At 38.4% G+C, this 72,089-nt stretch overlaps 5 protein-coding genes across 5 annotated transcripts; all 5 read left to right on the top strand.

Moving 5' to 3' along the window:
* The first annotated feature begins 5,280 nt into the window (after positions 1-5,280).
* On the top strand, positions 5,281-6,749 carry LOC111988759 (WUSCHEL-related homeobox 4). Its single transcript, XM_065770157.1, has 3 exons — positions 5,281-5,594; positions 5,848-6,129; positions 6,390-6,749. The coding sequence occupies exons 1-3, from the start codon at positions 5,376-5,378 to the stop codon at positions 6,543-6,545; spliced, it is 657 nt and encodes a 218-aa protein (XP_065626229.1). The 5' UTR covers positions 5,281-5,375; the 3' UTR covers positions 6,546-6,749.
* Positions 6,750-16,910: 10,161 nt separating this feature from the next.
* Positions 16,911-17,645, top strand: LOC111988727 (uncharacterized). Its single transcript, XM_024020515.1, has one exon. The coding sequence runs from the start codon at positions 16,911-16,913 to the stop codon at positions 17,643-17,645; it is 735 nt and encodes a 244-aa protein (XP_023876283.1).
* Positions 17,646-18,662: 1,017 nt separating this feature from the next.
* LOC111988726 (uncharacterized) lies at positions 18,663-20,384 on the top strand. Its single transcript, XM_024020513.1, has 3 exons — positions 18,663-18,959; positions 19,086-19,724; positions 19,917-20,384. The coding sequence occupies exons 1-3, from the start codon at positions 18,663-18,665 to the stop codon at positions 20,382-20,384; spliced, it is 1,404 nt and encodes a 467-aa protein (XP_023876281.1).
* A 14,294-nt stretch (positions 20,385-34,678) lies between these two features.
* On the top strand, positions 34,679-50,526 carry LOC112026428 (polyadenylate-binding protein 2). Its single transcript, XM_024059110.2, has 9 exons — positions 34,679-35,237; positions 38,394-38,512; positions 39,026-39,682; positions 39,769-39,846; positions 39,925-40,014; positions 40,722-40,859; positions 45,128-45,304; positions 49,743-49,946; positions 50,067-50,526. The coding sequence occupies exons 1-9, from the start codon at positions 34,994-34,996 to the stop codon at positions 50,307-50,309; spliced, it is 1,950 nt and encodes a 649-aa protein (XP_023914878.1). The 5' UTR covers positions 34,679-34,993; the 3' UTR covers positions 50,310-50,526.
* LOC136066185 (polyadenylate-binding protein 8-like) lies at positions 45,485-49,511 on the top strand. Its single transcript, XM_065770074.1, has 4 exons — positions 45,485-45,666; positions 45,903-46,105; positions 46,221-46,314; positions 49,326-49,511. The coding sequence occupies exons 1-4, from the start codon at positions 45,526-45,528 to the stop codon at positions 49,509-49,511; spliced, it is 624 nt and encodes a 207-aa protein (XP_065626146.1). The 5' UTR covers positions 45,485-45,525.
* Positions 50,527-72,089: the final 21,563 nt, after the last annotated feature.

The following is a 72,089-nucleotide window of genomic DNA, read 5'->3' as shown; positions in this document are numbered from 1 at the left end:
TAACTGAATATTTGGACTTAAAACTTGGCTAATAGGGATCCAAAACCCAACAGTAGCCATGAAAAATACTTAGGTCTACGTCTACCTTCACTGATAGATAGATTAAAAAACACCTATTTGTGTAAACTACATAAAGAATTTGGAAGAAGATGTAGGGTTAGAAAGAAACGCTACTCCCAGAAGGGGAAAAATATCTATGAACTATTTAGAATTTTTTTTTTTTTTAAAGGAAAAAGTTAATATATGCTCTAAGGGTATTAACCTATGAACTATTTAGAAACTTTTTATGAGAAATGAAAAAAGTAACTAAAATTTTTACAGCTTTTTATATTTTCATAAAAATTGTATTAAAATTTTCTATTAATAGAACTTTTTTATTAAAATTTTCTTAAAATTTTTAAATCCATTAATAGAACCTTTTATTTTTATTTTTTATGTGGAGCTAAATTGAATGGAGTAAAATGCATACATGCATATTTGGTATGTTATATTGTTATTATATATTACAAATTATAGCTGCACTTTTACCCATAAACTTTTGTATGAGAGGCCTTTTTTTTAACGGAAGACGATAAATGTATAAGAGGCCTTGAATACATATATAAGGCAGAAACAACGTCCCATGAGAGCGCCTTCTTCTTCTTCTTCCTGTCTTCACTTGGCGTAATGGTTTTTTAAGGTCTTAGGCTGCGTTTGGCAACATCTAAAATATTTTTTGAGTGTAAAATATTTTCAGGTAAAAATATTTCTAAGAAAGAAAAATATTTTCAAGTGTTTTGCTACATTCTGAAAATTGTTTTGAAAAATATTTTTAGGTGTTTGGTTACATTCTAAAAATGCTATTTTTCTACTAATTTCTCATATTTTCTCAGCTTCCAAACAAATTCTATAATAGAAAATTTCAATATATATAGTTAAAGAAACAAAAATGAAAACAAAACCATTCATTAAACTAAAAAAAAAGGGTCAAATTGAGAGAGAGAGGAAGAGAGAGTGATCGAAAACTAAGGGAAAGAGAGATAGATCGAGAAGAGAGAGATTGGTCATGGGTGGGTCATGGCCAACGAGATTGAGATGACGAGATCGGTCATGGGTGATGAGATCGAGACGACAAGATCGGTCAAGCAGCGACTGGATTCAGGCAGTGACAAGATCGAGACAACGAGAGTTTGATCTAGAGGGCGGCAGCGGCAGACTTTAGGTGACAGCAGGCTTCAAGCGGCAACAGAATCTCTCTCTCTCAGAGGTAGGCTGAAAATTGGTATAATTGGTTTGAAGAGAAAATAAAAATATAAACTATTTTACATTTCAGGAATTGATATTTTACCGTTACCAAAAATCATTTTCTGATCCAAGTATGCTCTATGGAGTCGAAACAAACACGGCTAGATGCATTCAAGATTAGTAGAGATACAGGTAGATATAGGTACATGACTTTTTTTCTTATCCCAGTGTCTCATTCTCACATATGTACAAAGGTTTCACCCTAGCTAGGAGTACGTCCAAGTATAATGATTAATTTCTGCGACACAATAAAGGTAGCTTAACCCCATAATGGACAAACCAAGATTAGGTACAGAATCATGAGTCCCTAGGTAACTAGGGAAAAGATTTCTGAAAGAGAAATTTTTAATGCTGTCGTGATTGAAGGAAGTGTTACTTGCCTATTGGTGAAATCAGATATGGGATATTTTGCTTTGGTTAGAGGCCAAAAAAACATGGGCTCAAGCTCATAACCGCAAATGTCAACAATGTTATCATTATCCCCACGTATTGATGTCAAGCTAGAATGACATCTGGCCAATGGAATTTAAATCTAAAAAGAGTCACCTTTTAAAAGTTATTTCATATCTCACTCTCTTTTTTTAGGTGTCAGAGTAATAGGAATTGTCTCAGTTCAGCGTGCAACTTCTTCGACAAACTCTGTGTCTGTATGAGAACCATACAGATACAATTACCCAAAAAATAAAAAAAATAAAAATTTCAAAGTATTTCATAAATGATAAATAAGTAGCTTTGAATTTTTGAAGTAACCATAAGTTCATCTAGGTTTAGATTAGTCTTTTTCCTTTTCCTTTTCCTTTTAACTTGTATTTAAAGCTTTAATTTTGTTTAAGTACAATAATACTTTGATCAATTTTCAACAAATTGTAATCCATACGCAAAGTAATATCTAGGTGAGAGTTCTTCAAGTCATGAGAAATCATTGGAGGCGTTAATAGAATTTTACCAGAGACCAGCTAGCTAATCCTTCTGGTACTGGGACCCAAATGAAATTAATTGTACGTACCCTGATATATGTATAATTAACACCGCCTTTGATCTGTACCCAATGAAGCAAATTCTACACCATATGACTTTTTAGACTGCCATCACAAAAATGCAACATCACAAGTATTCCCATGAAGAAAAAAACACAATGAGCTGTTGAGCAGATTGACACCCAAATATCACGCAAATATGTCATATTTTGTCATTGTCATAAGATCCCTCAGACTCATACACACACATTCGAGTGTGAGATCTAAGGATAGAAGAAGAGGAGCATTGTGTCACATCAGAGTGTGGCAACCAAATCTTTATGATAGGCCCCTTATTAACCGGAGATGATGAATAATATTGAATAGCAATCAGATCAGATGCATGAAAGCTACACTACAGTCATGCAAATATGCAATGTTTTGGAGTAGTACTGTACTGCTTTGGCTGTTTGTTTTTCACTACTCACGACTCACGAGTGTCTTTCATTGCCATTTTAGGAGTAACTTTTTATATTAATTAGCTTCTGTAATGATAGAAAGTAGCCTAATTCAGATGTCTTTCAAAAGGAAAAGGATATTGAAGGTGGTTTTGCCGATTAATATGGACCCTTTTCATTTCTAACTTCTTCTAGAAAACAGTGGACTTTGTTAGAAAAGTGGAAAACGGTGGAATGGCATCAATGCTACTTCCCCACAAGACCAAAGAGTTTTGAAATACCAGCCTGATTAGTTTAAAAAATTCAAGAAAAGTTTGAATTTGTTTTCGTAAACGTTGTCACCATAAAATAGAACGTTGTAAAAATTCATTACAAAACATGATTTCAGAATTCCCTTTCAGATAATTATTTTCTCTTAAAAAATCTAGTTTAAAAGAATCACAGAATGATGCTCCCTCTGTCTCTCTCTTCAAATTCATTAATATAAAACCACTAAAAATAACACATTTCCTTCTTTTTTAATTTTTATCTACTAGGATAACAATATTTTTTATATAAATTAAAAGAAAATGATGTCCTAGTTTTTTGCCAAAAATTCTACTATTTATTCAGGAGACACGTCAAAAATCCAATAAATTAATAGTGTGATAAATTGAATTTAAGATTTTTCACCTGTGAGCTCACTCTAAAGTCCATACCAAAAAACCCAACACCAATAGAAAATTGGATATGTTCATTTTTTACCCATAGTAGTCAATATAATAGACTCTAGAATGTTGGGATTGGTCCCTCAGGCAAGCACATAATTATCCATACATCATAAAGTGAATTTACAGGTATGTTTGTCATAATTTATAGTATGTTCTTCAATGAAGCACCTAACCTGAACATGTCTCACTTAAAACACCCAATCACACGTGACATTCTCAATCACTGCAAAATTTCCGTGATTGCAGTAATCAGAACCTGTTGTGCCAGTTTTACGCACAAAACTCATCATATAAGTTGTTCACTGAATCATCATTTACCCAGTCTCCTTATTTGCATCAAATATTCCTTGCATAGTTGCATTCCAACCAAATATTTTATATATATATATATATTTCATTGTCAAGAAATAAAAGAGAATCTGTAATATTTAAAAAAGAATCTTAACTTATCTAGATTAAGAGATATGCATGAAACAAAAAAGATAAGTTCCTAAAAGTCTTTAAGTTCATATTAATAATACAAAGTGACTAGTTTTATAGTGGTGGGTATATTAATAATAACATGAGCAACACATATAATGGGAGGTGCTAGAGTCAAGATATATATTGCTAAAAAAATGAAAAGATGGATTTGGTTGAGGGTTATAATTTATTTATTTTTGTACTATTTGGGAAATTGGAACAACAGTTCCCAAAGAAGAGGATTGGCTAGATTGGTGGTAGCTGGCATTCAGATATAGATTTGGCTGTGTTTTTTGTGTTTTTCAACATTCTCTATCTACCACTTAAAGACGACGGCATTCAGTTATTCTCGCTCACCCAGTATCCGTATCTTGAAAAAAGCTAAAACAAAGAGTTCCATTTTCAAGTTTTGGGATTGAAGGAATCTTTTCTCTTATTCCCTTCCCTCACTTTATAGTGAAAAAAAGCTTGAAGAGCCAAAGAGGCCACCGAAAAGCATGGACACCTTATCATGAAAGCAAGAAAAAAACGACCCGATTTGACAGGCCAACACACACGCACATACACTAACCCACACGCTTATACAATTATGATGAATTATCCCCCTCTTTGCGTTTCTCCTATTCCTCATCTCATCTCTCTCTCTTCATAAATGTTTACACACAATATTTTTATAATTATTTATTTGCCTGCTGTGGTTAAAGTAACATTGTTACAAAGACGATAAATATGCTATCAGTTTAATTCTATCTATGATCATATATTTTGTCACAACTTGATTATATAATTAATTATAAGTAATCGCTCTTAATTTTCATATGGTTCTATCACTTTTTTTTCGATTACTTACAATAAACAGTATTCTAATTGTGATTGATAATATATTAATTTTTCAAAAATAATATTTATTGCACATACTGTATATAAAAAGAAAGGATTTACTGCAACTTTACAAGCAGCAATTGATGTATATAAGGTAAAGTGGCAGCCAAAGAGAAGGGACCTAAATGGCTATCACCTTACCATTTATGTAGCAATTGCTGCATACAAAGTTGCAACAAATCATCTCTTATGTATAAATAAATAGACCTATTATAACTATAAGTGTCACTTTATGTCCCATTATCGTGACTTAAAAGCCACGTTATAAGTTACAGGCAATGTGTGTTTACACACAAGTATTAGCCATTTTTAAAAGTTTATATACAGAAATTTATAGTACCTACTATCACTTTGATTGTATCACACTAAGACTTATTGCTGTCTATATGTGCGTGTGTCTTTTACTCCTTTTTCCCCCATTTCAATCTCTTTTCTCTCTTTCTATGTGCGTATCCTTTTTCCTTTGTTTATACATGGAAAATCCCAAGTCAACCTCACCTCATCATTTGGTCTTGCTTCTTTACGAGCACCACCTCATTTCCCACTTTCTTCACTTTAATTAACTCTCTCATATCATTTCCCTTCTATATAATTACTGCATTCCTATCATCCAATTCTCCACCATGGGAAGCATGAAGGTGCATCAGTTCGCACGTGGATTCTGGGAGCACGAACCATCCCTCACGCTTGGCTGCAAGCGCTTACGCCCTCTTGCTCCCAAGCTGGCCAACACAGACACTTCTGGTGTCACTTCTTTCGACCTCAAGAGCTTCATCAGACCTGAAAGTGGACCCAGAAAACTTGGTTCCTCTGAAGACAAAGACAAGAGAGATCCACCTCAGGTGCTTATTAATGCTCTACTAACTTATCCGCTTCCCATATATACTTCATGCAATCATACAATATCATTGCTTCATGCATGTTGTTTTTTCAACTAAAAATGAATACCATGGCCCTTTGAGTAGTGCAATTTTAGATATAGTCCAAATTTCAAACTGTCTGAACCTGCGTATAATTTTATACACTGGGTACGACTTTTTTAAAACTTGTTTATGACCTAATGATTGTTAAAATGTTGCCTAAAAATTAATGCAGGTGGAAACACACCCAGGAGGGACACGATGGAATCCAACACAAGAACAGATAGGGATATTGGAGATGCTGTATAGGGGAGGAATGCGAACTCCTAATGCACAGCAGATAGAACAAATCACTGCACAGCTTGGGAAGTACGGCAAGATCGAAGGGAAGAATGTGTTTTATTGGTTCCAAAATCACAAAGCGCGCGAGAGGCAGAAGCAGAAGCGCAACAGTCTTGGTCTTAGTCATTGTCCAAGAACCCCGACTGCCATTACCACCATTGCTTTGGACACCAGGGTATGCCCATAAGTTCAATGCCAAATCTTTCAACTCCAGTTACTTATAAGAGTGATATTATACATTTTCATACATAAGGCTTACAAACACAAAAAGAAAAAGTAATTTAAATATTTATTTATTAAGTTAATGGAGTGACACTGAGCACATTTATTATCAAGTGTTTCAATTTGTAAGCATTTTTTAGTAAAATTAGTAATATCTTTAGTATTTTCTTTCGAAGTGAGTGAGGAATTCATATGTTAATTCAAATATTGTAGGGGGAATTGGAAAGAGAGGAAGATAGTCCATACAAAAGAAAGTGCAGGAGCTGGGGATTTGAAACCTTAGAAGAAGAAGAAGAAGAAAGAAGATCATGTAAAGAGGAGGGAGATAGAACTCTAGAGCTGTTCCCATTACATCCGGAAAGCAGATGAAGGGGTTTGAAATTTTTTTTTTCTTTTTTTTTTTTCTTTCAGCTTTTGTTCCATTGTAATCTGCTTTGATGTGCTTTGCTTTCTTTTTCTTCTTTCTTTGTTTCGGGAAAGAAGAAAGACAAAGTTGTCCCATTGTACCCTACTGCTTATTTTATTCCTGACTTGTAACCAAAGCGCCTTATGTCACTCTTTATTCGATGAGTACTCTGCCCTTGTAGTTGTGGGTGTGACTGTGATGAGCCTTTCCTTTTGACTACAGGAACTTGTTGAATTGAAGCTTTTAGGTTAAAAGGAGCAACCGATGGACACTGAAGTCCACACACCTACTTCTTAAGCCTATCGCTTCAGTTCCAAGTTTGAAAGAGACATTGCTCTCTAGCGTTAATGCCCAAAAAAAAAATGATATATTTCACCCTCTTGTAAGACTTTCATAAAGTGGGATATCAACTATGAAGATTCATGCATTTTTTTTTCTTTAAAAAAAAAAAAAAACATTTTCCATCATTGACATGCAAGTTTTTTTTTATAACAGCTAGTGTTTGGTGGGGACACTCGTTAATTATAACTATGAGATTTGATTGGGAGGGAGGGAAAGCAAGGTAACAAAAATTTGAAATAGCATGAGGGTTTCTTTCGTCAACAATGAGCAGTGTTGGTAGACCTTTCAAATGACATTAACGTAGGAACATAACATGGTTAGATACGACTTAAGAGTACTCTATATACATGGTTACCATGCAGGTACTCCGAAATTGATGGAGGAACTTTGAAAAGCAAGCATATCCGACACAAGCACACCAACACGTATACGACTCCATGAAAACCATGCCTATGAGGGAGCCACTTTTTAAAATATATATATATATATATATCTATATATCTCTCTCTCTTAAAAATACAAAAATAAAAGACAAAACTAGAGGTATTGACTACTGAGGTAATGAGATGAGCCTATAATAACTAGCTCATATTCGATTTTTATGCATATTGGGAAATTGGTGCATGGAATATGTCTTTCTTAATTTTTGTCTCAATATATCATGAAATGCAAAAAATTAACATGGATTACTTATTATTATTTGGAAACTACAATATCAATATATTATGTGGTGCTTTTTTTTCTTATTTTTTATATTCTGACAATTTTATGTGGCCTTGATAGTTGATAGATTTGGAATATGGAAAATTCAAATTTATGTAATTTCAATTATTCATGTTGAAACTTGAAAGACATCATCTTTATCACGTAGTACAGGCAACTTTCGATTCTCAAAAAAGTAAAAATAAAAACGTACAGACAACTTCATGTCAATATAGACGACTATATATTGTGTGAATGCCCTCCAATCTATTGCAATTGTGCGGCTGTGCCCACAAATTTTTTTTTTTTTTTTAAACTATAGATGAAACCATCCATGGCGTGTGAATGCCCTTCCGATTGTGATTCAACTTGGACATATTGTCGATCAAGTGGCAAGAAGATAATAAATCACAACTTTTAAAAAAAAAAAAAAAAAAAATCATAAGGACAGCTGATTTGGAAAGCATGCATCATATGCAACCATAAAGGATAGCAACCAAATAATTTCTAAAGATATCATAATTAAGGTGTGATAAAATATAAAATAAAATAAAAAAATCTTAGTCTGCATGTCAAAATCCAATTTAACACTCTCTCTACAACTCAAAATCAAGCAATAATGGACCTTCAACATAAGAGCTTGGCTTATTTGTAAGTTTCTTTAACACTTTCATAATTTTTTTTAAAAAAAAAATACATATACAAAAAAACTTATGTCATTTGCATAAATTTTAAATTGCCCTTGTGTATTCTCAATTTTGTTGTATTGACCCCTAAGGAATAAAATAAAATAATTTGATCCTCTGTCTCATTTCTATGATTTTTTTTTTTTTTATGAAAAGACGAGTAACTTTATTCAGATGAAGATAAATTCAATACATCATGAGTCAAAGCAGACTAAAGAAATACCAAATTTTTCTCTACCCAAGTTACATAAGAATTTAGATCCCTAGCATATTGAGCTAAAATATGCGCTGGTTTATTTCCTAATTGCTTTATATGCGACACTTGCATAGAGCAAAAATCTTGTAGCCAAGACACATGCTTGAAACAATGTTGCTAATACCAACTGGAGGAGTACACAGACCTCTTAGAGCATCACATACAACAAGAGAATCACGTTCAAAATGAGCATCCCTTATACCAACATCCCAAGCGAAATCTATTGCCTCCATGAAAGCCATGGCTTCGGCCTCCAGAGGGACAAAAGGATACCACAGCTTCGTACTTAAGGCAGCCACAACTTTGCCCTTATGATCATAGATCACTGCTTCCACTCCTGAAGCCTGCTGCTGTGTGAAGACTACGACGTCGGTGTTGATCTTGTATACCAAGGAGGCTTTGGACTAATCCACAAGGGATTGTTCTCTATGATGGGCCGACAAGGCTAAAAATTCACTACCTGAAACTCATCAATCAAAACTCGTGCTTTCTGGATAATCATGCTAGCATTTTGGCTAGTCTTGCCAAGCCAAGTTGCACTGCGATTAAACCAAATGCTCCAAGCAATGGTAATGGTGAGCTCCAATATTTCATCCCCCACACATTGTATAAACTTCAAGTACCAAATGAAATCCACATACTCATGAAAATGCAGCCCATTTAAGGCTGTGTTTGGTTCAATGTAAAATATTTTTCAGAAAATAAATATTTTTCGGAAATGCTATTTTCGAAAAAGGAAAATATTTTCAAGTGTTTGGTTGTATTATAAAAATTGTTCTAGAAAATATTTTCATGTGTTTGGTAATGTGGGGTCCATGGGCCTGGTGGCCTCGGCCCATCATGTAGCAGGCCCAAGGCCCAGGCCGAGGAGCACAGGCTATTCAGGGCCAAGGTGAGGGAAAGCCTTTCCTTCCCAATCCCCACCGAGGACCACCTTATCCTCGGCCTGACGAAGGTGATTTTGGGGAGAGACTAACCCCAAAGTAAGCTGTCACTCTCACATTTAATGCATTCAACTAACTCCCCCTGGCCGCATTAATGGGGAGGTAACCCCTTGGCAGGATAACGTTGATCAGAGTGAACCACTTGAGTACCGATAAGGCCTCTGATGGGACGGACGGCCAGAAAAGAAGGCAAATAGATGATCAACAGATGGAAGGAGGGGATAGGAAGATGAAAACTATAAAAGAAAAGTTAGTAAAGAAAAAGGGGGAGGGAAAAAAAATGAGAGAAAACAATAAGGCCTCCTCGGCCACAGGCCGAGGAGCATACCCCCGTTGGAAAAGAAACTCTTAGCATTTGTCTTTTTTTTAGGAGGAAGTTCGTGCTTGGCGATCAACGGCCAGCACCTAAACCTTTCACCCCACTCTCTATAAATGTATTGTTTGGGCTTATTGGGCTGAAAACCCATCACTCAGGGTCAATCCAAACCGGGTCCCTACAATTGGCGCCGTCTGTGGGGAAGGATTAGGGTGCTGGCCGGCGCACCAGGTAAGTGTTCTAAGTTCTAAGTATTCGTTTTACAGTAGGTTGAAAAAGATAAGTGTTCTAAGTTCTAAGTATTCGTTTTATAGTAAGTTAAAAAGAAAAAAAAAAGGAAAGGGTATGTGGAAGATTTGGCAAAAAAAAAAAGAAGAAAAAAAAAAAGAGAAAGCAAGACGAACAAAGAAAGATCTTGATACTATTATTTCATGCATAGAAAAATTACATATTACAATCAGAGGCTCAGGTAGGCCTGTTCTACAAGCAAATTTACGAGCTAATAGCCACCTGCTATTCCTACAATCAGAGGCCCAGGTGGAGCCGCCCTAAGGAGAAGCTAGCCGGAGGGAAGTGTCAACTCGTGCTTTTATTTGGCACCAAGAGAATGGGAGAGCTTGACACGCGGTGGAGGAGGTGAAGGACAATCATGCTCTCAGGCCCCCAACCACTCCCTCCTCGGCTAGGCGGAGCTGGAACAAAGAGAGAAGCAGATGCAGGGGCTCTGGGATACCCTCCCCCGTAATGTTCCCTCGATTCTCTCCGTTCCTCTCAAGTGTTGGCCGTTGGAGACGGCAACACTCGAGCACCGCCCATGAGGTGAATTCGCACGTCTTCCTCGTCGGGGGTGTGCTCCGGGGAAAGACACTCTCTCTCTCTCTCTCTCTCTCTCTCTCTCTCTCTCTCTCTCTCTCTCTCTCTCTCTCTCTCTCTCTCTCTCTCTCTCTCTGCGCATGAGTCCGGAAATGGTTTGAAGTGAAAATTTTGACTGAAACTAATTTCCGAGTCAAAGCCATTAAAACACACAGTCAACTGAAAATATTTTTTGAAAAATTTATTTTCTATGCACAACCAAACACCCGCATTTACGGAAAAGCATTTCCGGAAGTGATTTGAAGCCAAAACAAACACAGCCTAAGTCAATTGGAAGACCAGAACGTGACTAGACCTCCTGGGCTCTCGGATAGTTCCAGAAAAGGTGCCCACTGCTCTCTGCCTTTATACCACAAGCCTCACAAGTCCGATCAGTTAGAACCTTTCAATGGCACAAGTTCACCTTGGTTGGGAGAATATTTTTACTTGCCCACCAAGCAAAAGACTTAATTTTATTAGGAATATTGAGGCTCCACAAAGATTTCCAAAAGCTCCTTTTATCATGCCCATCCGATGACCAGCAATCGGACCACCGTGAAATTTCCTTTAGCTGTGTATGCCCAAATAAGACGATCCTCTGGCAATCTAGAACTCAAATGGATACTAAGGATCCGGTTGGCATCATCAGGAGAGAAAGCAATGTCAGACCAAATCTATTTGCTAAGTACCAATTAAGGGGTTTATAAGCGAACTAACCTTTGCATCCCAAGGTACTCCAATTGGAACTGACATTAACTTGAAAGAGGAAGGTTGAGGGAGCCATTTATCATGCCAAACCCGAACAAAGCCTCCATTACCCACTTGCCAACGACACCCTCTTTGTACTGTAAATTGTGCTAATATGATACTTCGTCAAACATAGGAAGGATAGTGGCCCAACTCAGCAAAGAGAAAATCACCATTTGGAAAATATCAAGCCTTAAAAACTTTATGAACAAGGGTGTTTGTACAATTTTGTAGTCGTCATCCCTGTTTTGCCAACAAAGCAAGTGTTGAACACCATCAAATCCCAAACCCCAGTCCACCTTCATCTTTGGGTAAACACTTTCTATCAATTTTGATTAATAGAAAATGGTCACATGCACTATAAGGATAATTATACCAATAATTTGATCTGAATTATTTTTTTCAATTATTTGCAATCTATTGTGGAATAGGATTTGTGAAGTAATAACATCTTACTACAAGATATTTGAAGCAATAAATTAATTGTTTAATATTTATTGCAATAGTATATATATTATTGTAGCAAAATTGTCATTAAAATATTTAGAGTTTTTTGAAATGAAATTTTTTGTTGCACAAATCTATTACCTCAAATGTTATTGCAATAACTCACATCAACTATTTCAATGACACATACGTTATTACAATGATTTTTTTCGTTGTAATAAATATTTTTTGTTGTAGGGGTTCTTTTTGTCATAGATATGGTGGATTCTTTAAGTGGAATTTAATGAAGGTTTAAGGAATTCAACTTTAGCCTTTATTCTTTTTCTTAGATCAATCAATATAATTAAGGTCGAGATTGCATGTTGGCTTTGCATTACATTATATATTTCACTTTTGGTGTAACATTTTTGTTTTTATATCAAAATTCCATTAACTGTTGAAAACATTAGATACGAACAAAAGTTTTATATGTTTGACTTGTAAGAAAGTGTGAGAACGTGAAAGGAAATTTAATTTTGCTTTTTTCTGTCTCTGTGGGGAGAGAGGAGTTCTATGTTTGGTTGGTGGAAAAATGCGGAAAAGTTTAAAAGAAATGTTTCTTTTTCTTTCTTTTTTTTTTCTTTTTCTGTTTTTTGGTGGAAGTTTGGTGCGGCCTGCTTGTGGAATTTTTTTTTTTAACTTTATTCTTTGTTTTATTCATTTTATTTTTAGCCAAAAACAACTTAAAATATTAATTTTAATAAATATTTTTCAAATTATAATTTTAAAATGATTTTTTATTAAATTTAACTTTTTTCTTTCTTTCTATCATTCACAAATGACTAAAGTGAGACAGAGCAAATTTTATCACTTTTAAAATGAAAATAAAAAATCTCACGGATTAATGACATAAATTTGAGAGTATGTATGTTATGTTTGAAATTGACCCAAACTCGTGAGCCTTTTTTATTTTCATCCTTTTTTTTTTAGAATATTTGAACCTATATATGAACAAACACATATATATTTTAGGATTTTGTTAATAAATGCCTTAAGGTAATGGGTAAAATGCATTTAATATTTTATTAAATTTTTTTATACATTTTTCAAAAAAAAAAAAGTTAAAATGTACACATATATCTAAAAAAGCACACATAACCACAATAGATTAGTGTGTGTAAGTTAATGAATCATTAACATGTGTATTTTATTTTTTGAAAAATATGTATTATAACTCATAATTGAACATTTATTAATGTTTAACCTGTATCCTTAAGACATTCATTAACAAGACCATATACTTTGTCGACACACATTCCATTTGTTCACCAAGACCTGAGACACATAGATTGGTTGCCACTTGCCAAGTTTAAGGAGGGGTATAAAATGTTTTTTTTTTTTTTTCCTTCTTCTTCTAAATAAAATGAGGTTTTATGAGACTGTACTACTGTAAAAATAAGTGGGGGTCTATTAGACTAAGACAAACACCTTTTACCTAATTTTAAGTTCTAAGCTAGACAAACAACATGGAATACTAGTCCTGGGTTCAAAACTTAATTTCCCAACATTAGGAAAATATTAGCATTTATAAATTTAAAAATAAAGTAAAATAAATGAAAGTGAAAGGGAGGATATTGTTTCATATTTGGCTAATAGCGGCTGGTAAAGTAACTATTGGACGCACTATTTTCTTTTTTTTGGTGGAACTTTTTTTTTTCCCACTTTATTCTGGTAGTCATAGAAAGGGCTCAAATGATTGTTTTCTGCATCTGGCTATTCAGACTAACATAAAATGGGACCCAGAAAAATGATGAAGGAATTTGCTGAGTAGTTTCTGTGTGAAATAATGGATACAATATAGGAATAATTGTCCTCTCGGATGATATGACCTTTTAGAAGTTTCACTTTCACATGACACTTTTTAAATTCACTCCTCTCCTACTGTAGGATGAAGTAAATGAAACGAAATTCACATTTTTGAAACTTTTGTAACTTTAAATATTTTTTTGAGAATGATTGTAACTTTAAATTGAGAGTAGGAAAAGTAAAATGACACGAAATTAACATTTTTGAAACTTTGTAACTTTATATTGAGTAAAATATGAACACGTTTTACTTTTTTTATTTTTTTTAAGAGAGTTTAAATCTATAGCATCAACTAATAATAATAGTTCTTTATTATTAATTCAATATACTAATCGGTTTTTGGTGTAGGCAGGAATTGAATTTCGAATCTCTTATTCAACCATTAGATAGTTTACTAATTGAATTAACTGAAACCTACCGTTTTACTTAATATAGTATTTGTTTGGATTGGCGTATGTGGCTGCTGCATTTGCCTTTTTTTTTTTTTCTTTTTTTTAGCTTAGTGCCTTGTGCACTATTCATGGGACATGAATAGTGCAAAATAGGCAAATGAACAGTGCTAAACAGTAGTGAACAATAATGAACAGTAACCAAATTTTTTTTTTTTAATTATTTTCAGTTTTTAGTGGTATTCAAACGCACACATAATGTACAAATGATAAGATGCAAGCCAAACAATGTGTGTTGACATTGGACCCATGAGAACATGAGCATAGCCCAATAGGCCGAGCGGTCCTGATCTGCTTGGATTGAACTAGATAGCATTACATGATCAAATCCTTAGTCCATTACAAAGGTAGAGCATTGTGTACAAATTATAAGATGCAAGCCGAACAATGTGTGTTGACATTGGACCCATAACAACATCAACAGAGCCCAATAGGCCGAAAGGTCCTGATCTGCTTGGATTGGGTTAGCATTGCATGCTCAAAGCATTGTGATATATATATATATGGACATCTTATATTCAGGCCCACTTTTTTATTTTTGGTGGGGAGGTGGGATTTTAGCTCTTCAAAGTTGAAAATCAAATCATCATTTTTCTATTCTTTTATATTATACTATTTTTAAGATGGTGACTTCCTTATCAACATTGTTAATACCTTGGAAATCAAATTTACACAATGTAATCTTTTTATTTTAAAATATTTTAGTATCAAAATAACCAAAAAATTTATATTTTTTAATATCTCCCAATGTACTCAATTTGGGCTTGAAAACTGTTGCCTCATATAAGTGGATATGGGCTTTTGGGCTCGACCTTTTAAATTTTGGTCCACGAGTTGTTATGAAGGTGACAATGGAATCGGAAACACCTTGGAATAGTAGCATTTTTGTGTCATCTTTAATATGAGCTTATGGCCTGTATGAGAAGTTGCTCTTTGTGCTAAAATAATTGTGCTTCAGTAGTATTTTCAAATCTCCAACTTAGATACCTATTTCCCTTCTCTCATTTGTTGTAAGGGGGGGAAAATCCTAGCATACATTAATGAAGTCTATAATTGATTCAACACCGATGTTAATAACTGAAGTCACCTCCTCATATGCACGTTCAATGTTCAGAGGATTTGGCATCTTTTTTATATGATTTTGAATTCAAGAGTTTGAATGTGTTATAGTCTATTTTTTTAATATAAAATAATTAAAGTGGAAACTCAATCCATAATTTAAATTGTATTCTAACTTCACTCTAATTTTGTATCTATAGATTGCACTCTAATTTTGTGCCAAAAATCACTAGATTTGAAATTCGCTTCAATTTTGTGCCAAAGTATATTTTCAATTGTACTCTAATTTGTTGACAATTGTCTGTACATATAAATTCATGGATCTAAACACACACACACACACATATATATATATATATATTCAATTAGAATTCATATGCTTCTGTGCGGTATCTGAATGCTTGAGCCCATCTAGTCTTGGACCTCCGCTACAAGGGCACAACACACAGGCCCAGTTCTCACTCACCCAAAAGCCCAATCTGTACCTACGCATGTCGGGGGCCCAAGCCTCACTACGAGACATGATCGGCAATTACTTTACCGAGCACGTAAGAAGGGTTTGGCAAACGGGCACGCCACCCTCGTTTGCCCGGCTGGATTCTCTGAAACGTCTCTACCGAGATATCCACGGAAGTGGGAACCAAGTTCCGAGGTCATCCGAGCCTGGGCTTCCACTTATCATCACTTCTACTGGACCTCCCAACACACTAAGCATGAAACGTCTCTGCCGAGCTATCCACGGAAGTGGAAACCAAGTTCCAAGGCCATCCAAGCCTGGTCTCCCACTTACTGGCAACTCTACTGGACCTTCTATCGCACTAACTGCTGGAACATTAAAAGCCTCTCCCTGGACTTTAAGCTATAAAAGGAAGAGAGGGACAAGGAAGAGGGGGTTGTTGGACAAATTGAGGGAGCGAACAGAAATAAGAAAAACTAAGGAAAACACTTTGAGTGGAGAGGAGGGGAGGCACTAAAAGAGAGAAAAGGGATCTCATTGAGTCTCCATGGTGAGAATGACCCAGAGTGGGAAATCCTGACCCAACATACAAATAAGTTGTGAGCCCAAGTGGGACTTGGTCCATCAGTCTCATTTGTGCCCCGCACAATTGGCGCCGTTTGTGGGAAACTCCTACTAAGCCGTGGTTCTACTGAGACTCAATCCCGAGGACAGAGATGTCTGGGAGACGCTCTGGGAGCGACGCTGAAAGTGGTTCGGCGGGATCTTCTCGGGGATCTTCTTGGCGAGAAAGGAGACAGAAGAGACGTGAAGACAGGGACCGTGAACGTGAAAAGCAGTCCAACCTCGGGGAGGGATCGTACCAAACGCAACAAACGATTTTGAACGCCTCAGGAGACCGGTAACACGATGAGAGAGACGAAGAGCTCGAATGGCTGCGCAGACTAGTGAGAAACTTGGAGTTAGAGGCGGAAAACGGGCCTCAGAGAAGGGATAGAGACAACCGAGAAAGAAGAACCAATACCGGGGAGGATCGTCACCAGGCCGGGTCAAACCAATCTAGGTCTCATAACCGCCGCGAACGTTCCCGCTCCCGAGAGTCTTGTCGGCGAAGGGAACGGGCTCATTCGAGGGAATCCCGCCGGCACCGAGATCGCTCAAGGTCGCGAGAGTACGCCGACTGAGGTTCGGATTCCCCAGAAGAACAACGGCCCCATAATGCGGCCATGGACGCGATGAACCGCGCGCTACGAAGGGCTGCCCAGTCCCCATTCTCGGCTGACATCGAGAGGGCCCCAATGCCGGACAGATTTACGCGCCCGTCTTTCAACTCCTACGACGGGAAAACGGACCCGATAGAGCACGTCAGTCACTATATCCAAATGATGTCTCTGTACTCTCACAATGACACACTAATGTTCAAATTTTTTCCCTCGAGTCTTGGTTCCATCGCTCTGAGATGGTTTAATGGGCTGCGGAAGGGTTTTATCCACAAATTTGCCGAGCTTATACAAGAGTTCGGCGTTCGGTTCATAACCTGCAGCCAGGTGCCCCAACCGGTGGACGCTTTGCTGTCAATGAAAATGAGGGTAGGGGAAACCCTCCGTAGTTATGCCAGCCGGTACTGGGAGCTCTACAACGAGATTGATGGGGGGAACGAGAAGATTGCTGTGAGCACATTTAGGATGGGGCTGCCCGAGGAATCCGGGTTAAGGGAGTCACTGACTAGGAAGCCTTCTGAAGATATGAGGCAGCTGATAAGGCGTATAAAAGAATATAAACGGCTAGAAGATGACCGGATGCAGAGCAAAGGCAAGGCACCGATGATGAATCATCCCCGGCCGAGTGTCTTTCAGCCGAGGAACCGGGGAAACATGAGAGTTCAAGAACCGGAAGCGCAAGCAGGGGAGGTAAACACAGCGTTTAAAGAGCCGGTGTACAAGATTTTAGACAAGATTTAGCATGAACCATACTTTAGATGGCCGAACAGGATAGGTGGCGGCCCCTCAAGAAGGAACCAGGGCCTGTATTGCACTTACCATAAGAATAAAGGACATACCACCGAGCAGTGCTGAATACTGAAAGATCATCTTCGGCAACTAGCCAGGGCCGGGTATTTAAAGGAGTTTGTGAAAGACACGGAGGACCGAGGAGCAGGGCAGGGTGCTCCGCAGAGGGGCAACCCGCTCCCACCCCCTCTCGAGATAATTGAGGTCATCCACGCCCTGCCCGAGAAACCAGCCTCGGCAAGGAGGAAAGGGGTGCTGACCGTAACCCTGACAAAGGTAGGCCAAGACGGGCCATTATCCGGGAAGAAGATAAAACTCTCCAAGGAACCTATCGCCTTCGATGATAGCGATTTAGAGTGAACGGTCCAATCGCACGATGACGCGCTAGTAGTCAACGCTCGGATAGGCGGCTTCTTGGTAAAGAGGGTAATGATAGACCAGGGAAGCGGAGCTAGCATGATGTATCCAGATCTATTCCGAGGGCTGGGACTAAGGAGTGGGGACCTCTCCGAGTACGGCACACCTTTGGTCGGTTTTGACGGCAATGTCGTGATCCTTGAGGGGCAGATCTCCTTGCCCGTACTCATGGAAGGAAAGGAGGTGGTAGTGACCTTTATAGTGGTAACATCCTTCTCCCCGTACACTGCAATCCTAGGAAGACCGTGGATTCATAGAATGGGGGATGTCCCGTCCACTTTGCATTTGAAGGTGAAGTTTCCCACCGAGCATGGCGTTACGGTGGTAAGGGGAAGCCAGCAGACGGCGAGACAGTCTTTGATTGCATTAGTTTACTGGAGGAAAGAGACAATCAGGCAGGAGAAGCATACCGAGTAGGAAGCAGCACAACAGAAGGACTCATTATAGCAATTACAGATTCTCCGAGGAGAGAAGAGGGACAGTCGTGTCGAGAAGATGATGAAGGTAAGGATACTCCCGGACGCCGACAGGTGTTTCCACGTAGGAGAAAGTATGGATGATCAGGATAAGGTAGAGATGTTGTTACTCTTAATACAGAACGTGGACGTGTTTGCATGGAATCCATATGAGGTGCCCGAGGTGGACCCCGAGTTTATAGTTCATAGGCTCAATGTTGACCCCTCGCACCCACCAAAGAAACAGAGGCCGAGAAGATCGGCCAAGGAGCATGCCGAGGCAGTAATTGATGAAGTCCGAAGGCTGAAGGAATCCGGGGCAATAAGGGAAACCTTCTTCCCCGAATGGTTGGCAAACACCGTCGTAGTAAGGAAGAAGAACGGCAAGTGGAGGGTTTGCGTGGACTTTACAAATCTGAACCGAGCATGTCCGAAGGACCCATTTCCCGTGCCGAAGATTGATCAGCTGGTTGATGCTACTTACGGTCATCCAAGGATGAGTTTTCTAGACGCTTTTTAGGGGTACCATCAGATCGCCCTAGCGCCTGAGGATCAGGAAAAGACTGCATTCATCTCCCCGAAAGCCAATTACCATTACACTGTGATGCCCTTCGGGCTGAAGAATGTCGGGGCCACCTACCAACGGATGATGACGAGGATGTTTCGCGACAAAATAGGGTGCACAGTCGAAGTGTACATTGATGATATAGTGATAAAAAGCAAGCGAGTGATGCAACACACAAACGATCTCCGGGAAGTATTCGAAACCCTTAGGCGACACAAGTTACGCCTTAACGCCGAGAAGTGCGCTTTTGGCGTAAGTGCCGGGAAATTTCTGGGGTATTTGATAACAAGCCGGGAAATAGAGGTCAACCCCGATCAGATCGAGGCCATAAAGAGGCTAAATCCACCGAGCAATCCGAAAGAGGTACAGGTTTTGACCGGGATGCTGGCTGCACTCAATCGCTTCATCTCTAAATTTGCAGATCGTTGCCGACCTTTCTATCAGCTTTTGAAGAAATGGGCGGGATTCTTGTGGAATGAAGAGTGCGACCAGGCTTTTCGGGATTTGAAGGATTACTTGGTACGAGCACCAATGCTAGCCACGCCGAAACCTGGTGAAGACTTATTCATGTACCTGGTAGTATCTGAGCACGCGGTAAGTGCCATGCTATTAAAGGACCAGGGGGTCCAACAGCCCGTATATTATATCAGCAAGACCTTGGTTGACGCCGAGAAAAGGTACTTACCTCTGGAGAAGTTAGTGTTGGCCCTGATCCATGCCACGAGGAAGCTACTGCATTATTTTCAATCCCATATAGTTTATGTATTGACTGAGTACCCCTTATAGTCACTTTTAAAGAGATCTGACTTCACTGGGCGAATAGTAAAATGGGGGACTCGGCTTGGCTCTTTTGACATACGGTACAGACCGCGACATTCAGTGAAGGGCCAAGTCCTTGCAGATTTTGTCGCTGAATTCTCACCCAAGAGCAGCGGAGAGATGATTTGCCATGTAGAGGCTAGAATGTGGAGGGTATTTGTGGACGGGGCATCAAGTGCCCCGGGAGCTGGAGCCAGAATCATTATTTTTTCCCCTGAAGGGATTCGGTTGGAGCACTCGTATAGATTGGGATTCAGGGCCTCCAACAATGAGGCTGAGTACGAAGCCTTGCTCGCCGGACTCAGATCAGTATTGAAGATAGGTGCTCGAAACGTGGAAGTATTGTCAGATTCTCGGTTGGTTGTCAACCAAGTTCGGGAAATTTTGAAGCGAAGGGATCCTCGGATGAAAGCGTACCTGCATGCGGCAAAGTAGATTATGGGCGAGTTTGTCACGGTGAAAATATCCCAAGTGGGACGAGCACAGAACAGACATGCCGATTCTTTAGCCACGCTAGCATCGTCAAGCATCGAAGACGTCCCTCGGATGATCAGAGAAGAAGTTATAGCCGAGCCGAGCATTCAAGTTTCCGACGATATTGCTATCAGGGTTGGTTGTGTCGCCACAGATTCACCACCTGCGCCATGTTGGATGGATCCTGTCATTACTTTCCTGGCTGAGGACAGAGTCCCTGACGATCAAAATGAGGCCGGTAAGATATGCTGCACTGCAGCTCGGTACTGATTGTCAGCAGACGGCAAATTGTACCGAAGGTCTTTTGGAGGACCGTATCTTTTATGCTTGCGTCCCAAGAAAGTACCGGAGATATTGGCCGAGCTGCACGATGGGGTATGCGGGAGTCATATAGGAGGGCGCTCACTGGCACACCGGGCAATGACCCAGGGGTTTTGGTGGCCAAAGATGCAAAAGGACGCCGCTGAATATGCTCGCAAATGTGAACAATGCCAAAAGCACGCCTCCTTAATTCACCAGCCTGCCGGACAACTCAATCCGATCAGTAGCCCATGGCCATTTGCACAATGGGGCCTGGATATTCTCGGGCCTTTTTCGCAGGCAACTGGGAACCGCCGGTTCGTAATTGTGGCCGTTGATTACTTCACCAAATGGGCGGAGGTCGAGGCCCCGGCAAATATCCGGGACACAGATGTGAAGAAGTTCGTGTGGAAGAATATAGTCACGAGGTTTGGTGTTCCGGAGTCGTTGATATTCGATAATGGATTGCAGTTCGACAGTAAAGCTTTTCGCACTTTTTGTGGTGATGTCGGCATCAAAAACAGGTACTCCACTCCGGCATATCCTCAGAGCAATGGTTTGGCTGAAGCCACAAACAAGGTAATCTTGAACGGATTGAAGAAGATGCTGGACGACGCAAAGGGAAGATGGGACGAGGAATTGCCAAACGTTATTTGGGCTTACCGAACTACCCCCAGAAAATCCACGAGGGAAAGCCCATTCTCCTTAACTTACGAAACAGAAGCCGTTATACCAACCGAGGTTAACTTATGTAGTGCACGGGTCGCAGGGTTCGATCCCGCACAAAATGGCGAGATGATGGTCGGACTATTGGACGGGTTGGAAGAATGCTGTGAGACAGCGACTGTACGACTCGCGGAATATCAGCAAAAACTCGCTAGGAGATACGACCAAGGGATAAGAACCCGGGAGTTCACCGCCGGAGACTTGGTCCTGAGGAGGGCCGTAGGGAATATGCGAGATGCCAATGCCGAGAAGTTGGCCCAAACATGGGAGGGGCCTTACAGGGTTACCGCAATTGCCAGCGCAGGAGCGTATTACTTGGAAGACCTGGACGAGAGATCTTTGCCGCGGCCGTGGAACATTCATAATTTGAGAAAGTTCTATCACTGATCGGCTGTGTAACAAGTTAAAAGTTTTTTTCTTTTTGAAGTACCTTGTTTATATGTAGCTAATGTAAATGATGCTATTTTTTCAAACATATCACTGTTATTACATTTACCGAGAATTCGGAGACGTCAAAGTTTTAGTCTAACGATAGAAGCCTGACTCTCGACTCAATGCACATCGCCGAGCAGGTGAAAACCTTGAGATTTTAGCCTAAGGACAAAAGCCTGACTCTTGGCTCGATGCACATCATCGAGCAGGTGAAAACCTTGAGATTTTAGCCTAAGGACAGAAGCCTGACTCTTGGCTCGATGCACGTCGCCCGGCAGGTGAAAACCTGGCTAAGGACAGAAGTCTGACTCTCGGCTCGATGCACATCGTCGAGTAGGTGAAAACCTTGAGATTTTAGCCTAAGGACAGAAGCCTGACTCTCGGCTAGATGCACGTCACCGAGCAGGTGAAAACCTGGCTAAGGACAAAAGCCTGACTCTCGGCTCAATGCACACCGCCGAGCAGGTGAAAACCTTGAGATTTTAGCCTAAGGACAGAAGCCTGACTCTCGGCTTGATGCACATCGCCGAGCAGGTGAAAACCTTGAGATTTTAGCTTAAGGACAGAAGCCTGACTCTCGGCTCGATGCACGTCACCGAGCAGGTGAAAACCTGGCTAAGGACAGAAGCCTGACTCTCGGCTCGATGCACATCGCCGAGCAGGTGAAAACCTTGAGATTTTAGCCTAAGGACAGAAGCCTGACTCTCGGCTTGATGCACATCGCCGAGCAGGTGAAAACCTTGAGATTTTAGCTTAAGGATAGAAGCCTGACTCTCGGCTTGATGCACATCGCCGAGCAGGGGAAAACCTTGAGGTTTTGGCCTAAGGACAGAAACCTGACTCTCGACTCGATGTATATCTCCAAGCATGGAAGACCGAAAGTCTTTTTCGAACTGCGGAATCCTAATTTCCTGTTCAGACATCTATTACCGTGCACGTAGAGACCTTATTAAATTTCCTAAAAATTGAAACCCGTTAGCCGAACCAAACCCCCATCTTACGACAAAACAGGGTTTAACTTCTCAACCATTATAACGCAGGCATAAAACGAAAGAATGACAATAATTATTCCGAAAACTAAACCGTTATATTAACTACGAAATCATTGTTCCGACCACAAAACGCGTGGTCATTTCAGTACTAAGCCCGGTTGAAAATTAATTGTTTAGTCACCACAACCCGGTGACATAGGCAAACTAACCAAAACAGCATAACTAAAGGAAAAGAAACGGGAAGCTTCCTCAAAACTAAGGGGCCACGGTTCGGCAATCATGGGGAAGAATCTGCAGGTTGTTCCCGGGCTACGGTCTCGGGGGGTTGCTGCTGCTCGGTAGTCTGGAGGGGGACCTGGCCGATCCGATCCCCAAAACGGGGATGGCTAACCACTTCCGGTTCCTCCCCCACGTGGGAGTCAATCTGCTTCACCAAGTCCCTCAGGCTGGTCGTCTCTTCTTCATCAACGATCCCACCAGGGTTCGGCAGACCAGGTGTTGGGACCGGAAAGGGGATCTGGCCAGGATCCCTTAAACGAGAGTCCTCGGGGACTCTAGAAGCCCGGAAAGCAGCCAGCCAACCCTCCTCAAAGCCAAGCCTCCGAGCGTCCTGTATGACCGGCTCCGCTGAATTCTCCGCATCATTGAATCCCTCCTGGTACCACTTGTTCTTGCTTGCCACCAAAGCCACTCTCAGGTCAGCCAGCTCCTCAGACTGTGTGTTGAGTTTACTCTTGGCCTCTCCCAACCTGAGCTCGGTTTCCCCTAACTTTACGTGCAGTTCAGAGTATCTGTTTTCCGCAACCGCCTTCGCTTTCTCGGTGGCGGCAGCCTTCTTCTCCGACGTCGCCGCGACCACAGCTTTTTCCTTCGCGTTCGCCACGGCCACATTCTTTAAGGCTTTTTCCCAGCCAGAGTCCTCGGTAAGATCCGTGACGCGCCTGTCAAGTATATACGCCAGTTACGCGGCCTGATAGAGTGCCATGAACGGGTAAAAAAAATAAAAATAAAAAATAAGCGAAACTTACCGCAATAGTATGCCATTGCAGCCTTCTCCCCATCGATTCGTCTGTTCCTTCTTCGAAGGCACGCACATCCTCGGGAAGCATTAGGCCACGTGCCAAAGTCTAGGCGATATGGCCACTCGCGCCCTTTCCCCAGGCGTGCAGGCTTGCATCCGAGGGGAGTGGTTTACCGTCCAGTATAAACGAGGGCTGCCACGCGGGTACGACACGAGAAGAAGATGCCACGTGCGACCCAGCCTGGGCCGTGGGTTCACGAATCACAATGCCGCTGGATGGCTGAGGAGGAGTCTTTGAAGGCACATCACCCGGGCTGACTGTCGTCTGGTCCATCGTACGCGGCCTCTTGCGTTGTCGAGCAGGGGCTGTCGGCGGCGGGGGAGGGGTTTAGCTATGACTCTAAGGCTGTTCTTGCTGCTGTCCAGTAGGCCTGGCCCCCGGAATAAAATGGCTGATTGTCATAGTCTTCCTAGTCACCATGTCTTCGACTAGGTCGTGTTCAGTTTCGGAAGGTTCGTGAAGTCCGCCAACTTCTTTAGTATCCGGGGCTGGGGCTTCTTGGTCAGCGGGAGCTTCTGGTTGGGCGGGAGCCTCTTGCTGAATTCGCTCGTGTGCACGTTCCCTGCGAGCTCGAGATACGGCCTCGACTGACTCGTCCCGTACAGGCCGACGCTCGTCAGAACAAATATACTAAGGACCGTGGTCGCGGGCCTCACCTACTGTAAACTTAGGGGGGAGAAAGTTCGCGTGCCGGACGTCTATGTACGATGAAAGCAGGCTGTCGACTAGCAGAGATTGACTAAAGTTTTGCCAGGTGGAGTACACGGGGTCAACCCCGAGTATGAGATGAGATGCCTGAAGCTGCCCGTCCGAATGAACGAAGATCTTAGACCTCAGAACAAAATTCAAGTCCCGTACGTACACGGCCCTAACGTCCAGGACGAACACCTTACCGTCTGCAATGACAAACACATATGTAGGGTTAAAATAGGCAACCTGTTCACAACACAAAGTATACATACGTTTGCATATGAAACTTAATAAGAAATGAAAGAGGATTAATGATCGGGACACCCACTTCGCGCCGAGTAAGCGGGCAGGGGAATTCACCGACAAACCAATTGCCTCGCACAAGAACGAACTCCCCGGCAGAATTCCTATTCGAGTCAGGTAGGCAGGAGATCAGCCGTACCCTCATGTCTCTAATTTTCAGATAGTAATTTGTTTTCTTACTCCCACATAAACTGTACATATGATTTATGTCGTGTTGGTCTAGCTGTAAGCCGAATTTCTGATTCAACCTACTCATGCAACTCACCAACCTATAAAAATTAGGAGGAAGTTGATCCGGGCATAACCCATAGTAGCTAAGGGTGTCTATTATAAGAGGGTCTACAGGGAACCTCACCCTACCCTCCAGGATAGCCATTAAAGGAAAGAAGGCAGTATTGCCCCCTCTATGAAGAGCGATCTCGCTCTCGTGACAATACGCTACCTCCACATCGCTAAGGATGTTGAAGGCCTGCCTGAAAGTGGCTAAGGCCGCAGCTGTGTCTAGAAGATATGAGTACCCCATCCTAGGTCCTAGAATTAAAGTCAAACGAAGATATGGAAGTAAGAGTGAAGTGTAGAGAACTTACTTGGGGTTCTAAGGAGGGAGGAAATTCTGGGCTGGAGTATGTGAACGCGGATGAGTGCACAGAAGAGAAAGAATATCAGAGAATAGAAAGTGAAAAGTAGAAGAACGGTTCAGAGCGGACCTTTTATAGTGAATCCAAGGCAGATGGACAGCGGTTAATCAACCATTATGAGGATTAATTAGCAAGCCTTGGGGGTTACAACGCCAACCATTACCTGCGCCTCCTCGGTTCACGAAGCGTCAGGCAATGATGAGAGTGGAAACGAATGGCCAGACTCAGCGCGCCTTTTGAGGGCGCATTAATGAAACTCTGGAGCGCCCCACTGAACTCGTAACGTGCATCCCTGGGATTCCTTGATTCATGCCGAGCACCGGGTATGAATCAAGTGGGGGCTAATGTGCGGCATCTGAATGCTTGAGCCCATCTAGTCTTGGACCTCCGCTACAAGGGCACAGCATACAGGCCCAGTTTTCACTCACCCAAAAGCCCAATTTGTACCTACGCATGCCGAGGGCCCAGGCCTCACTACGAGACATGATCGGCGATTACTTTACCGGGCACGTAAGAAGGGTTCAGCGAACGGGCACGCCACCCTCGTTTGCCCGGCTGGATTCTCTGAAACGTCTCTGCCGAGATATCCACGGAAGTGGGAACCAAGTTCCGAGGTCATCCGAGCCTGGGTTTCCACTTATCATCACTTCTACTGGACCTCCCAACACACTAAGCATGAAACGTCTCTGCTGAGCTATCCACAGAAGTGGAAACCAAGTTCCAAGGTCATCCAAGCTTGGTCTCCCACTTACTGGCAACTCTACTAAACCTTCTATCGCACTAACTGTTGGAACATTAAAATCCTCTCCCTGGACTTTGAGCTATAAAAGGAAGAGAGGGACAAGGAAGAGGGGGTTGTTGGACAAATTGAGGGAGCGAACAGATATAAGAAAAACCAAGGAAAACACTTTGAGTGGAGAGGAGGGGAGGCACTAAAAGAGAGAAAAGGGATCTCATTGAGTCTCCATGATGAGAATGACCCAGAGTGGGAAATCCTGACTCAACATACAAATAAGTTGTGAGCCCAAGTGGGACTTGGTCCATCAGTCTCATTTGCGCCCCGCACATCTTCTATATAATACTAAAAATGTGTGCAACATGTTGCTTATGAATTTAAATGAAAATATTGATTTATAAAATAATAGTTTTTCTCTTTTACATCACTTCTTTTGTGAACAAACTGTAATGAGCTCTTTAGAAGGTTTTTCATATGATATTCATGAAAATGGATTTATTACGTACCAATTATTTTTTGATTTTTTAATGCAACGACTAAACAAGTGAGATTATTAATTAAGAGAAAAGATTCACAAGTTTTGAGAGTGATAAAATAATGTAAGATTGTAAGTATTACCCAACAAATCAACACCACCTCATTGGTTAGTATAATTAGCCTTATACTAGAGAAGTCTCTATAGCCTATAGGGTTGATTACATGTCAGTTGAGGTATATATATATATATATATATTATATTTTTTTTTTTTTTGGAGGAAATGGTATATATCTAGGGGTATTCGTGGTGCGGTGCGGGTTGGTTTTGGACTATTTTTAGCACCATACTTTACGGTGCGGTTTAGCTAAAACCATAACTATACGACAACTTATTTTTGCGGTCATTTATGCACTGCGGTGTGGTGTGGTGCGGTTTAGAGTTTAGCCAAAATCATAACTGCATTGCACCTCATTTTTGCTGTCATATGTGCGATGCACTGTATAAATGTGGTTTGAACAGCTTGAAATCGGTATATTTTTCAAATTTTTGGCTTTTTTTACCTAGCTCAAAACTAATTTTTCCCTTTGTGTTTGGGTCAAGTTTTAAATTAGCTAGTTTTTCTTTATTTTAAGTTGGCTTTCCTAGTCAACACTTGCTAGAATTATCAAACTTTTTTTTAAAAAAAAAACTAAACTATTAATAATATATTTAATATTAAAAATATATAAATATGTTAATACGTAGAGATGGTGCAATGCGGTGGGTTTGTGCAGTTTTCTTATTATAAAACTGCAAACCGCACTACACTGTGCGGTGCGATGCACTGTTACTTGCAGTACGGTGCAATGCACTGTTACTTGCAGTGCGGTGCGGTTATGCCATTTTACGAACAGTTTTGGTGCGGTTTTTAAGATTTATGCAGTTTGGTGAACACCCTTATATATATCTAATGTAATAATTATTAGTGTGGCGGGTGAAATGTAGATCAGTTAATTAAGACTCGTTTTAATTAACTTACACTTCACTCACACAATTAATTTATAAAGATGGGATGCAAGGTTAACCTTGTAATACTCGTTGTGTAAAATGAAACGAAGATCAAAGTTAAATTTTTGTATACAAAGTGGAAGTATTCACCTAGAATTTGTATAGGAAATAGCTAAGTGTTTGTCCTCGGGTTCAGTTTGAGGATGAAGATACAACTGAATGGATTTTCTCTTTGTGTTTCCCTCACTCATTTTCGTCCCCTTAATCCAATTGCTCCTTGGATTTATATATATTAGCAAGGATGCATCTGGATTTTACATTTGGAGGGTTGAGATCAAATTCTCTTGATACTTGTCCCACTAAGGCCTTACTAAAAGGTTTCTACAACAAAATATGAGCTGTGATGGACACTGTTTATGATCGTTTCTCCATTAATGCGGCTTACTAAGTGGTTGCAGTGTATTTATTGTGGAGGGGATGACTACCTTGTCCTCATTTTTCTTCTCTTCCTTTTTTATAACCTAGTTACCTTTGTCTCCTCGAGGATTGCACCATGCACCCTCTGACTTTGCCCCTCGACCGTCTGAGATTAGGTAGATGTCCTTGGCATCCTCATCAGTTATTGTTGGGCAGTCTAGGGGGGAGCTACGTGCACACCTTCCATGGACAGTTTGCCTATGCTCCCCGAGGCCACCACTATATGAACTCTGTTAGCCACTAGGGTATTCGTCCCCCCACAATAAGTAACTTTTTTTTTTTATTTATAATTTTAATATGGGGAGTTTATGAATTATACTTGGATGGAGAGAGATGATAGAATATATAATTGAAGTAAGCTAATATAATATCTCACGTAAATTGTGAGAGGTACATTACAAATGACGTAATAGTTGGATTTAAAGATGATACCTTGTGTATATAATTAATATACTAATTAAATTAGCATGGAAATTCAACAAAGGGTTAGAATAATCTATTATAATTTTTGTCAAAAGTCCCAGGTTAGATTTCAAATCTATTCTAATTTTGATTAATTTTTTCTTCAATTTAAAAATAATTAAAGTCCATTTAAAAGAAATTTAGGCCCATTTCAAAGTGTTGGGTGTGGTGACAAATTGGGTGTAGTTTTGAAGAGAATATGGTGGGCAAATATGAGGAAGATTAAAAGTAATTTAGGCCCATTTGAAAGTGTTGGGTATGCTGACAAATTGGGTGTAGTTTTGAAGAGAATATGGTGGGCAAAGATGAGGAAGATTGAGGTAGATAGCCGTGGAGGAGGAGATCAAGCAGTAGGGAGGGAGTCTAAAATAGGAAAAAACAAAAGAAAATAGAAAAAAAAAAATTGTGTTCAATGAGGCATAGTTTTAAATGTCTTTAAACTATACCGTTTTCAAATCTATATTCTAATTTTGATTAATTTTTTCTTCAATTTAAAAATATTTAAAGTCCATTTAAAAGAAATTTAGGCCCATTTCAAAGTGTTGGGTGTGTTGACAAATAGGGTGTAGTTATGAAAAGAATATGGTGGGCAAATATGAGGAAGATTAAGAGTAATTTAGGCCCATTTGAAAGTGTTGGGTGTGCTGACTAACTGGGTGTAGTTATGAAGAGAATATGGTGGGCAAAGATGAGGAAGATTGAGATAGATGGCCATAGAGGAAGAGAAATTATACAGTGGATCATGTTATTTGTCCACTATTTCACTAAAAGACTCTTACTTGTTTAAAATTGCTGAATTAGTAATCAGTTTCTGTTTTTAAAAAAATTTAACTCAACAATTTTAAACAGATAGAAGTTTTTTAGTGAAATGGTAGTCCACGCCACTTTTCCACCATGAAGACCTCATAAATTATCGTGGAGGAGATCCAGTAGCAGGGAGAGAGGCTAAAATAGGAAAAACTAAAAGAAAATAGAAAAAAAAAAAGTGTTCAATAAGGCATTGTTTTTAATGTTGTTAAACCATGCCATTTTCAGCTTTTAGTTGGCATTTATGGATGCATGAAAGGATTCAATCAAAACGGTACATAACATTAAGGGTCACAACTATGGTTGTTCAACCTCCAACTGGCGCTAAGAGCATCCACATCCGGATGCTATATCTCATCCTATTCTACCATCTCAAAAAGCTACTTTATCTATTATACCATACCATTTTACAATACACCCAACATCCCAAAACTCTATATTTCATCCTTTTATTAAAATATTATTTTTTTAATCTTTCTTTATTATTACTTTTCCAACCATCATTTTTTTGTTTCAAATTCAACTATTCTACTTTTTCAAATTCATTCATTCCAACGGTTGGAATATCCTCAACAACCTGCCAAATTTTTTTTCTTTTCAATTTCTTTCCAACTATTTAACAACCTGCCAATTTTTTGCAGAAATTGAAAAGAGTAGCTGTCATTGCATTTAAGTGGAATTCAGCAGCTACGCAGTTGAGTACAGATAATGCTTTTCTTCATCCTGAGTGTTAATATGAATTATTGATTAGCAAGTGTACATAACTGCAGATAGATGTAGTTTCTGAATATTATAATAAATCTAATCTATTTCCTACTTTCTCTGTCCATCCTCAATTCTTCCTTTCATTGTCACCTTAAAATATGCAGAGCAAATCAACTAAAAGCCCACAAAGAAAATCTATGGCTGTTTCTCTATGGAATGTGACCACATAAAAATCACAAGCTTCAGACTTGGAGGGTATAACAAAAAGCACTTCAATATCTAAGTATTAATTTTGTACCCAATTTACACCACTTTAAACTTCATCTTTAAAAAAAAATAAGTAAATTAACAATAAAGTTATGAAATTTTTTATTTTTTTATTTTTTATAAGCAACATCTTTAAACTAACAAAAAAAACTGTTGGATTTTTCTGCAACAAAAACGAATGATATAAGTACACCTAATCTTTTCAAATCTATATACAAGGAAGGCTTAAATCCATCCATGAAATTATTCAATACAAAGAGAAATATGTTTTTGTTATGCTTTATTCAAGTCATTTAAACTAACAACTGAAATCCAAATCCATCTCTTCAAATACTTCTGTACAAATGAACCATAAATGAATTCAGTATATCAGATTTTAATTAACAGCATCTTGTTTAGCTGAATATTATTAGAATACATATATAAAAAATTCATAGCAAACAGAAGAACTAAAAATCAACAGAATCTATTGCAGACCTCTTTATCAATATAAAAGGATAAAAACTCATAAAAAATTCAAGTTAAATCAAAAGCTAAACATTTTAAGATCTATCCAGGGACCCCAAAATTCAACTACTATTAAAAACTATAGAACAGAAACTCAAGTCCTATCAACACCATATATATGTGTATACATATTGGATGGACCAAGTCAAGAACACAACCAGATCAGAGATGTTAGAATTTGATACCCAAGATCATTTCCACCCACCAAAGTAAAAAAACCAAAGAACATAAACTCAAAGACCCATTAATCAAAAATAGGAGAACAACAAATTTCTGCAAAAAAACTGCCAAATATCAATATACCAACCTGCCAACTTAAAAAATCTACATACAGTTTCTCAAAAAAAAAAAAAAAAAAATCTACATACATATATATACATACAACCTGCCAAATATCAATGTATTCAACCTGCCAATTTTTAAAATCCACATACATATATATACATACAACCTGTCAAAACTTTTAAGCCATCCTCATAACTTTTAAGCCGATCAAGTTCACATAACCAGCTGTGGATGCTCTTAATCATCTACTGTTACAAGAGTCCATCCTAGGCAAACTTCCTCCTCACCTACTAAACGGGCTTTCAAGAGGAGAAACACCTCATATTCCCATCATTCAAATGGCTATCTGCAGATAGAACCTGAACCCAATCCAAGATCTTTATCCAACCAATATAAAATTTTAACCATAAAATTCAACTCAGACATAGAGTCAAGCATGTGAAGTTCACTTTAAAAGAACAGATAAATAACACAAAGAAAAGAAATGACCTCAGCTAATGGCACAACAATGATGGAGATCATAGTATCAATTCTTGGGGGTGAGGTCATTCCAAAACTATTACCAATTTTACCATAAGAAAAACTATAAATTGATACGGTAATAAATGCAATTGAAGTTACATCAATAATATAATAAAGAAATTTGTTAATTTTATTTTCAATATTTAAAAGTTGCAAGCACCATTTTGTAATACTTAAATGGTAAAGTCAAATTTGCTGGAACAGTGGGTTTCAAAATCTTAGGAGATTTGTTTTGTCTCCTCCAATGCCTATATGGTTGTATAAATTAACTACAATTTAAATAGCATCATGCGTGCTTAGTTGCTTACATGGATCAACTTCCTTTTCTTGCGCATGTTCTAAGTTAATTATCACATAACAAACAAACAAACTTTATTGATGGTTTGTGGTATAAAATTATAGGGCATTAAAAAATGGTTTTAACTAGGATAATTGTAGAAACACCAAATAGTGAATTCTTAAACCATTTTATTGCTCCACTTTATGTGGTATGAGAACCTTATAGACCTTATCATTAATTATTGACTTTACAATTACTTACATTTACATACATGATTCGAGGAACATACAACCTAACATTAAAAATTGGGCAATCTTTTTGAGGTATATACCTTATCATTAAAGAGCACCCGATATGTGTGGCACTCATAATATATAGAGTCACGCAGTCTGCTTGAAAATTTGAAAGAAGGGCGAGGATTGGATAAGGTCTTAAAGTGGTTCTCTTTTTTTATTTTTTATTTTATTTTTACACCACAAACTCTAGTTTGTGGTTCTCATCTCATGCATTTTAATATTCACAGAATAAAGCAAGAGGCAGAACTTAGTAATCCACAGCTGCAAACCACAACTATAGTTCATAGTATCACTAATCAAACATGCATGTTGGAGAAAACCCAATGTCAAAAACATTCTTAAACCCCAAAAGGTATATACCCTTTTTGTCGAATGTTGAATGCAGATTTTTCTAACCACATAAATTTTATCGGTTCCATTAATGCAAAGATTCATTATCAGCAGCTATTTAAAAAAACACAGATTAAAAACGTACCAGGCTTTAGAGGCCAAGATTTGAAGGAAAGCAAAGTGAGAGAGAGAGAGAGAGAGAGAGAGAGAGAGAGAGAGAGAGAGTGAATGAGAACCAAATGCAAAGCAAAGCAACCAAGCTGAATCCCACCTCTGCAAACATCAACAGCAATTATTTGATCAAAACCAAAACACAAACACAAATTTTCTTGCAGAAAGAGAAAAGAAACATTATCGGAGAAAAGAAACATAAACTCAAATAAATTGATCAAAACCCACCTAGTAAATTGCTTTGATTTTGATTTACATTTGATTTGAGAGACCGACGGAGTTGAAGAGATTTTGCAAACAAAGTCTTAATTCAAACCCACAAACCCTTGAGATGACTGAATCGGTAAAGGGATGAGTGAATCGGTGAATCCAAAAGGGATGAGTGAATCGGTAATGGAGTGAAAAGTGAAATGGGTATGTAGATTGTTGGATTTATGAGTGCATGTGAATCGGTAAAGGGATCGGAGCACTGATGCTCGTCAGAATCATTATCGGAGAGAGACGGTCATCGGAGAGAGAGACAGAGGGGCATCGGAGAGAGTTTGGGTCTGAAGAGAGCACAGACCAGAGGAGAAAGAGAGAACGAAGACAGAGAAAAGAGGAGCAATAATGAGAGAGGAGAGAGAAATTCCCGGGTTAAAAATCAACTCACGCATTAAAAAACTATTATTTTTTTATCCCATTCAGCTATAGTGCCATCTTACATTTGAGATGGTACTGTAGCTGAATCTCAAAAAAATTTGGCTTTTTAGGATATAGCCTTTCCGTTATTGGTGAATTTTGCTTTTAAATGCTATATCATTACAGGATTTAGGATGTAGAACGTGGGCTGCGGATGCTCTAACCTTGTCATGCCAAGCTAACCAGTAAGGGTGCCTTTTTGGGGAACATCGACAGTGGTTATTGGAAGCCATTTTTCCAAAGCCTATGACTTTTATGCAATTGTCGGAAGCCATTATTTCAAAACCACATCGACTGACAATTCTTTATAAAATTTCCCTCTCCCAAAATTTCCTTTATATGTTTCATTACCTTTAATTTGCATTCCCTTCCTCAGTGGCTTTAATCCCCTTCAATGGTCACCACCTCCACAATCTTTTAATCCTAGTTGTCACCTATGCAACCTATTTCCCCATGGTCAACAAAAGTTTGCATGCTTTTAACCGGGTACCTCTCACTTATTCAACTCAATAAATTTTTGCCTTGAGAGTTATCTTACAAGATGATCTAATGAGACATCTCTCACAATATATAGGGATTCTGAACGAATAAGTCCCAAGCGTTGAGAGAGATCTCATGACACACCTTATTATCATCCACCGATGGTAAGAAATCTAAAAATGTAATCTCGATTAATCCAGAAAAAGAAACAAAACCAAATACCAATCAGTAATTGCTCATGGAGCATGGTGGCATGATGTTTCCACTTTCCCATTCTTTATATTCGTGGTAAATTTTATTAATTAAATTTATGATATGATCTATTATAAATGTGAGAGTATTATCTTGTAGAAGCGCGCCAAATAAATTTCGGAACTAATTTACCCGCCACACGTGCTCAAGTGCCCCTAATGTCACGCCACGCCTGATCCCCCCCACTCTCTCATTCCAGACCCTCATCATCAAACCGTTACGGCTCGGTAGCCGTCAAAGACCCAAACTGCCAGGTGGAGGCATCAAACCTCAAAACAAAATCAAATCAGACGGTCCAAATCAAAGTAGGGTTTACATCCAAACCCGCCGACTCTCACTAGTAAGTCACTATATAACCCTCACAGTTACCCACACCCAAATGCGGTGCAGTTTTTGTCTGCCCTCCCACCAAAAAAACACAAAATAAAATAAAAACCCAAAAAAAAAAAAAAAACTCAGTCCTTTTCCTCCGTCGTCTGCCGTTCGGTTCTCCGAACAATTTATCCCCATATTACCCCTCCCCTCCTCTTCTATCCTCCTTCAAAAAACCAAAAAAAAATTCCAGGTCTTTAGGGTTTATTGGAAATTTCAGTTTTGTTCTTTTTTCTCTCTAGGTTTAGGCACAAAGAGGAGAGGGAAAAAAAAAGAAAAAGAAAAAAAAAGAGAAAGATCTAGATTGGTGAGATGGCGCAGATTCAGGTTCCTGTGTCGGGTCAGAACGGTGTCGTTTCTGGTGCTGGAGCCGGAGCGAACCAGTTCGTTACGACGTCGCTTTACGTCGGAGATCTTGACGTGAACGTCTCGGACTCGCAGCTCTACGATCTGTTCAGCCAGCTCTGTCCGGTCGTTTCGGTTCGGGTCTGTAGGGACTTGAGCACTCGGCGATCTCTTGGCTATGGTTACGTTAACTATAGCAACCCTCAGGACGGTCAGTCTCTTGCTTAGGGTTAGGGTTTTTTTTTTTTTTTTTTTTAATGGATTCGTTGGGCTAAATTGGACTAAATTTTGTTGTGCTATTAGAGAAATTGAGTGCCTTTAGGTTTTTTTAATGTTTCATTAGTATTTCTATTTTTGGATCAGTGTTAATCTGTGAATTGAGTGCTGAAGCTATGTGATTTTGATATCTATAGTATTAAATTGATGTTGCATTTTGTTGTTGTTTAGTCTGTCTGATAGAGAAAGTAATTGGGGGTTTTAGTGGTTTCAGTATGTAAGAGGCAGGGAGAAAAGAACACACGAAGGCTAACGTGGCTTGAGTCAAGAGCTATGTAGCTCAATTGGTTGGCACCGGCCTAGTGTTGTTTCTAACGGAGACATTGTTCAAATTCCCCCTTTGCTCAAAACACTAGTTATTTTCATTAATCAATCATAGGGGTGGCAAAAATTGTGCACTACATGTGAACCTGACATAACACAAAATTAGCACGAAATTAGTCGGGTTATGGGTTGAGGGTTGAGGTTTAATGGTTCGTGTCATATTCGGGTTGACACGACCAACTTGTTTAATAAACGGAATGAGTTAGTGTTCAATCCATGGAATTTGTTTGACTTGTTTAATTAAATGACATTTTACCAATATACTCTTCAAACCCTAGGTATATAAATCTTATTAGTTGTTGTAGTTTATTTTCTTTGACATATCGTGATTGATTATTTGTGATATTGAGATATGCTTTAATTTTGAATGATTATTTGTGATGCAGTTATTTGTTACATCTGAATTTTATATATATATATATGTGTGTGTGTGTGTGTGTGTGTGTGTGTGTGTTTGTTTTTTCATAATTTTTTTTTTTCATTTTGATAAAATCTGATAAATAGATCAACGCGACTAACCCGTTTAATAAGCAAGTTGTGTTAGGGTTGAAGAATTTTGACCCGTTTAATAAACATGTCGGGTGAGTGTGATTCATATGCTCAGATACTCATGAGTTGACACGACACGAACTCGACATGCAAACACGAATTGCCACACTTAATCAATCCCGTCTATTATTTGAGTACATTTTAGCACAAATGTATGTAAGGAGGACCCATTCTTGTGCTAATAGTATTAGGAATTCTAGTTTGATTGCTATTGTTTGAGAACATTTAGTAGAAATACCCTTTTTTGATTCAGTAATGTAATAATTATTTAAATGGTTTAGCTATTTGTTTGGTTATGTTTTTATTGCAGGGAATAGTAATTCCTTATGAATAGCTCTCTAAAAGGAGTAATTCTTAGGTACTCTCAGAGCACAAAGAATGGTGCTCCCTTATCTCACATTCATGGTAGGGTTCATTCATTAAATTTATGGTGAGGTCCACCATAAATGTGAGAGGAGGGAGCACAATTTCTTCGTACTCCGGGAATACCTAAGAATTTTCCCTCTAAAAGGATTGTAATAGCTATTTTTTAATAGGTGTAATAATTTTTAAAATTAATATATTTCTAAATAATCAAAATTTCCACATGTAAATAACAATTATGAAAGTAAAAAACATTTTAAAAGGACTAATCTCTCTCCCAAAGAAATATAATTGTGACTAATATATTTTCTAAAATATATCTTAAGTTTGATTCTAATGTTACCACTCACAACCAAATTTATGAATAGTTTTAGTTATTCCATTATAACGCATTTTATTCCTAGTAATAATGATTACCATTCCTGTTGTAATCCTTGTTTAGTGTACCAAATGTGCCCTAAGTGGGAAGAGAGAATTCAAACCCTAGTTCTCCTTATAAAAGTGACCAAGCTATGCTGATGAGCTACTAGTCTCTTGGCGTGTTTAGCCCAAATAGCCTTAATTAGCAAGGATTGGGAAAATTACAATACTGCCCATGAATTCAAATTGACCATAGAACAACAATAACAAAGTCTTAGTTTCAAATATATTTTTTGGGGTTGGCTATGGATCCTTAACAAGATTAGTCAGGGTTGGTCACATGTATTATTTTCATCCATTCTATTATGTTCGAGATCATGGCCTTTGTTACTTCCTTTAATTGAACGTTGACAATAACTTTTTAGATAAAAACCCAAATTTGAAATTGTTTTACCAAAATTGGCGTGTTTAGCACAAATAGCCTTAATTAGCAAGGATTGGGAAAATTACAATACTGCCCATGAATTCAAATTGACCATGCAACAACAATAATAAAGTCATAGTTTCAAATTTTTTTTTTGGGGTTGGCTATGGATCCTAAACAAGATTAGTCAGGGTTGGTCACATGTATTATTTTCATCCATTCTATTATGTTCGAGGTCATGGCCTTTGTTACTTCCTTTAATTGAACGTTGACAATAACTTGTTAGATAAAAACCCAAATTGGAAATTGTTTTACCCAAATTGGCGTGTTTAGCACAAATAGCCTTAATTAGCAAGGATTGGGAAGATTACAATACTGCCCATGAATTCAAATTGACCATGCAACAACAATAATAAAGTCATAGTTTCAAATTTTCTTTTGGGGTTGGCTATGGATCCTAAATGACCATACAACAACAATAACAAAGTCTTAGTTTCAATTTTTTTTTTTGGGTTTGGCTATGGATCCTTAACAAGATTAGTCAGGGTTGGTCACATGTATTATTTTCATCCATTCTATTATGTTCAAGGTCATGGCCTTTGTTTACTTCCTTCAATTAAATGTTGATAATAACTTGTTAGATAAAAACCTAAATTGGAAATTGTTTTACCCCTAGGACACATATAACTATTAAGTAGACCTTTAAAATGGAAAGATCTTTCCTTCAATTGGACTTAACACATGGACCTCTTAAAATAAGTTTGAATAGACGAACTTGCAAAGTCGTAACAAATTAATCAGGGCTATGTCACTATCATGGTAATTGCATACAGTTTCTACTTGCCCAGCTTAAATATTCTCAATAACGGTTTAGTGTAACAATTTCATCTGCTATATATATATATATATATACACTCCATGGTTATTTTGGCCTTTTTCTACTTTGTTTCTCAAGTTTGATGTATTTTTATTTTAAATGTTTTTCTGTGGTGAAAGTAATATGCAGCGAATACCTCTGGTATATTTGAATTCAACATTTCATTTTTCATAACAATTTCTTCTTGCCTACAGCGGCGAGGTCATTGAACTTACTGAATTTCACTCCACTGAACAACAAGCCCATCAGAATCATGTATTCTCATCGGGACCCTAGCATACGCAAGAGTGGTACTGCAAATATATTTATCAAGGTATTTATTTTTTACTGATCTATACATCGGCTGCTCTCTCATACCATTTCTGTAAAGGCATACATTTACAGCTAATTGTGGTTGTTTGGCTGGTTGGGACATTTTTTTTTTCCATCTGAAGTTAGATATTTTGTGTATAAGTCTGGAAAATAATATCTAGGTTGCACTAGTTTTTAGGTGTCCATCATTCTAATTTGTTTGGCATAATGCATTTCTGGTTTGGATTGTTATAACCTCTCTCCCTCTCTTGTATATATGGTAATGTCATAGCTTTATACAGTGGAGCTGTAGGAATTGATCCTTAGATCTTTGTTACTTCTGCTGCATTCCACTCAAGGAGTCCAAGAATGTATTCTAGTATTATGCGTAAACTGAACCCACACCATCCTATCTGGAGAGAATATCATAGCATGCACTGATTTGTCTGTATTTATATTTTTGGTAATAAAGCTTTGACTGAGTTGTTGTGTTTCTGGTTAATATTTGTTCTTTCATGTAACATGGTATGTGCAGAATCTGGACAAGGCAATTGACCACAAAGCATTACACGATACTTTTTCTTCTTTTGGAAGTATTCTCTCTTGCAAGGTAGCTACTGATGCTAATGGCCAGTCCAAAGGCTACGGTTTTGTTCAATTTGAAAGTGAAGAGTCTGCACAGAATGCCATAGACAAGTTAAATGGCATGCTTATCAATGACAAACAAGTGTATGTTGGACACTTTCTTCGTAAGCAGGAAAGAGATGGTGCTTTTAATACAACCAAATTTAATAATGTCTTTGTGAAAAATCTATCGGAAGCGACAACTGATGAAGATTTGAAGAATATTTTTGGTGAATTTGGAGCAATTACCAGTGCTGTAGTGATGAGGGATGCTGATGGAAGATCAAAGTGCTTTGGTTTTGTCAACTTTGAAAGTGCAGATGATGCTGCTAAGGCGGTTGAGGCACTAAATGGTAGGAAACATGATGACAAGGAATGGTATGTTGGAAAGGCACAAAAAAAATCTGAGAGAGAGCTTGAATTGAAAGGAAGATTTGAGCAGAGTATGAAGGAAACGGTTGACAAATATCAAGGGTTGAATCTGTATGTTAAGAATTTGGATGATAGTATCAATGATGAAAAACTACAGGATTTGTTTGCAGAGTTTGGTACAATCACTTCGTGCAAGGTTTGTAAATATGTTTGTTGCTGAAAACCTGAAATCCTGATTTCCCACTCACTATGTATTGCAACAAATTTGTTCTGACTTTGCAGGTCATGCGTGATCCCAATGGAATTAGTAGAGGTTCTGGATTTGTTGCTTTCTCAACTTCTGAAGAAGCTTCTCGAGCTGTAAGTCTATATCTATATGCGGGTCTTTGAAGTCTTGAATATGCAGCCAAACACTGATTAGTTATTCTTTATCTTCAGCTTGATGCCATGAATGGTAAAATGGTTGTCAGCAAACCTCTCTATGTTGCACTTGCACAGCGGAAAGAAGAGAGAAGGGCAAGGTTGCAGGTATGATTAATGAGGAGCAGATGCATATCTCAGTGTACATTTTTGTTACTTCACCTTTTGTTTTTTCAAAAGGATTTTAGCAATTAAGGAACAAATGCATATGAGGAGCATGCAAAGACTAGGAATGTACAAAGTTAAACTCAATTGCATGTGAACTCCATTTTGAAACCCCAAGGAGAAGCAGCTTGATCTTGAGAATGGAAATCTTTACACCTCAAAAGCCCTAATATCATGCTTAGAGCAATACTCCACTATTAGGATAGTGCTATAGTGGTATTGCCCCCAAGGCTACCCTTCTTACTCTTTCTGCCCACCCTCTACAACCATATAGCACAAGCACATATATTGGCTTTAACCTCTAATATCATGCTTATTCCTGATACTCCACCTTAGGCATTTCTTTTAGATAATGCTTTATGTTGCTTGAATTTGTGTTCTTTCTTGTATACATTGTGTGTACAAGGATGTTACATGATGGTGGTGTTGCCCACAAGATTAGGCCCTTACTTCTGCCCACCTTTATCAACCAGAGAGCTCAAGCATGATCTTTGCCTTTAACCATGATGTACCTAACAAAAGAAAGGCCCTATCTTATTATACCAATAAATATTTCATTGAGTACTTTTTACCCAAGCCTTCTAAATAACAGATTATAGATGAATTTTTCTTCCTTTTGTGAATTTATTCGTTTTGTTTTACTCATGCAGGCACAATTTTCACAAATGAGGCCAATTGCTATAGCACCTTCTATGGCTCCACGTGTGCCAATTTACCCTCCTGGTGCTCCGGGTCTTGGTCAACAATTTTTGTATGGGCAAGCACCTCCGGCTCTAATTCCTCCACAAGTAATTACACTTAATTATTTCTTACATATTTAATAGATCATCCTTTAAAAAAAAAAAATAATAATAATGATAATCATCTTGTCTACCTATCAAAAAAAAAAAAAAAAAAAATTATCATATCGAACAATCTCCACTCCTTTAGGATTCCATGATTATTTGTAGATTTGTTAAAACCATTTATCTAGTATCAAGGATTTTGCTTTCTTGTAGTCGGATATCTACTCTCCTTCCTCATTTGTTAAATGTTTGTATAGCTAGTTTAGACTAAAATTTTAAATGTTTTTGCAAGTTACGGTATCTTAGGCTATATTTGTTTTGAAGGAAATATTTTTCATGAGTGTGAAAGGGCTTCAAGATTTAGTATTCTTACCCAACAACCACTATATTGGGAAAGTGGAAGAGCTAGAATATCTTCAAGAAAGGTTTAGTAAGATTTGTGGATCCAAGGTTTAGAATGATCTAAAGGGTTTTTGTAGGGAAGAGAATATTTGATCAAGGGCTTAGGCTTGTAGAAGAAAGGGTTGGGGCTCAAAATTAGCTGGAATTTGATGGAAATTTGATAGAAAAAGTACATGAGAGGTGTTAGGTTTTGATAGGTAAGTGGAAGGATTTGAGCTTGGTTTGTAAGGAAGGGCAAGAGATGAACTATCTAAAGGGTTTTTGTAGGGAAGAGAATATTTGATCAAGGGCTTAGAGTTGTAGAAAGGGTTGGGGCTCAAAATTGGCTGGAGTTTGATGGAAATTTGATAGACAAAATACATGAGGTGTTAGGTTTTGATAGGTAAGTGCAAGGATTTGAGCTTGGTTTGTAAGGAAGGGCAAGAGATGAATTTATAATGTTCAGGGGTTATATGAACAATACCCGTTAACAGTAGCTCAAGAAAGAGAATAATGAAAAAGAGAGGAGAAAGGAGAAAAGAACACACAAAGGCCAACATGCCTCTATGCTCAAAACACTCAATATATCTCCATCTATTCTTTGCGTACATTGAGGGATCGTGTGTTCTTTCTCCCTTTCTCTTCTCCTTTTCATTATTCCCTTTCTTGTATTACTTTTCATTGATACTGTTCTTACAGCCCCCAAACACGATAGCTAATAAAAGATCAACTTGGACTCAAAGAATAAAACTTAAGTTACTTAGGATCTCCTAGAAAATTCTAAGTTCAGTGCTATTTGGTTAAGTCATTTTCTGCCACTTTGGGTCCTTGTTTTGGTTTACCATTAAGAATTTCAATTACGTCACATATAGGAAAACGCAGAATAATAGGAGCCTTAAGTTGATCCTACTTATTCAATACAATTGAATTCCTACCGATTTGTGGACTTCTTGGTTGGGATAATTATAAGGGTCCGTTTGGTTGGGAGAATGGAAAAGTGAGAGGATAGAAAATCGGGAGAGAGTGGAAAAGTTTTTTTTTTGGGGGGGGGGGGTTAGAAGAGATTTAAGTTTTTCTTTAGTGTGTTTGGTTGAGGGGGTTGAAAAGTGGAGGGATGGAAAACTCTTTTGTTTGGTTGAGTAGAAAAGTGAGAGGATAGAAAACGTAGTTTGTATAAATATACTTTTATGTCCTTAGTACATAATATAATAACTGATTTCTTTGTAATCATTAAAAAAATATTGGGAAAAATGCCCTGACGCCCCTTGAACTTTGGAGTAGTTGTACTTACACCCCTGAACTTTTATTTTAGCCAATTTAGTACATAAACTTTGGTATTGTAGCAAATAAACTCCTTTAACTTTTTCTTTTGCCAATTTAGTAGGTAAACTTTGATACAAGAGCAATAAGACCCCCTTAATTCTTCTTTTTTTGTCAATTTAACCACTTTTTGCACCAAATAAAATTTTAAAAATGAAAATGAAGGGGTCTAACTGCAACAATATCAAAGTTTAGGGGTTTATTTGTTACAATACCAAAGTTCAAATACTAAATTGGCTAAAAAAAAATTAAGGGGGTCTTATTGCTATTGTATCAAAGCTTATCTACTAAATTGGCAAAAGAAAAGTTTAAGGAGTGTAAGAGCAACTACTTTAAAGTTGAGGGGGTGTTAGGGCATTTTACCCCAAAAATATTACTTATTATCAATTAAAATTAATAGAATATCATCTTATAAAAATCAACACATCATTCATAAAATTAAACATCTAGTTACAGGGGTGAACTCTCCTTTATGAGCTTCCCGCAGCAGTTGTCAAAAACTTTTTGAGGGCATGGAAGTCATTCATTATTGATTTACTCTCTATATTTTGTTTCATAACCAAGCCAAGCTTTTAATCCTAATTTGAAACTGATTAATTCTTTAAAGCTAGCCATCACTTTTGGCTCATAGGAGTTTTAAATGTGGGAAGCATGGGTGCGTCAATTTGGCTGGTGCCCCCAAGTCGGATTCACATGGACTTGCCGTGCGGCCATGGACTTTTTTTTTTTTTCCTTCTTCTTCCTCTTCCAGATTCAGCTCTATTCGGTCTGACACAAGACCCGAATCGGTCCGATATGGGCTGAAATTCTTGTTAAAAAAAAATTGTAAAATATTAGATCAAAACACACTGTTTTGTTGGCTGACTTTAAAGGAAAATCTCTAAAATCATCTCAATTCTCTCTCGATCTCTGCATCTCCTCTCTCTCTCTAACCCAGGGCTCCAGCTTTCCCTGAGATTCCTTCCATCTCTCCTTTGCCTCATTGACCCACGGCTCACTCCCTCCATCTCTTCTTTGATTGTCTTGAACACTTATCTTTTATTTAGTTTTAGTTTCAAACTTTCAATCTTGTATTCTAATTTCTGAACATCATGTAATTGTTATGTATTCAGTAATCACTTTGTTATCGACCATTACTCTTAAATTGGTATATGTTTACCATTATATGAAAAAAAAGTTCTTAGCAATATATAGAAAATATAAATAATATTTTTTTGATAGGTAATAATACTTTATATTGAAAAATTGAACATCATGCTCACAATAGTGAACACTCTGAATAAGAAACAGATACAAAAAAATCAAGAACTAAAGGAACTAGAGGCTAAAAACTCAAATAAAGAAATACAATTCGTGCACCCCCAAATACAAGCCCAAAGAAACAGAGTACCAAAAAGGAGAGATTTTAGATGATCTAATGTTCTCTCCTTGTCTTCAAAAGTACGGGTATTGCGTTCTTGCCAAACTAACCACATTAAACATGCCGGGACCATATTCCAAATGGTCGAATGGTGCTTTCCAAACCAGTTTCTCCACATAAAGAAAAAAGAGCTGGCTGACCTTGGCATTACCCATTGGATCCCAAACATTGCAAAAGCTTCACTCCATAAGGCATGAGAAAACTTACAATGAAGCAGGAGGTGATTCACTGATTCCCCATCACAGTAGCATAAACAACACCTATTAACCAGAAACCGACCTTTGTTGACAAGATTGTCAATGGTGAGGATCTCATCATTAACTGCTGTCCATAGGAAGAAAGACACCTGTTTAGGCACCTTTGCACACCAAATGCCCTTCCAAGGAAAATCATCAGTGTTAGGACTAGATAGCAGCTTATAAAAAGAGCGCACATCAAAAACTCCAGACGTGGTCAATCTCCAAACCAAAATATAAATAATAATATATTTAATAATTAATTAATAAACGTATTCCACCGCACCGTGTCTTTTTCAAAAAATGCTGTGCTGCCGCACCGCACCCACACCCATGCTTCCTAGTTTTTAATGCTCTAAGATTTAATATCAATTTGAACCCCCAGGTTGATTTGATTTTAACTCATTTTGAGTATAAATGAATCATTCTCAGTTTGATTTTTTTGGTTTCTTCATTTTCAAACTTAACTTGAGCAGCAAATTCTTTTTACATCAAATGTAATTGAAATTTTGATAAGTTCTAAGTGTAATTAAAATTCATTAAGAAAAGTAATTGCGGACAAAATGGATGAATTACTGTAATGCCTTGCCTTTTGGAGATGAGATTTGCATATGAAAGTTGGACCCCCCCCCCCCCCCTCTCTTTTTCCAAACCAAAGCACACAAATATAAGAATCTTTGTTTGTGATGCATGTATAGTAGTCAAAAGCAGTTTAAGAATTGTCTCTCGGTGTTTGTGGTAAGTGTTTATTTGAAATCATTTGAGCATGTATCAGGAACAGAATTTCTTATTCCGAAGGCTCGAAGAAGTAATAATTTATTTATGAATGTTTTATTGGTTAGTGATTTCTATATTGGTATTCCATCTGCTATTCTGAGTGTTGATAATGGTTTTCTAACAATTTTTTTTCATAGGCTGGGTTTGGTTACCAGCAACAACTTGTTCCTGGAATGAGGCCTGGAGGAGCTCCAATGCCAAATTTCTTTGTTCCTATGCCTCAGCAGGGTCAGCAGGGCCAGCGCCCAGGTGGACGGCGCGGGGCTGGTCCTGTGCAACAAACCCAACAGCCTATGGCACTGATGCAACAGCAGGTTACTTGAAAGGATATTTTTTTCACTATCTCTCTCTTTTTTTTTTTCTTTTTTATATATTTTATTTATTATTATTATTATTTTACTTGTGTTTGATTTCTTGCACATTAGTGAAAAAATAACAACCAAGCCTTATTGCTAAAAATCTAGGGCTGGCCATATATATTATTATTGCACNTTCATAGGCTGGGTTTGGTTACCAGCAACAACTTGTTCCTGGAATGAGGCCTGGAGGAGCTCCAATGCCAAATTTCTTTGTTCCTATGCCTCAGCAGGGTCAGCAGGGCCAGCGCCCAGGTGGACGGCGCGGGGCTGGTCCTGTGCAACAAACCCAACAGCCTATGGCACTGATGCAACAGCAGGTTACTTGAAAGGATATTTTTTCACTATCTCTCTTTTTTTTTTTCTTTTTTATATATTTTATTTATTATTATATTATTTTACTTGTGTTTGATTTCTTGCACATTAGTGAAAAAATAACAACCAAGCCTTATTGCTAAAAATCTAGGCTGGCCATATATATTATTATTGCACACTATTTACTTTTTTTGGGGGGTTGTAAATGCCTGATTAAAAATGAATCTGCTTCTTTGCCCAGATGATTCCTAGGGGACGTGTCTATCGCTATCCACCAGGGCGCAACATGCCAGATGTTCCAATGCAAGGAATGGCTGGAGGCATGCTATCAGTTCCTTACGACATTGGTGGTGTGCCAATGCGAGATGCTGCAATGGACAGCCCATGCCCATTCATGCTTTGGCTACAGCTCTTGCAAATGCTAAACCTGAGCAGCAGAGAACGGTGGGTCCTGACCTTTATTTATTTGTTTTAGTTTGCACTGTCTGATGCCATGGTTGTAAGTTTGTGTGTTTGGGGTTTAGCATTCTGATGTTAACTCTTTTTCATGGATGGGCAGATGCTGGGTGAAGCTTATACCCTCTAGTGATCAGCTAGAGCATGAATCAGCAGCTAAGGTTACTGGTATGGCTTCTGGAGATGACCAGACTGAGGTGCTGCATTGCTTGAGTCACCGATGCTTTGAAGGCGAAAGTTGCAGAGGCTATGGAGTCCTGAGGAATGTGCACAGCAACAGCAAAAGCCCTGCTGATCAGCTAGCTGCACTGTCTTTGAATGACAATCTATTTCACTTGAGTGTGTTGCTTGAAAGGGGGTTTATTTGATGTGTTTCAACACTTTGAAATAATCTTTCATTATTTGGGCTCTAAATTGGTTGATACTGGCAGTGACCACTGAGGTCTGTCTTGAAGTTTGATACTTAGCTATGATCCACTTTTTATGTGTAGGATTTCTAATTTGTGTTTGGTTTTGGTGAAACTCAATATTTAAGGATTTGGACTTCTGGATATTGTTGCCCTTTTATTGCCACCCTTCAATTTTTAAGGTTTAAAATAGTTCATTTTCACATGAAAACTCCCTATGCTTGGATGAAGGGAGAAAGGGGAGGAGAATGAAAGATAACTAGAATGTGATAAATTTTAGTATTCCAACAACCTTCTCCCTAATGGCTTGTTTGGAAGTTTAGAGAGGGAGGAGAGTAGAGGGGAGTAGAGGGAAGGGGAGTAGTGGGGAGGAGAGTAGAGGAGAATGATTCACCTCCACCTTATTTGGATGTTTTTAAAATTAGTAAGGGAGAAGGGAGTAATTAGCCCTTCTCCTTGTGTAATTTTGTTAATATAATAAGGATAAATTAGGTAATTTACTTGGTCAATAGTTTATGTACTCTACTCCCCCTCCAAATCTCTTCAATTTGGAGGAATTAAAATTGAGGGGCTGGAGGGAGTCCAAACCCCTCCAAACTCCTCCAAACCCCTCCCCCTTATTCTTTAAAAAACTTCCAAATAAGGTGATTGCATTACTCTCCCTCCTTCTACTCTACTCTCCCTCCTTTTTTAAACATCCAAACATGCCATAACTCTCTTCTATCTCCCTCCAATCCAAACTTAAATATTCAAGTTTCGTACTGTTGGGTAACATAGCTTATTTCACCTTTTTAAAATTTTATTTTTTATGACTTTTGAAGTGACAAATTGTGAGCGGTGAGAAATTAAAGTAGCTTATTAGAGCATTTTTAGCAAATTCATCAAATTTTTTGTACTGTTTGGAGAATGAGCAGTGACTTTTACCTTTATCTACTAACTTTTTTAAATACACTTTTCAACCGATTTTTTATCCTATTTTCTATCTTATTTAAATATTATTTTTTATTTATTATTTATTTTATTTTTTTACAATTACATATCTTCTAACATTTTTTTATTCAACACCTTATTATTATAATAGAAAAAAATATTTGAAGAATGAACAGTAACCCATCAGATTTAATGTGCTATTATTTATGAGCAAAAAAAAAAAAAAATTAGAGTTTAGAGAATTCATTGGAGTGACTCTTTTTGGTGTCATTCTCTATAATAGAGAATATTTTACCTTTACATTCACCATTGGAGATGCACTTAGTGGATTGATTTGATAGCAATTGTCTACGACTCGCCTCAACAAGCTATGAAAACTGGTAGAATAAGTTCTGACAGCGTCAAAATGTGTAGGTACCCATACATTACAGGCTCTTAAGATGAATGAGGATCACCTGTTATGTTAGAGATACGTACAATGAGTTCTTTCACAACATAGGAGTCACAGGTGACAAGTGTATGGTATTCACCTATTGTTAGCGGCCTATTGCATGTGTTGGTGATAGCCTGATAGGAGACACTCTTGAGAGCGAATTGGAAAATCCCGAAAGATATGAAAATAAATAAGTTTATATATAAAAAGAGAGAAACTTTTGCAATCTCGTATCTTCGTATTAGTAAAACCAAAAATTATATATATTTTTATTAACATAAGTTGATGAATCTATTTTTTTTTTTTTTTTAAAAAAANTTGCGTTCTTGCCAAACTAACCACATTAAACATGCCGGGACCATATTCCAAATGGTCGAATGGTGCTTTCCAAACCAGTTTCTCCACATAAAGAAAAAAGAGCTGGCTGACCTTGGCATTACCCATTGGATCCCAAACATTGCAAAAGCTTCACTCCATAAGGCATGAGAAAACTTACAATGAAGCAGGAGGTGATTCACTGATTCCCCATCACAGTAGCATAAACAACACCTATTAACCAGAAACCGACCTTTGTTGACAAGATTGTCAATGGTGAGGATCTCATCATTAACTGCTGTCCATAGGAAGAAAGACACCTGTTTAGGCACCTTTGCACACCAAATGCCCTTCCAAGGAAAATCATCAGTGTTAGGACTAGATAGCAGCTTATAAAAAGAGCGCACATCAAAAACTCCAGACGTGGTCAATCTCCAAACCAAAATATAAATAATAATATATTTAATAATTAATTAATAAACGTATTCCACCGCACCGTGTCTTTTTCAAAAAATGCTGTGCTGCCGCACCGCACCCACACCCATGCTTCCTAGTTTTTAATGCTCTAAGATTTAATATCAATTTGAACCCCCAGGTTGATTTGATTTTAACTCATTTTGAGTATAAATGAATCATTCTCAGTTTGATTTTTTTGGTTTCTTCATTTTCAAACTTAACTTGAGCAGCAAATTCTTTTTACATCAAATGTAATTGAAATTTTGATAAGTTCTAAGTGTAATTAAAATTCATTAAGAAAAGTAATTGCGGACAAAATGGATGAATTACTGTAATGCCTTGCCTTTTGGAGATGAGATTTGCATATGAAAGTTGGCCCCCCCCCCCCCCCTCTCTTTTTCCAAACCAAAGCACACAAATATAAGAATCTTTGTTTGTGATGCATGTATAGTAGTCAAAAGCAGTTTAAGAATTGTCTCTCGGTGTTTGTGGTAAGTGTTTATTTGAAATCATTTGAGCATGTATCAGGAACAGAATTTCTTATTCCGAAGGCTCGAAGAAGTAATAATTTATTTATGAATGTTTTATTGGTTAGTGATTTCTATATTGGTATTCCATCTGCTATTCTGAGTGTTGATAATGGTTTTCTAACAATTTTTTTTCATAGGCTGGGTTTGGTTACCAGCAACAACTTGTTCCTGGAATGAGGCCTGGAGGAGCTCCAATGCCAAATTTCTTTGTTCCTATGCCTCAGCAGGGTCAGCAGGGCCAGCGCCCAGGTGGACGGCGCGGGGCTGGTCCTGTGCAACAAACCCAACAGCCTATGGCACTGATGCAACAGCAGGTTACTTGAAAGGATATTTTTTTCACTATCTCTCTCTTTTTTTTTTCTTTTTTATATATTTTATTTATTATTATTATTATTTTACTTGTGTTTGATTTCTTGCACATTAGTGAAAAAATAACAACCAAGCCTTATTGCTAAAAATCTAGGGCTGGCCATATATATTATTATTGCACACTATTTACTTTTTTTGGGGGGTTGTAAATGCCTGATTAAAAATGAATCTGCTTCTTTGCCCAGATGATTCCTAGGGGACGTGTCTATCGCTATCCACCAGGGCGCAACATGCCAGATGTTCCAATGCAAGGAATGGCTGGAGGCATGCTATCAGTTCCTTACGACATTGGTGGTGTGCCAATGCGAGATGCTGCAATGGGACAGCCCATGCCCATTCATGCTTTGGCTACAGCTCTTGCAAATGCTAAACCTGAGCAGCAGAGAACGGTGGGTCCTGACCTTATTTATTTATTTGTTTTAGTTTGCACTGTCTGATGCCATGGTTGTAAGTTTGTGTGTTTGGGGTTTAGCATTCTGATGTTAACTCTCTTTTTCATGGATGGGCAGATGCTGGGTGAAGCTTTATACCCTCTAGTGGATCAGCTAGAGCATGAATCAGCAGCTAAGGTTACTGGTATGCTTCTGGAGATGGACCAGACTGAGGTGCTGCATTTGCTTGAGTCACCGGATGCTTTGAAGGCGAAAGTTGCAGAGGCTATGGAGGTCCTGAGGAATGTTGCACAGCAACAGGCAAAAGGCCCTGCTGATCAGCTAGCTGCACTGTCTTTGAATGACAATCTTATCACTTGAGTGTGTTGCTTGAAAGGGGGGTTTTATTTGATGTGGTTTCAACACTTTGAAATAATCTTTCATTATTTGGGCTCTAAATTGGGTTGTATACTGGCATTGTGACCACTGAGGTCTTGAAGTTTGATACTTAGCTATGATCCACTTTTTATGTGTAGGATTTCTAATTTGTGTTTGGTTTTGGTGAAACTCAATATTTAAGGATTTGGACTTCTGGATATTGTTGCCCTTTTATTGCCACCCTTCAATTTTTAAGGTTTAAAATAGTTCATTTTCACATGAAAACTCCCTATGCTTGGATGAAGGGAGAAAGGGGAGGAGAATGAAAGATAACTAGAATGTGATAAATTTTAGTATTCCAACAACCTTCTCCCTAATGGCTTGTTTGGAAGTTTAGAGAGGGAGGAGAGTAGAGGGGAGTAGAGGGAAGGGGAGTAGTGGGGAGGAGAGTAGAGGAGAATGATTCACCTCCACCTTATTTGGATGTTTTTAAAATTAGTAAGGGAGAAGGGAGTAATTAGCCCTTCTCCTTGTGTAATTTTGTTAATATAATAAGGATAAATTAGGTAATTTACTTGGTCAATAGTTTATGTACTCTACTCCCCCTCCAAATCTCTTCAATTTGGAGGAATTAAAATTGAGGGGCTGGAGGGAGTCCAAACCCCTCCAAACTCCTCCAAACCCCTCCCCCTTATTCTTTAAAAAACTTCCAAATAAGGTGATTGCATTACTCTCCCTCCTTCTACTCTACTCTCCCTCCTTTTTTAAACATCCAAACATGCCATAACTCTCTTCTATCTCCCTCCAATCCAAACTTAAATATTCAAGTTTCGTACTGTTGGGTAACATAGCTTATTTCACCTTTTTAAAATTTTATTTTTTATGACTTTTGAAGTGACAAATTGTGAGCGGTGAGAAATTAAAGTAGCTTATTAGAGCATTTTTAGCAAATTCATCAAATTTTTTGTACTGTTTGGAGAATGAGCAGTGACTTTTACCTTTATCTACTAACTTTTTTAAATACACTTTTCAACCGATTTTTTATCCTATTTTCTATCTTATTTAAATATTATTTTTTATTTATTATTTATTTTATTTTTTTACAATTACATATCTTCTAACATTTTTTTATTCAACACCTTATTATTATAATAGAAAAAAATATTTGAAGAATGAACAGTAACCCATCAGATTTAATGTGCTATTATTTATGAGCAAAAAAAAAAAAAAAATTAGAGTTTAGAGAATTCATTGGAGTGACTCTTTTTGGTGTCATTCTCTATAATAGAGAATATTTTACCTTTACATTCACCATTGGAGATGCACTTAGTGGATTGATTTGATAGCAATTGTCTACGACTCGCCTCAACAAGCTATGAAAACTGGTAGAATAAGTTCTGACAGCGTCAAAATGTGTAGGTACCCATACATTACAGGCTCTTAAGATGAATGAGGATCACCTGTTATGTTAGAGATACGTACAATGAGTTCTTTCACAACATAGGAGTCACAGGTGACAAGTGTATGGTATTCACCTATTGTTAGCGGCCTATTGCATGTGTTGGTGATAGCCTGATAGGAGACACTCTTGAGAGCGAATTGGAAAATCCCGAAAGATATGAAAATAAATAAGTTTATATATAAAAAGAGAGAAACTTTTGCAATCTCGTATCTTCGTATTAGTAAAACCAAAAATTATATATATTTTATTAACATAAGTTGATGAATCTATTTTTTTTTTTTTTAAAAAAAATTATAAACAAGCATCATTTAACATAGGCATTATTATACTTATATTTGATAAGAAAAAAAAAAAAAAACTACAATTCTAAACTTCTATAATAATTTAAACTTAATGTTACATGTGCGCATAGAATGATGGGTGTATATTTTTTTATATATTAATATTCTTGGATATGTTTCTCAAAAAAAAAAAAAAAATCTTAGATATATTCAAATTAGTCAATTAATTAAGATATATTAAGAAAAAAAAAATCCTTTTAATAACATCTTCTACATTTATATAAAATAATATTATAATTATGTAATTTAAATATTTTTATTAAATTATGGTTATATATATACATATATATCTCACTATGTATTGTTGTTAAATGCAAAGTATATATGAAAATACTTTTAAATAACACATGCATTATTTACCCTACAAATTTTATATTATATTCTTAAAAAATAATTATATTACATTTTCCACATATTGCGACTAATTAAAATTAAGGTTTATTATTAATTATTAACATATATTTGTGAATGGGTATTGTAGGGTCTGTTTGTGTAGCCCAAGCCCAAAAGATATGGGTTGAAGGCCCAGCGAACCCAGGACAATAAATTTGTAGAGAGTGGGCGAAAGAGCTAGGCTGGTTATGAAGTAAACAATGGTTGGCTAGGTTAATTGCAGTGATGATAACATGAAATAATGCCTGAACAACTCCATGAATGAATGTCCGAAGAGGTGTTTTATTAAGTGAACAATGATTGCAACATTCAGAGCTATAGTAAAGCTTTTCTTTCTTTCTTTTTTCTCTCCCTCCGTCCCTTATTATCAGGGACCCTTCTTCTTTATATAGCATCCTCTCCTATCATCTCCATCGTCCACATGTTCTTCATCTGCGTATCTACTCAAGTACATGTCACGTCATGTGTCTACTTTAGTTATTTGTGAGTGGCGGTAGCCGAGGTTACACTGTTCAGGGTCTTCTCCACATAAATGCGGCCAGAAAAGCTGTTGCAGTGCATTAAATACGATGGTAGCAGCTTTTCCTTTAGATATTTTTTAGTTCTAATCATCTCCGATCCACCCAGAACTTATCATTATCATTGGGATTGTTAGGAAGATTATTCGGACCTTCCACACGTTTGTTTGATCAAGGCTATTTGTGGCCGAGGAGTAAGACATCTTCGGACCAGTAGTAACCTCTTCGGACAGTACTCCCCCTTTACTTCTCCGTATTTCCGAAGTACTACATTAATTACTCCAGGGGGTGCCTTGTCCTTTGCATCCAACGGTGGGTTATTGATCCAACGGACGGGTTCTCCTCGGGATTTGGCGAAATAACTTCTGCCCCTTCGTTTGACTCGTATAAAATCTCAGAGGTAGACATTTCTTCCTTACTTTGCAACTTTCAGACCATTCCACAAGAACAAGCACACAAACGCTCCGAGCTCTTCCAATCGCCGCATTTCAATCCTTCCAGAGTTTTCAAATCCTTTGCGAGTTCAGAGACCGGGGTTAGTTTAGTTCTCTGTAAGTTTCTATCATCTCAATTCTTCAGTTTTCTCTTCGGCTATCCTTTTTCCCCTTTGAGCGACCGTTCCTCACTGCTGGCATCGTACCTCCACTTTTCCGTTGAGGAGTGATGGGGAAAACTCAAGTATTTGGTAGATAGCCCTGCCCAGTTGGAGAAGTTTAGGGCCACATACCGCATACCTCCAAACGTGGGTGTGAGGTATTGCCCTCCGGAGAAGATACTAACTGATCGAAAACGGGGGAAGTTGTGATTCCTGTCATTGCCTTCCTAGAAGGGGGAATGACAATTCCTATGGGCCCTATCACCACTAGCTACCTTCGAAACCATAGGATTACCCCTTGGCAATGTGCGCCTAATATGTTTAGGATCTTAGGAGCGATTGAGGACCTACATCCAACTGGGTCCAGCCCTGACCTGATGTACTTGAACTACTTCTTTTCCTGCTTCGGTAGGTTTATGCAAGTCCTCAACGAGGATAACTCTCAGCAAATCTTATGCCGAAGAGGTGGCTAGAGTGGCCAAGGAGTCAGCGTGTGAGTTACTATTCCTAGGAATATGCAGTAAGCTGAAAGACTCGAACCCTGACTGCAGATGTTTAACTCGGCTCAAGTATCCCTGCATTCTTTCGTCCTTTGCCTCAAACTCCCCCTGTACTTGACCCACAATCAGCCTTGAGTCCGAGAATACCTTTACTACTTTTCCCCCCATCTTTTGGACCATACTCATCCCCATCAATGGGGCTTCGTATTCCGCCTCATTATTTGTTGCCGAGAAGCCCAGCCTTAATGCTTTTTCAATAATGATTCCCTCGGGGGATATCAGCACTAGCCCTACTCCAGAGCCTCTCTGGTTTGCAGCACCATCCACGTACGCCTCCCAATGGGAAGGGCCTTGTTGAGAAATCATGCCAACCGATTTTTCATTCATGTCTGATGTCAGCTTTACTTCTTCTAGTCGGGGCTCCGTGAACTCGGCTACCAAATCAGCAAGCACCTGGCCCTTGACCGAGGTGCGTGGCATATACTTGATATCAAAAGCCCCTAGGATCGTCCCCCATTTTGCAATTCTTCCAGTGTAGTCTGCACTTCGGAGTATAGCCCTGAGCGGAAGCTGGGTGAGAACGACGACTGTATGGGCTTGGAAATAATGTGGGAGCTTTCATGTACCGAGCACCACTGCTAAAATAGCCTTTTCCAATGGTAAATAACGGACCTCGGCTTCATGCAGCGACTTACTTACACAATAAATAGGTTTCTGCACACCGCCATCTGCTCGAATCAGTACCAAGCTTACAGCATGGGTAGCTACAGTGATATACGCAAACAAGACCTCATCGGGCTCAGGGCTGGACATGATTGATGGTCGAGCTAGATAATCTTTCAACTGTTGGAAGGCCACGGCACACTCTTCTGTCCACTCGAACCCTTTCCACCTGTTAATCAGGGAAAAGAAGGGCCGACACCTATCCGCTGATCGAGAGATAAATCGATTTAGGGCTGCCGTCATCCCTGTCAGTTTCTGAACCTCCTTGGGATTTTGAGGAGCTTGCAACTCATTGATGGCTCTTATCTGATCAGGGTTGACCTCAATTCCCCTATGAGTCACCATATATCCCAGAAACTTGCCGACCCCACACCAAACGAGCACTTAGCAGCGTTCAAGCGTAGCTTGTACTTCCTGAGAACTTCAAAGGTGCTTTCTAGGTCCTTCACGTGCTCGGCCACGACTTTTCTCTTCACCACCATGTCATTTATATAAATTTCTTCCCAGCTGTGGTTCAAACATCCTCGTCATCATCCTTTGGTAAGTAGAACCCACATTTTTTAAACCGAACGGCATCACCTTATAGTGGTAGTTACCCGTGGGAGTCACAAAAGCAGTCTTCTCCTAGTCTTCCAGGGCTAAGGGTATCTGATGATAGCCTTGGAACGCGTCCAAGAAGCTCATTCGGGGGTGTCCGACGATGGCATCTACTAGCCGATCGATTTTAGGCATGGGGAATGGATCCTTAGGGCATGCCTTATTTAAGTCGATGAAGTCCACACATACTCGCCATTTCCCGCTCTTCTTCCTTACCACCACAGTATTTGCCAACCACTCTAGGTAGAAAACCTCTTTAATAGCCCCAGCTTGTTTGAGCTTTGCTACTTCTTCTCTGACTGCTTTAGCGTGTTCCTTAGATGGACGCCGATGAGGCTGCTTCTTAGGGGTGATCATGGGGTTTACTTTCAAATGGTCGCATATAAATTTTGGATCCACCCCAGGGGCTTCATAAGCGTTCCAAGCGAATACGTCGAGGTTTTCCTTAAGAAGTTGCACTAACTCCTCTTTTTCCTGCAACGGCAATTGGGATCCGACTTGAAAGAATTTTTCGGGATTATCCCCAATGATGACTTTTGTCAAATCTTCGCACCCTACGCCATTGTCCGGATCTTCAGTGGGCGATGACTGGTGCTTTGGTTGCTATAAGCCCCTGGTTGACGACTCGGCTCCTGGCTCATGTTGAATGGCAGCCACTAAGCATTGTCTAACTACAGATTGATCCCCTCAGATTTCGCAAACCTGGCCTTCAGATGGTATTTGATTTTCTGATGTAAGGTGGAAGAAACCGCCCTTAGCGCATGCAGCCAAGGTCTGGCTACAATTGCCGTATAGGGTGAAAAAACGTCCACAACTATGAAATCCACCTCTACCACCTCTGAGCCAGTCTGCACAGGTAGTCGTATTTGGCCCTTCGGGGTAACAACTTTTCCTTCGAAACTAATCAGCGAAGAACTATATGGTGTTAAGTCACTAAGTTTGAGGTTCAGCCCCCTGTAGAGATCAGGGTACATTATTTTTGCAGCGCTACCTTAGTCAACCATCACCCGTTTCACATCATACCCCCCAATTCTGAGGGTGATGACCAACACATCATCATGAGGCTGGACAGTGCCCACCTTGTCCGCGTCCGAGAAACCTAAAACTAGTTAATCATCCAGTTTGCACCTCTTCGGACCCTGGCCAGATTCCCCCGCAGGCAACCGATCCACCGACATGACCTTGGATGGCCAGGATTCTGTTCTCCCTGGGGCTGTAAAGATAACATTGATAGTTCCCAGAGGGGGTTTTAGAGGATCATCCCTCCGGGACTCCGCACTCATCGGACCTTCTCGGCCACTGGTGTGATGTAGGAGATGTCGCAGTTTCCCTTCGCCGACTAGTTATTCCAAATGAACCCACAAGTTCCTGCAGTCCTCAGTCATGTGCCCATGATCCTGGTGGTATTGGCAGTAGAGATTGCGATTACGTCTGTCAGGATTCCCTGCCATCTTGTTCGGCCACTTGAAGAACGGCTCGTTCTTGACTTTTTCTAAAACTTGATGGACTGGGTCTCTGAATACAGTGTTGACAGTCTGGGAATTGGTTGCTCCTGACTACGTAGGAAAATCTCTCCTCGGTTTGCTGTTGGTGTATCGATCCGACCTAAAATCCTTCCTCTCTTGGGGGATAACCTTCTCCTTGCATTTTCCTTGTTGTTGGTCTTCTTCAACTCTCTTATACTTCTCAATGCAGTCCATTAGCTGACGCATGCTAGTAACGGGTTTACCAGACAAGGATGTCCTTCAACCATGATCAGTAGGGAGGCCGAGCTTAAACGTTTCTAGGGCCATTGCATTAAAATTGCCCTCCATGTCATTAAACATCTCCCAATATCTGTCCGAATACACCTTCAGTGTCTCTCCATCCTGCATGCTCAAAGACAGTAGGGAAGACAAAGGTCGGGCCACTCTTCGGCAGGTGACAAATCGTGAACCAAAAACTTGGGTGAGCTCTTTGAAAGAGCTGATGGAATTTGGGTTCAGCCCATCGAACCACCTCATGGCAACTGACCCAAGACTGGAAGGGAAGACCTTACACATCAGCGCTTCGTCCCTGGAGTAGACAGCCATCCTCTGGTTAAAATGACTCATATGTTCCACGGGGTCTATTTTACCGTTGTAAATGGTGAACGTTGGTTGATTAAAATGCCGAGGAAGTCTCGCCTCTTCAATCCTGCGCGTGAAGGGTGACCTAGATATCTGGTTTAGAGCCCTGCTCATGGCGTCGTTTCCCACGTCTCCATGTGATGGACTTCTGCGTTGCCCCTTGCAATGAGATTCTTTTTCATAGGTATAGGACTCGCTGGCTGGTGTCCTGGATTTATGTTGATAAGTGACGTCCGGCTCGTCATCAGGGTCCTCATCAGAGTACGAGGGAGCCCGTTTCCTCTTTGCATGGCGTAACTCCCTTTTTAGCTTTTCAATCTCCCGTTGCAAATCTCGGTTCTTCTCTGCATGGGACATGTGACTCCTCCCATGTGATTGGTTTTGACCAGGGGGCACGGTGTGCACGCTACCTTCGCGGTCCTATCTTCGCTCCAGGTTAAGAAGGGTCAACGTGCTGAGATGCCCTAGACTCCGCTTCTTGTTGACCGTGTCCAGCCATCACCTACTGTTGTCTTCACCCCTGCACAAGCTCTTTCCACAGACGGCGCCAATTGTAGGGTCTGTTTGGGTAGCCCAAGCTCAAAAGATATGGGTTGAAGGCCCAGCGAACCCAGGACAATAAATTTGTAGAGAGTGGGCGAAAGAGTTAGGCTGGTTATGAAGTAAACAATGGTTAGCTAGGTTAATTGCAGTGATGATAACATGAAATAATGTCTGAACAACTCCATGAATGAATGTCCGAAGAGATGTTTTATTAAGTGAACAATGATTGCAACATTCAGAGTTACAGTAAAGCTTTTCTTTCTTTCTTTTTTCTCTCCCCTCCGTCCCTTATTATCAGGGACTCTTCTTCTTTATATAGCATCCTCTCCTATCATCTCCATCGTCCACCTGTTCTTCATCTGCGTATCTATTCAAGTGCATGTCACGTCATGTGTCTACTTTAGTTCTTTGTGAGTGGCGGTAGCCGAGGTCACTCTATTCAGGGGTCTTCTCCACATAAATGCGGCTAGAAAAGCTGTTACAGTGAATTAAATACGGTGGTAGCAGCTTTTCCTTTAGATATTTTTTAGTTCTGATCATCTCCGGATCCACCCAGAACTTATTATTATCATTGAGATTGTTAGGAAGATTATTCGGACCTTCCACATGTTTGTTTGATTAAGGCTATTTGTGGCCGAGGAGTAAGACGTCTTCGGACCAGTAGTGACCTCTTCGGATGGTACTCCCCCTTTGCTTCTGGGCTTCCTGCTTCAGATGGGCTGCCCCAACCACCTATTGCTCCTCGAAAATATAATAGTCCTTAACAGGCTGTCCCGGGCCCATTAAGTAACTCTGGGTTTTTTCCCCCCACAGGTATGATAGTCATGATTTTACTATATAGGGAAAAGCCAAGTTAATCAAATAATTTTTGAACAAACTTGAGTTTGTTGAAAAGAAAATGAACTCAATTTGAATATGTAATCTAGTTTGGTGATGAGTAAGAGTTGATTATATGTTCTAACTTTGAAATAAAAAAATTGAATAATCCTGACATATGATAGCATTGGTCGTCGCATGTTTTGTTGCAGCCAGGCAAGGATCTTGAAAAATCTAGAGAAAGATATGCTTATGGACTATTGTCCACTTGATCCAAAATACATAGAATTGACCCTCAATATATATATATTTTTTGGGTAGAAAACAGAATATCATTAAAGCTAAACAGCAAAAACAGGTTTAGTACACTGCCTGTTACTATACAATCCACGGCTATCAGCCTCTAACACAGAAATAAGATCCATAGGCGGACTAGTAAAGAACTCAAACTCAAAATATACTTTCAAACTGAAATTGGCAAGCCAATCTGCACTTCTGTTAGCTTCCCTGTAGACGTGTCTAATGCTCACCTGGGGAATCTGATTAACCAAATGCCTACTGTCATCCATAATTGAGGACACAATAGTGTTGGAATTAGTTTGGTGGTTGAAGGCATCAACAATGGCTCTTGCATCTAGTTCAACAGCAACAACTTGAGCATTCCTTTGACGATATAACAGGAGGCCATCTCTCAAAGCCCATAGCTCGATAGTGAAGCTGCTTGCTACTCCAATCTTCCTAGCAAAACCTCCAATCCAACTACCATTATCTCGCAGAAGACCTCCAGCACTAGCCAAACCCGGATTCTCCATGGATGTGCCATTTGTGTTTAATTTCGACCAGCCACTACAAGGTTTCTCCCATCGCATCTACTTCACAATTTTACGTTTTGTCCCCAACGGCTTACCAACACAGTGGAAGTATTCTAGAGCTCGATGGTTGATGTCCAAGGCAAGGCTTGATTTTAATTCCTTGTTCTCAAATACCAACTGATTCCTTCCTTTCCAGATTGTCCATATAGCAAACATAAAGATCTGGTTCCAAGGAACTTGTCCTGAATTTTGGATCCCTTTATCTCTACAATTAGACATAATCCAATCCTGGAGGATAGCCGAGTAGAAGACTGTGTCCTGGTAGCTGATGCCCAGTTAGTGCCATATTCTTTTAAGCACATGGCAGTCCCGAAGGGCGTGTAGGATGGACTCAGGGCTATTGTGACAATGAGGGCAAATGTTATCAACTTGCATCCCCCTAGCTTGAAGACAATCTCTTACCCCCACTACTCTTGTGCATGCATTTCCAAATGAAAGTTTGAATCCTCGGCAAAGTATCTAACTTCCAAATCCACTTCCCTTGGAAAGCCGGATCAGGGAGGGGCTCACTAGGAAGGAGATAAGCACTTCTAAGATCAAATGAACCCTTGGGAGAAGGATTCCAGGCTATTTTATCCTCATTCCTTACTACACACGGGAAAGGGGTAGCTTGGATCTTTCTTCTAACATCCTCAGGGACCTCCATCTGTAGCAAGTTCCAATTCCACCCATCCAAACTAGCTACATCCTTAATTTTAAGCATATTTGATTTGGTGGTAAGTAGGCCTTGGATGATACTTCTTAAAATTCCTACTTTGGACCAACTGTCATGCCAGAACTAAGATTACTTTCATCCCCCGAAACCCAAGTGATTCCTTTCTTAAAAATAGCTTCCCCTTTCTTCATGCTTCTCCAAGTGTGAGAACAAGGTAAACTTACTTCATTCCTGGAGTTTAAACGCTGATTTGTGTAGTACTTCAATCTCACAACTTTTGCCCATTGAGAATCTCTCTTCGTGTGAAATCTTTAGTTTAATTTAGCAAGTAAAGCCGTATTTCTGCCCTTGGCAGCTTGGATGCTCAGCCCACCTACATCCTTAGGGGTAGTGACCTTCTTTCAACCCAACCAATGCATGCTTTCCTTGTTAGATGTTGTGAAATTTTAAAGTACTCACAAGTGTATGAACCATACCGAAGTATAGTTTGACAAGAACGATGTCGAACCCACAGGGACTTGAATGAACGTAGGAAAATTAAATCAAATCTTAACCAAATTAATCCTAATCTAGTTTAATAAAAATTGGTTGTTTTGAAATTAAATAAACTAAGCAAATAATAAAATTAAGCAAATAATTAAACTAAGCAAAAGATATAAAGCAATAAAGAGATGTAAACAATCTAGAGAAAGGAATTAAGGTTGTGAAATCTCCAGTTTAATTTAGCAAGTAAAGCCGTATTTCTGCCCTTGGCAGCTTGGATGCTCAGCCCACCTACATCCTTATGGGTAATGACCTTCTTTCAACCCAACCAATGCATGCTTTCCTTGTTAGATGTTGTGAAATTTTAAAGTACTCGCAGGTGTATGAACCGTACCGAAGTATAGTTTGACAAGAACGAGGTCGAACCCATAGGGACTTGAATGAGCGTAGGAAAATTAAATCAAATCTTAACCAAATTAATCATAATCTAGTTTAATAAAAATTGGTTGTTTTGAAACTAAATAAACTAAGCAAATAATTAAACTAAGCAAAAGATATAAAGCAATAAAGAGATGTAAACAATCTAGAGAAATGAATTAAGGTTTTGGAATCCGCCTTGTAAGTCATATCAACATATATTTATGATCATTAATTTTTCCCAACCACTGCATGATAATCTAGAAATCAATCTTGCTATCATGGAAAATATCATCATTAAAATTTATGTTTAAAAATCTAAAGCATGTTCTTCTTTACTTCTTAAGTATAAAATCAAATCATCAATTGTATCTGTAGCCAAACAAATCACAAGATATATCTAATTCTAAAAATAAAATCATAACTTGTATCCATTAACAGACAAATCACAAACGATATCCAATTTTATAATCAAGAATTAAAAACCAAGCATTTAATTAATTAAGACAAATCCTAAATCATGAGAAAAACATGGTTGAACTCATATCTAAAATCCCATCTTAGTCAATTGATATGAAGCAAGAATAATTTAAATCATTAAAGAACAACTATTGTGGGAAAAATTAAATCACATAAATATTACTAGTAATCCTTAACAAGGTTTCATCCTCAACCCTAATTATAAATTTAGCTACTCATGGTAATTGAAAGAAAACACAAAAATAAAATACTAAACATTAAACTAGACAAATAAAATAGAGAAAGAAATAGTCACAATGTTATCATGGAGAAAAACTACGGATTCTCCACATGTGGCACTGCCTCTTGCTCCAATTTTCTGTTTTGCATCTCAGCCCTAGCACTAGCCTCAGCCTCCCTGAATTTTGCCCTAAAAAGTCTATAAATAGGTCAAGAAATTCTATTACAAGTTGAATTCCCGTTTGGAGAAAATCCCAGATTTTTAGGCTTCATTTAACCAACTATTTTGGCCCATATAACGTCAAAGTTCGGGCTCCTGGTAAACTACAAAGTTGTAACCCTTTAAGTTAACTTTCCAGCCCAAACTTGAATCATCTAGATTGGACATCTGAGCCGAAAGTTATGCTAAAAATACTAACTGATGTGTAGGCTGGAATCCTAATCCGAATTGGACTTGGATTTAGTGCAAATTTCCTTTGATTCCTTACTCTAATTGGACTTAAATTTAATTGGATTGATCTTCTCTTGAATTCATGCTTGGCTGGATGTAAGTTGGCTTGATTCAATTGGCCTAGCCCCATTTTGCATGTAAAGCCCTTGTTACTTGTAACATAAAGATATTACATAATCAGTTACAAAATAACATAAAAGTAAAGCTAAATATGTAGATATGTGAGTATTTTATTGTATATATTTCATGCACATCATTAGATGAAGAATTCCATAAGAAATTCCGATTAACTTGATCTATGCCATCTAAAATCTTCCCTGGGAGCTAGCTGCATTGCATTACGTAAGTTGTGATGGCTGAAGTGGATGCTTGAACTAAAATTGACCTCCCAACCAAGGAAATGAGGTTTGCTTTCCAACCTGCAAGTTTCTTTTTAACCTTGTCCAACACAAAGTTAAAATCCTGATTTGAAGCACCACGATGTTTAATGGCGAAGTCAAGGTATTTTCCCAAATTAGGTGTAGACTGAAAACCAAGAATGTCACTCAATGCTTCTCTGTCACTTTGGTCCACATTTGGAGAAAAGAAAACCCTAGATTTTGCTTCACTTATGGTTTGCCCTGACTGGCTACAAAAATCATCCAACACTTCTCTAATAACTAGGCAATTTTCCATGTTTGCCTTGGCAAAAAAGATTAGATCATCTGCAAAGAACAGATGTGAGAAGGCCAGCCCTCTCCGGGAAGCTTTAATAGGAATCCAAGACTTATCTTCACACCTTTCCTGTATTAATTGCTCCAAATAGTCCATGCACATTATAAAAATGTACGGAGACAGTGGGTCACCTTGCCTTTTCCCTCTAGTGGGCAGAAAAGGTTCCAGAGCCCCTCCATTAAAGAGTAATGAGGCAGATACCAAAGAAATGCAGCTCATAATAAGATCAATTAAATTCCTCGGGAGATTAAATCGGATCAACATATCCCTAATAAAGCTCCACTCTAGTTTATCATAGGCTTTTTCTAAATCAATCTTCAAAGCCATGTAGCCTCCTCTACCCTTGGTTTTACCCATAGTGTGAATCAATTTTTGAACAATAATTGTATTATCCACTGCTCTTCTTCCTGGCACAAAAGCCGCTTGGCAAGGGCCTATTAATTTATCCAAATACGGTCTCAACCTTCCTACTATAATTTTAGTGATGATTTTGTACACCGAGTTGCATAACCTAATAGGTTTGTAACTACTAATGGACTCTGGGCTTTGAATCTTGGAAATAAGGACAATATTGGTGTTGTTTAGATAATCTGGAATTTTCCTACATAGGAACACATTCCTAATTTCTTCTTTAACTAAATCCCCCAATATGAGCCAGAATATCTAAAAAAAGTCAGCATGTAGTCCATTAGGTCTTGGGGCTTTAAAAGCCTTAAGAGACCACAAGGCAGAGACAATTTCTTCATTTGACATCAGTTGACCCTCAATATATAGTGTTGACCACTAGGATTCTTATTAGTTATGAGATTCATTGAAATTTGTTATTAAGCACAGTGTATTTCTTTTTTCTTTTTTAAATCAAACATTAATCAATACATGCTTTTGGATGGACTCATAATTTTCATTGTTTAGTTCTTAGATTAATTATATTGCGTGCTGCAAGTATTGTTGCAGCCACAAGCAAGGATCTTGAAAAGTCTAGAGAAAGATATTGTCATACTGAAATCATTACAGAGATAATAGTAGATATATTCTCGTAGTTTATTGGACTTTGTGAATAATTTGTACTTGTAACTTGTAAGTGCTCTTCTGTGACTTTGTAATTTACTTTAATCATGCATGTTTATTGAAATTTGAGTCAAGTTCTTAGTTGCCAGTCTCATTTGATCTGAAATATGTTTATTTCAAATCTATTGGTTGTTAGTGTAATAATAGGCTTTAATATGACCAAGATCCAATGGAATTCAATAAACTTAGAATTCAAGGGCTTGGCTTAAATTAAAAAAAAAAAAAAAAACCCTAATTAGAATTCAATCTTGGTACTTGATAATTTAGAATTTCTTTACTTGCTTTATTTTTCATTGTTATTTGCATTTCTTCTATATGTCCTCTTAATTAAGTTGAACCCCATCCCTAATCTACGAAGTCAAATTATCCATTGCACCACCACTTTGAAACTTGAAATAAGGCATCAAACCACCTATAATTAAAACATTCATTGATCACTCTTAGAAAAATTGTTTCTCTCGAAACAAAGATTCATATTTGAGAAGAGAAATCCATTGAAATTTCGTATTAAGCCATTTTTTAAATTAAAATATATGTTTAGATCTAATTCATATATAAATGAAATGGTTGTTTTAGTTTACTAGTCTGGGTAAAATTTTATTGACATCTAAAAGAGGGGGGAAAAAAAAGCCTCTTCCAAGAGTATCACTGTTTTTTTTTTTTTTTTTGGTAAACCATGAACTAATATTAGATTAAAGAGAAACTAGTCTGTTACAAACAACATTTGCTCTATCATGAGCTAAAATCCCATCCACCACAGGCGGAGGAGTCCAAAAGACAACAAAAGAGTGAAGGGAAGTAGCTCCCATTTTTGCCAATGCATCTGCGCATTGGTTGGCCTCGCGATAGGCATGGACCACCTGAGTATTAGTGAACGCCTTCAATAGGTTCCTGCAATCAATTAGAAGGGGCTCCATTAGCAAGTTGCAAGTGTTGTTTTTTAAAAGGAGAACCACACTTAAAGCATCAAGCTCAACTATGAGACTAGTAAGGTTCAACTCCTTAGCCAGCAGCAGCCCATCCCTTAATGCCCATAGCTCAGCCTTGCAGCTGTTGGTTTGTCCTAGAGGTCTAGCAAAACCAGCTAACCATTCACCTTCTTTGCCCCTGATCACGCCTCCACCTCCAGCCCTCACTGGGTTCCCCAAAACTGATCCATCAGTATTAAGTTTAGCCCAACCCTCAGGTGGCTTCGACCAACCAACCGGTATCACAGCTCTATTCCTTCTCACTTTAGCATTAAAACTCATGGCATAGTACGTATTCAGCACTCTCCTTAATACATTTTTGAACCATAAGGGCTCCACCTTACCTGATTTGAAGACATAATTGTTCCGATGTAGCCACAGATGCCAAACCCCCAATGGAAACAAAATTTTCCATGGAATTCCCATAAATAAGGAGCAGGTCTCACTTCTACAGTTGGATTCAATCCATTTTCCCATATGTAAGTTAAATGTGTGCTTCATACTGTAGGGCACTTTCAGCTTCTGCCAGAATTCTTTCGCCACTTCGCAACCCCTCACAAGGTGCTCCACCGATTCCATCTCCTTATTACACAGACTGCAGATGGGGTCGAGGTTTAAACCCCTTGAACCCAAAACTTCACCAGTGGGAATGCTATTGTGGAGGCACAACCATAAAAAGAAATGGACCTTTGGCGGTGCTTCCACCTTCCAAACCCAATCAATTGGATCGGTTACTCGGTTCATGGGATTTAATCCCCTTGCCAGTAGATAGGCTGACTTAAGAGAGAAAAATCCATTCTTAGAATAAGCCCACTGAAGCACGTCCTCTGCATTATGATCTATAGATAAAGGAGTAGCTTTAATACTATTTAGTATCTGGTCAGGAAGCTCAAAAGATATGTTAGAAGCCCTCCCATCAGTCTCATTATCAATATATTGTCTTACCGTTAAATTCTCCTCTCCCCGCTGAAGGGGTCCGTGGATGAGACTACGCAAATTACCTTCAGCCAGCCAGAAATCCATCCAAAAATTGATAGTTTCACCGCTTCTTACAGCCCATTTGAGCCCTTTAACGTATATTGGGCCGCCTTTTTTGCAAGCTTTCCATATACTAGAACAAGGTAGTTTCCTCCCTTCCTCAGTCATTCTAATTGGTGTAAGGTACTTCGCAGACAACATCTCAGCCCATGGTGAACCCATATCACAAGCCAACCTCCAGCAAAGTTTAGCAAGAATTGCTAAATTCCTATCCTTCATTGAATGCAGCCCCAGACCTCCAAGGTCTTTAGGAAGTGTAACAGTGCTCCACTTGACCATATGCATTCTCCTCCCTTCCTCCGTTGAACCCCAAAGGAAATCTCTTATAGATTTATCCACCGCTTCACACACTTGACTAGGAAGTGCTTGACATTGCATGAAATATTCAGCTATGGGGGCTGCTGCGGACTTAATTAGCACAAGTTTTCCAGCTCTAGACAGCAGTTTGGATCTCCATCCAGCAAGCTTATTTTGTACCCTTTCCACTATAAAGTTGTAGGCACCTCTTGATCTTCCCTGAGTTAGTAAAGGGAAACCAAGGTATCTTGCTGGCCAAAAAGTTAACCTGGAGAAGTCTAAGATTCTTTTTTCTCCCAACGTAATTCAGTGTTTATTATGTCAGATATATCTTCAAGACTTTTGGAAAGATGGAAAAAAAATAATATTACAACTGATAAGTAACAGAGTGCAACAGCATATGATTTGTGGGGATAGGCAGTACAGTGAAATAGCTGCAACAACAGTTGTTAGCAAATTCAAGGTGGATTTTAAACAAGAACTTCCAATGCTACTCCGGCTTGTAAAATGACAATTATAACTGTTTAATATACATGGGTAGGTAACGTAGGTTCACCATGATCATATAAAACATTTTACTTATTTTCTTCAGTTTAAATGTGTTTTGGAGCTTAAATATTGTGCTGTCAAAGGATGTGATTGAGTATCATTTAAATATATATATATATATATATATATAGAAAACATCTATAGCTATTATATCAGATTCCGGGCTTAGAAAATCTAAATATAGGTTGAAAAAAATTTTACTTTCAAAAAATATTACTAACTTATCTCCTGAAAAGCACAGACATGAGTATGGGGTACACGACAATTTCTAAAAGAATATGACATGGGTAAGGCAGGACACATGCCTAATAAATAATTATTAAATATTTTTTTATTTATATTTTCTATATATTATTAAATATTTATTTTTCATATAATATAAAATAAAATATATATCAAATTAAGAGTAATAATGGATAATAAAGCAAATCGATAACTATTTAAGAGTAATATTATAGAATACAAACCAAGAATACAGATATTTATTAATTTTCAAATGCACTATTGCTATTCAGAGCATGAATGTTCTCTTAGTTTTGTAATAGAGTATTTAATTCCTCTTGTTTTTGTATTCCAACCATGTTCTAAATTTAGTTTTTTATTTTATTTCAAAAGGACATGACTAGAAGCAGTGGCGAAGCCAGAAATTTATCTTTAGGGGCCATACATAAAATTAGACAACTAATTTTGTGTGTGTATTTTATCTAGAATAGTAATGTATGATATAATTTAATAACCAATATACATTTCAAGAATGTGTCAATGGTCCTAAACTTACCTATGAACCTAGATTTATCAAAATAAATTACCACCCATTAAATAAAATGATTGAGATTTAAAAAAAATATACTAAAAAAATACTAATAATTTAAAGACTGCTAAATAAAAGACAAACAATCATTCAAATTTCAACCTGTAGGGTTAGGATTTGTGGCTCAAGCCCAAAATAATGAATTTGTAGAGAATGGGTGAAAGAGCTAGACTGATTATGGAATCGACAACAATTAATCACAACCCTCAAGCATAAACCAACATGAATTTACACGTAAAGAATTGGTGTCCGAAGAGGCATATTATTGATTACGTGGTGAATACAGATCTTAGGGTTACAATAAAACTTTTTTGTTTTCTTCCCCTTTTCCCTTTCTCAGGAGCTTCTTTCCTTTATATAACCTCCTTCCCCATCATCCCCATCGTCCACTTGTTCCTCATCTGTGACTCTACTTGAGTATATGTCATGTCAAGTATTTCCTCTGGATCTCTGTGAGTGGCGGTAGGTGAGGTTACACTGTTCAGAGGTCTTCTCCACATAAATGCGGCCAGAGAAGTTGCTGCAGTGCCTTAAATACGATGGTAGCAGCTTTTCCTTTAGATATTTCCTCATTCTTATCTTCTCCAAATATACCCAGAGCTTATCTTGATCGTTGGGGTTGTTAGGAAAATCATTCGGACCTTCCACACATTTGATCAATCAATACTATTCGCGTCCGAGGAATAAAATCTCCTCGGACGGAAGGCGGTCTCCTCGGACGGCAACCATCCTTCTTTCTGGGGATCCCTCTTCCAGATAGGCCTTGCCCTTACCATCTCCTTCTCTTCGGACGCACAGTAATCCTCACGTGGGGCTCTAGGCCCACTATATTAGATTGGGCCTTTTTCCCCCCCACACAACCTATAATAAAAAAAATCTAATAAACAACAACTTAATACATATTATATTATTTTATCAATAAATTAAATGTTATATATTATGTTATAATGCCATATGATATATATATATATATATAAAATATTTATTATTGTAATATCAAATTATATATTATAAGGAAAATTAAAAGAAAACAAATGAAAAGAAATGTGCATTACCTGGTAATTGGGAAAGTGGGTAATAGAGTGGGTCAAGGGCACAGTCACACAGGGGCCTACATGGAAGCTTGGGGAACCTTGTTTGTCTTGTCTAGTCTAGTTTGCCATTATTATTCACACATTCACATGGAAGCTTTGTTAATTTTTACATTGTAAATCACGGAATTGCAGCAGTGTAGCCTAAAGGAAAGAAGAATTGGAAAGAAAAAAGAAGAAGAAAGGCAAACAGACAGAGAGAGAGAGAGAGAGAGAGAGAGAGAGAGAGAGAGAGAGAGAGAGAGAGAGAGTCACCTGTGTGAGCACTGATCAAAATGTTCTGCAATTGTGTGGTGGACTTGGTGGTGCGGCGGATCAACAAAGCCTCTGACCTTCCAATTTTATACTACTGTAGTGCAAGTTAAGCAATGTGTTGAGGCAATGGGATGAAAATTAAAAAAAAAAAAATTCCCTTTTATTTGTTGAGGTAATTGTTTAAATACTTATGTGTTCATTTTAAAGATGCTAAAATGTCTAATTATTGTAATTTTTTTGACATATATATTTATCACTAATTAAATTGTATTCTATTTAAATGAAAGTTATATTTATTTTTGGACTTTCTTAAATCTATACATGCATATTATCGGGGATGGAAGGCCAAAATGATAAGGGTTCTTTAAAAAATTTCAAATTAATTAGGATAATTCCAAAAATATATATTTCCTTATTTTTTTCCAAAAATTTTGGGGGGGCCAAGGCCCCCCTTTGGTCTCAATGTGACTCTGCCATTGACTAGAAGTGTTCTAGGCATAATGCGTGTACAATACCCCAAATGAGGTGTCCATACTTCCTAATTTATCTCATGTAAAATGTGTTTATGCATGATAAATGATTAAGTAGAATATTATAATAACAAATTGTAGAGACCAGATTTGGGCTCTTCTTCAAGTTGAGAGAGTAGGCCCAGATCCAGCTTGCCCTTCAATGAATTTATAGAGAGTGGGCTCAAGAACTAGGCCCTAGTAAGGGGTGCAACTGTCCTGCATGGTTGCATGTGGGTTTATCAACTTAAACATGAATTAGGATGCACAATGATGCTCCTCGGACTGGTCTTCCGAAGCTTGGCGTTCTTATTACTTCTTTTAAGATTGATTACAAAGATTCAGAGGACACAGGTCACTACAGAACTTCTTAATGCCGATCTTCCGTCCTCCTTTCAGGAGAGACTCCTTACGTTATATACCTCTCTAAACTGATCCTAACCCTCCATTTGTTGATCAGTCAGGCCACCACTTGAGAGCCTGTCCCATCAGCCGCATCCCCATTCCTCCAGTGGGTTGCAGCACCCAAGGCAGCATTGTTCAGGAGTCCTGTCCTCATTAATGCGGCCAGGACGTTAGTTGAGGGCATTCAATGCAGAGGTGACAGCTCGCCTAAGACTTGCTCCTTCGCCGTGCTTCCGTCGCCGACGTGTGGCACTGGAACCTCTCCTCCTCGGATATTCAAGAAGACCCCTCTTTGGTGGGGTGGTGCTCGTGTTCTTCCGAGGTCTTGGATGCCCGAGGACGGGGCCATCCTCGGATATGTTGCTTGGGGGCTGGACCTCGCGCTTTCATCCTCGGACCCCTCATGCATCCTCGGCGCGGGCCTCTGGGCCCGGTTTGAGGTGGGCCGAGGCTGCCTGATTTTCTGGCCCCACACAAATATAATAAATTAATATGGTACATAAGATTTATGATTTAAGCATTGATTTTCCTAGTTTATCTCATATAAATGTGTTTATGCATGATAAATGATTGAGTAGACTATTATAATGACAAATATAATAAATTAATACGCTACATAAAATTTAAGATTTAAGCATTAAATTTTCCTAGCTTATCTCATGTAAAATGTGTTTATGCAAGATAAATGATTGAGTAGAATATTATAATAACAAATATAATAAATTACTATGCTACTTAAAATTTAAGATTTAAGCATCATTGATTAGTTGCAATTAAGGAAGAATCTTGATCTTGCATCAGCACTTTGTGCAACATTTTCATGCACTGCACAATTTAGCAACTAATTATAATTTGCATTTTTCTATCTTGGTTTTTAATTTTTAAATTATGAAGGATGATAAATTGTTATATATTAGTTGAAGCCATGATTCTTCAAAAAAGAAAAAAAAAGTTGAAGCCAATTAAACACGCCATTATAATAAAATAAAGAAATTTAAATTAAATTATATTTGGTTTTTGAAAACAATGTCTAATATATTTTTACACATTTTACTAATTCTTTGATTTGATTTGATTTTTTATTAATTAATACTCCTTATTAATTTATTATATAATTTTTTGCTGAACTTTCTGGATTAATGTCCAGTATTATATAATTTTTTTTTTTATCATAACCCAAAATTACAATAGATAATAAAAATAACATAAAATAAAATAATAGAATCTTTTTAAAAAATTTAAACCTTTAAAAATTAGTGCACTTTAATTTCATGAATTGTTAAATTATTTAAACTAATTGCTAACTTGTGTGATGCAAATTCAATAACTCTATTTCAAAATAAAATTTGAAAATAAATATAAAAAGATTAATCTTATATACAGCAATCATTTCAAATATAATATTTGAGAATGAACTTTTTATAAGATGAAATAAATTCATATTTTCCTCCAAACATAATTGGACTGAAAAAATTAGACGACGGAATACTCAATACCCAAAATAAAAGTTTCTCTCAAGCCAATCGTTGCGGTTTAGGTTGTTAGGACTTTTAGGAGTCCCTGATGTATATGAAACTCTTGTTTTGTAAAAAGTGGCCGTTGTATGCGTTGTAGTTACTTAAGTGTTTGAATTCTCTTTCTCAAAAAAAAAAAAAAAAAAAAAAAGTGTTTGAATTCTAATTTCTATAATATTATGTCTGTAGAACCATGTCACCCAAAAGAAAAAAAGAAAAACAACAACAACAACAACAAAAACAACTAAAAAACAACTTTCAACAATATCTCTCACCACAATTACCGTGGTCTACACACAATGAAAATTCAAGTATAACTTGGGTACGTTAAGTTGACAACGATCTTGAGTCCTAATAGGACTTCGTCAACATTATCGAAAATTATATCTTG

This window comes from Quercus suber, unplaced genomic scaffold, assembly GCF_002906115.3.
Source record: "Quercus suber isolate HL8 unplaced genomic scaffold, Cork oak 2.0 scaffold_3B, whole genome shotgun sequence".
Lineage (NCBI taxonomy): Eukaryota > Viridiplantae > Streptophyta > Magnoliopsida > Fagales > Fagaceae > Quercus > Quercus suber.
The sequence above is the reverse complement of the archived record's forward strand: the minus strand, read 5'-3'. Positions and strand labels throughout refer to the sequence as shown.

Coding starts and splice junctions, on each gene's coding strand:
- LOC136066185 (XM_065770074.1), top strand. CDS start 45,526: ATGAGGCCTGGAGGAGCTCCAATGCCAAATTTCTTTGTTCCTATGCCT. Junction 46,106..46,220: donor AACCTGAGCAGCAGAGAACG/GTGGGTCCTGAC, acceptor ATGGATGGGCAG/ATGCTGGGTGAAGCTTATAC. Junction 46,315..49,325: donor CTGGAGATGACCAGACTGAG/GTGCTGCATTGC, acceptor TTTTTTTCATAG/GCTGGGTTTGGTTACCAGCA.
- LOC111988727 (XM_024020515.1), top strand. CDS start 16,911: ATGGACGCGATGAACCGCGCGCTACGAAGGGCTGCCCAGTCCCCATTC.
- LOC112026428 (XM_024059110.2), top strand. CDS start 34,994: ATGGCGCAGATTCAGGTTCCTGTGTCGGGTCAGAACGGTGTCGTTTCT. Junction 40,015..40,721: donor AGAGAAGGGCAAGGTTGCAG/GTATGATTAATG, acceptor TTACTCATGCAG/GCACAATTTTCACAAATGAG. Junction 45,305..49,742: donor TGGCACTGATGCAACAGCAG/GTTACTTGAAAG, acceptor TTCTTTGCCCAG/ATGATTCCTAGGGGACGTGT.
- LOC111988726 (XM_024020513.1), top strand. CDS start 18,663: ATGGATGATCAGGATAAGGTAGAGATGTTGTTACTCTTAATACAGAAC. Junction 18,960..19,085: donor AGAAGAACGGCAAGTGGAGG/GTTTGCGTGGAC, acceptor GACGCTTTTTAG/GGGTACCATCAGATCGCCCT. Junction 19,725..19,916: donor TGGTAGTATCTGAGCACGCG/GTAAGTGCCATG, acceptor TACCCCTTATAG/TCACTTTTAAAGAGATCTGA.
- LOC111988759 (XM_065770157.1), top strand. CDS start 5,376: ATGGGAAGCATGAAGGTGCATCAGTTCGCACGTGGATTCTGGGAGCAC. Junction 5,595..5,847: donor ACAAGAGAGATCCACCTCAG/GTGCTTATTAAT, acceptor AAATTAATGCAG/GTGGAAACACACCCAGGAGG. Junction 6,130..6,389: donor CCATTGCTTTGGACACCAGG/GTATGCCCATAA, acceptor CAAATATTGTAG/GGGGAATTGGAAAGAGAGGA.